Source organism: Pygocentrus nattereri, chromosome 1 (genome assembly GCF_015220715.1).
Source record: "Pygocentrus nattereri isolate fPygNat1 chromosome 1, fPygNat1.pri, whole genome shotgun sequence".
Taxonomy (NCBI): domain Eukaryota; kingdom Metazoa; phylum Chordata; class Actinopteri; order Characiformes; family Serrasalmidae; genus Pygocentrus; species Pygocentrus nattereri.
In genome coordinates, this window is record NC_051211.1 from 8636216 (window position 1) to 8708304 (window position 72089).

A 72089-nucleotide genomic window follows, 5' to 3' on the forward strand; every position below is an offset into this window, starting at 1 on the left:
TTTGGAGATGTGGGGTTTTTTTGCTTGTTTTCCATCTATAAAATCCACTGACCTCAGTCTGGTCCCCACAGCCAAACACAGGGTCGAGTGCCACCTTGACTCTTATTTACCAGCAGGGTTAATGTGTTTCACAGAACTGGCCCACCACAGGCTGTTCTGGCTACAAACCTGCAAAGGCACTGGGGCTTTCATTGTAAGTCTAGATAAGAGCATCTGTTAAGTGCCTAAAAGTACTGAAGGGCATTTATGCCAGCTTTTGGCAGGAGCTAGCAGCAGAAACATCTGCTACTAGAGATAAAGAGCAGACTGCAGATGGTGATACTGACTGAAGATGACTCGCTTTATATTAGTTCAGCAAAAAACGACTATTTGTCTCGCTGTTTTTTTTTAGATGCAAAAGGCATTCTTAATAAACAAATGAATGCAAATGAATAGGATTCCCATTACTGTAGAGAAGAAATATCTAAAGTCCTTAATACCCTTTAGCATCCTGGGTTTATCATTTAAAGATGCAGCTAAATTATTCATTTTGACCACAGCTCATATCAGTATGATAAAATAGAATTTTTTTAATTTCTGTTTGGAGGCTCAGGTCTTCATTGAAAGCAAAGAACCAATTTCCAATTTTTCCCAAAACCATCCTTATGTTTTCTAATGGTCCTTTCTCAGCAGGGAACTAATCCTGCCGTGAGTAGGCCGCACTTTAGCCTATTAGGGAATACGTGAAGGTGAGCAAAAGCAAGTTCTACTTGAACACATATACATAGAATTACTGTGTTAGCACTTAGACTGAAATGCTTTATGGTCAAACACAAGGCCGAGGGCTTGACTGAGTGCTTCAGGCAAACTGGGGTTGCTGGGGTTGCCCCATCTGGATAGAGTTTCTATGTCCATTTGAGTTTCTTTCCGGGCCTCCGAATTCCTCCTGTGGTCCAAAGACATGTCTTGGCTGATTAACTATTGTGCAAACTAGATTTTTCACCAAACATTAAACAATAATTTGTCATTAGAACACGAGGCAGTCATAGCCTTGGAATTTACGAGCTTAGATTTTTTCACAGAAAGAGCTGCTTGAGGTGGAGGACTGTGGGAGAACACACCGTCAGTACAGGCAGTCAGGCATGGGAGCAGGCATGCCTCAGGTATGAGGAGCTGATCAGACAGGCACACAGGTACGTGTCTGGGGGAACACATGCTGGGCATGACTCTTGCGTCACACCGGAAGATTGCCATCTCCTAGTGCTGCAGTACTGCCTGTATGGGGTGCTATTTATGGCCACTCATCTTATCCTCAATTTCTTATCAAGAGAAATTCCCCAGAAGTCTGTTCTGCATGTCAGGCCAATGAATGTGCAGGGGAGGGGGCTTTATTTTCTTTCATAATGGAGCATACTGAATGCAGTGTTTCACAAGCTTCTATTACACTTCAATCAGGCAGATCTAAATGACCAGCAGCTGCTACTGTGGACCCAGAAAAGGTCAGGGCATTCAAAAATGCTGTGGAGTGGGGAATTGAGGAACGTCAAACGTACATAATTCTCAATTTATCCTGATCAAGTATGAGGCTAGCATAGCTAACAAGCTTATACTCTGCCAAATGGCATGTTTTCTAACTGGTAATAGTAGTACCAGAATTTCCACCAAACCTTTGTCCATTCTTCTAGACAACAGTCAGTATTTGACTGGAAAAAAACGTTCCAAACTATCTTTCTAAAGCTCTTGTGAACCAAAGTACATTTTAAGTAAATACAGCTTTGTGACAACCCCCCTGCAATTCTACATTAGGAAAAGGGGTTGTCATTTAACAGGAAGCGGAGCTGCTCCCCAGCTCTGTTGACAGCCTACTCTGCCACCCTGGCAAAGAGGTAAAGGTCCAAAGGTTTATTTTAATTTCTCTCTTCTCGTTATTTACAGACAGTGCCCATAGTTCCCCGATTCCTTATGTCCTTTGTAATAAATGTAGGATTATATTGTAGTGTCTCATTACTGGCTGTCATGGAGACTCTGGAGGCATGGCCATGCGGACAGCCATGTAAAAAAGCCCATGGTTGGTGCGAGCCCTCCTAAAAAGTGACTTATTGTTATTGTTGTTTGTTGTTGGTCTAAAGGTATGCTAGGTTCAGTGCTTTGTATGCCTTTCAGCCCTGGTGTTTAATAAGAGCGCACTTCGTGGTGGAATGATGGCCTTTTCTGTGTCTTACTCTACGCTACAATATCCATGACAATGCAAGAGTTTTTGCGTCCATACCCATCTGTCCGGCAAACTCAAACATTCCCGGTCACATTTCTGGTAACCAGTGTTTCTTTGTGGAAACTCTTATCATACAGTGTTAGAAAGCACACAAGGAAGTGTATTTTTAGATTCCTTAATAACTCAGCATAGTTTGAGGCAGGTATGTAAATGATGCTAATTGGTTTTTGTAAGTTTCTGTACATTAGCACTGTGCAAACTTCACAGACCAAATATATAGTGGCTGATCATCTACATTTGGAGTGAGGAGGTCCTTGTACACTGAATTATTCATTTAATGGGGTCTGAACAGGACAAGGCCAGATGTGGCCTGAGAGAGGCTGCTGGGGGGTTTCTCGAAGCATGTCCTGAGGTCCTGGCCCACATGTCTGCAGAGTCTGGAGAATTCCAAGCTTGAACAGAGCTGGACCAGGTAATAATCAACCCCTCAGAGCTGAAGAAAATGTGTCTGTGCAAAGTGAGTGACCCTCCCAGACAGGATTTGAAGAACAGTACAGTTGATTTCAGGGCATAAAGTTAAACAGAATACTTGTTTGACACCTCAAACACAATTGAAGTCCAGTTATATCAGCAAGGCTGCCATGATAAAACATATATTTATAAAATACTTTTATAAATGTTGACTTTCCTGCTTACTTATGGAAAAGTAAAATTAGGCTCATCATCACTGAAATATATTTTAGGTTGCTAAAATAAAAGGGTGCTGAAAAAAACTCAGAAACAGGCAGAAATTGCATTTAATGGCTACTGTGAGAAAAGACTAATGCACAGTCTGTGGTGTGCAACAAACCTTGCATTATTCAATTAAACATGTCGTATTTTTTCTTAAAACTATTAAACGACACCAGTTTCCACTTTAAAATCTTAAACCACATCAATTCAAATTTAAGACAATTTAATTATCCAGACCTTTAATTTGTAAAATGTGATTTTAGACAAATTAAGACTTTTAAGTCTTAAGTGGACACCCTGTGATTTACAGCAAGAAGTAATTTGAAAATGATTTAATGTATCATGAAATATAAGATTTTACCATGACTTAATTCTTACATTGTTTATTTTTTATTACAATTATTATTAATTATTTTTAATATTATTCAATTTACAAGTGTCATTATAGCCACTGACTACACATGTAAATGGAGGAACTACTTGCACATTAGTGGAATATAGACAATAAAAGCACCAAGCTTTTTATTATGGGATTTTTACATTTGTGCATTCGTTACTGAGCATTATTAAAAATCATTATTCTGTTATTATAAAATTGCAGTTGAATAACCACTTTCAGACCAATGTGTCATAATGCGTCTTACACATACACATTACACAAAAGCCAATTAAAAAAGTAGGTTGTATAGGTGACTATAGCTGTACGTAACAGGAGTGTGACACATGCACAGACACACACTGCGTGTCAGGAGTGAAGTACGTTCCTTAGAAACCGTGTTGTGAAACAAAACAGGCTGAAAAACCACCGTCACATTCCTCCTCATCCATATACCCCACACCCAAATTCCCCACAGCTTCCCTCAGCCTGCTCCCCACTGCCAGCCCCCCAGAAACTCATACAGAGCCAACCACGTCCCCTTACGCTCCCCACCCACTCCCTCCCCCTTCTGCTCACCATTTCCCACACCCCTCCAACACCACCACCCACTCCTCATACCCCCACTCCAGACTTCAACTACTGCTCCACACTCACTCCCCCCCTCCCTTCTCTCTCTCTCTCTCTCTCTCTCTGCCTTTAATTCTGCACACTTAGCCTGAAGAAGTTGACAGAGGACTGGAGAAAAAAAATGAGAAGAAAAAGAAAGAACAAAAAGAAAAGATAAAATGAACTAAAAAGCAGAGAAACAAAGAGGAAAAGTAGAAATGAAAGAAATTAAAGGATGGAAAAGCAAGAAAGGTAAGAAAGAAAAGAAATGGAAGAAGAGAAAGGGAAAAAGAGAGGATTAGGTGAGAGAAAAGGAAAGAGGGAAAGGGAGGGGAAGGCAGAATGAGGTGCAACAGAATGGAAGAAAAAGGAAAATAGTGGGGAAAGAGAAAGGGATAAAAAAGAATTAGAGAACTGGAGGAGTGAAGAAAACAATGGGAAAGAAAAAAGAAAAGGAGAATGGATTGTGAGGAGAAATAAGAGAGAGAGAGAGAGAGAACATAGAAGGAGGAAAAAAGAAAGGGAACAAGAAATGGGGTGAAAGGGAAAGAAGGTGGAGGACGAGAGAGGGAGAGAAGACAGATCGGGGTGAAAGAAAGAATAAGATAGAAGGGAAAGAGAAAGGGAACAAGAAAATGGGGTGAGAGGGAAAGAGCCTGGAGGATGGGAGAAAGAGAGAAAAGAAAGATTGGGGTGAAAGACAAGAGAAGGAAAAGGGAACAAGAAAATGGGGTGAGAAGGAAAGAGAGTGGCAGATGAAGGAGGGAAAGAGAAGAGGGAGATTGGGATGCTGGGAAATGTAGTGCAGCTCATGGTGAAACAGGCTAAAATTAATAGACATTAAAATAATTCCACAGGCCGATTAGGACTGTGTCTGCAGGGCTTGTGTTTGACACGTGGGCTCTAGAGGAAAGTGTAAATGCCAAACAGCTGGAGTTGAAATATCAGGACAGAAACATTCACCTAAATCCACAGCGCACAGGAGCACATCTGTCTGGCTGAAGAGTTTTGTGAATTTGTGTGAATACATGCAGTCAGAGACAAAGTAAGATAAAAGGATCGAACATTCATTTTATTGGTTTGGTTTATTAATACAGTGGTTATTTTAGCCCACAGGCTTTCACAGACAACACAAAGAAAACTTTTATGAAACTAAAAATGTAGAATATAGCTTTCTGACAGTAGAATATGTCTGGCTCAGTCACTATTCTTTTATACAATACAAGCTCTGAGTACCTGATCCACATAAACATACATATATATATATATATATATATATATATATATATATATATATATATATCACAAAACTTTTGTAATACTTTTGCAAATTCAGGATAGTTGAATTCGCATTTATATATATATATATATATATATATATATATATATATATATATATACACACACACACACACACACACACACACACACACACACACACATACATACACACATATATAATGATTTATATACATTCGCTTCGAATAATTATCATCTTATAAAAACAGAAATGGAGAAAAGTGATTGGCTGACCACAGGTAGAGAGAAAAACACTATTTAAAATGACATCACACATAAAATAACATTTTTGTAAGTAAAGGGCACCATTCCACAGTTCAAGTGCTAAGCATAAGAGCAGGCAGGTAGTGTCCAGTGGGCCCCCTGCTTGAGCCGGATTATAGGACTCAAATGGTAGCAAAGAGGCAGGAGAAGGCAAACTGACCTATTTAAGCTCTGCACATAAATGTATTCTTTCTTATTTAAGGTTGCTGGGTTGACAAGCCCTTATGGATTATCATTCAACGTAATGAGAAACTAAAAACCCTCAATATTCTATGCCAGTAAAAGATCACATGAGTGTAGCTGTTTTGTTATGGAATCTTGTCATGTAAGCCTTTCACTGGGGTCAAAACATTTGACGCTCTAAATCACTGTCACCAAGTAGTTTCACTTTATGGAGCGCATATATATATATATATAAATGTGTGTGTGTGTGTATCGGATTTTAGGCTGTTTGAAATGAGTGGACATGGTGAGCATGTAGCTTATAGCTTATATGTAGAAAATATGTCAGTTGTGCACAAAAAGGAAAAACTAATACAGTCTAGTCATAAATTATCTAAAAACCAAAGATTTATACATTTTCCTCCAGTCTAACATCACTGGGAGGAGTATGAACACGGCAGCCGCAGCCAACAGGGACAAACTAGACTGCATCTGCAGCTTACGTTCCATACTTGACAGACATTCTTGGACAATTTTTCCACAAACTGAAAGAAGAAAGGTATGTAAAGGTATGTAGAAAACAAATGCCAAGGCTGTGTGTGCAGGAATATTCCTTAATGCCTTGATAAAAAAGCCATGAAATACAATATGCTATAGTACACCAATGTTTAAAAATCATTTCATTAATGATAATCGTCAAAATGTACTACATTTCCCACCAAGCAAAGTCATTTTAATAGCTTGGCACTTCAATACAGGACTCAGTGGTCATACCAGAACTTTGCCTTACCTCACTGTGCGACAAACTTTTCTAGCTAGGAACAATAAAACAGCGGAAGGTGAAACTTCAAATACAAAAAGCACTTCTAATTGACATTTTGCTACCATTTCTCATTAAGCTCAATGAGACTCTCATTAATGTCTGTAAAGCTTGCCCAACCTTGCAGCAGTTGTTATGAAAGAATGCCTTTGTGAGCGGAGCTTGGATAGGTCAGTTGGGGGAATTCTCGTTTCAGTCACAGTGCAACTTCACTTGCACAGCAAAAGTGGTTAAATGCAGGATTAAATCTCAGCAAAGTCAAAACTTGCTAAAAGTCTCATGATTCAATGTTTCTGTTTCAGTGGCTTAAACCTTAATCCAAATGAGGAAGAAAGAAAGAAAAAAACAGAAAATGTAGAAAATGAAACGTCAGAAAGAATGTTCAAAGGACAGAAAAAAGGAGAGGAAAAGAGAAAGAAGTCTGTACTGGGCACACAGGTCCATCTCTCAAAGTGGCATTGCTCCAAAACACTGTAGGTCCTCAGCCTCGCCTTCAAGGCCATTGGATGGTTCAATGACCACGTCTCGATCCACAGACGCCAATCGGGCTATTCAGGCTCAGTCGTGGACTCAGTACAATACTCATTAACCAGGATCAGATCAGTCTCATATTCTGTGAATAACACGGGTCTCCTGAATCTTTAACTGCAGTCAGTATAACTGGCACCAGGGACTAATAGAATTATTAGCAGCTTCATCTAGATTACATTTACTGTATTTATAGTAAAAATATACACACATACATACAAAATAAAATCTGTATCATATTTGTATGGAGGGTTGATAGGCAGTGGGCGGGTCTGCAGGACAACAAGCTCAGCTGGACACCTTTTCTGTACGGGAAAATGTTTCACTAGAGGATGTTCCAGTAAAGGTCTGGACATGAATGCATTCCACTGAGCTGTTACTTCGTTAGCCTTCTTCTCTGCATCGTCCCGTCCTCCGTCTCCACTCCTGCAACTTTCTCTGTCCATCCGCTCCACTTTCCATGTGCTCTTTCTTTATTTCCAACTGAATCGAGTCCAGTCTGTTTGCATCGTGTTGGAGCCGCATCCCAGGACAGGCGCTAGCACACCGTCTGCCCGCTGGACACGGACAGGGGGCTGTCCAGAGACAAGTTGGTGGGGGACAGATTTGAAGTGCAGGCTTTAAACATGGAGGAGATGTGGAAGGCCTGTAAGACACAAACACGACACACAGGAGAATTCAGATTTAGAGAAAGACTGAATAACATAGAATGAATGGATGCAAACACAAAGCACACTGAAGATACACTTAACTGAACTGAATTTAATCATTTCTACATAAATAAAATGTCAAATCGTGTTAATGTAAAATATTTGCCTTATATGGTCACACATCATTTTTATCTTTTCTTTTTATCCATCTGCACATATGGACACTCCACACTTGACACTTGGTACCAATACCTGCACATATTTATTCATTTAGTATGCCGTTATATGCCGTTACCTGTACCTCCCTGTCTTTCATTTCAGGTTACAGATCTTATTACAGATTGCTGTATTTTTCTATTTGTATATATGCCTGTATATAGGATCTTTTTATCTTTATTCTTCCTGTTATATTGTTGACACCCTTATTACTATTACTGTCCTGTGTTGTGTGACTCCTACTGGATGGTAAATTTCCTATAGAATCAATAAAGTATCTATCTGTCTCTCTGTCTCTCCATCTGTCTGTCTACCCATGTATGCCACTTTTAATTTGTGCTGTTTATTGTAAAAATCCAGCAAATCAGCTGAGATTTGTTTGAAACACTGCTGTAGCAGTTGTGACTGTTTTATGAAGTTTCCTGAAACAGCCACTCAAAACACTGTTAGTGTATCATGTGATGACATCAAACACAATTATTTTAGCCAGCTGATTTCAGTATACACATCTTGGGAAAGTAAGAACAACAGAGAATTGTTTTTTGGGTCCTCTTTCATTTCTTAGCCAGCTAACACTGATCTTAGTCTGATCTAACCCTGGATTTCTGTCTCATCAATTTCTCTATTGGGAATGTTGCCATGGCAACTTGTGCCGCATGGCTAACCTGCTCCAGGGCAGGTAAGGTTTGGCAGTCTGGATCATACGCAGCTCTTGAACCAACCAGGGCAGAACTTGTGGCCAATCACCAAGAGCCTTCTGACACAGACAGACCCTTGGAAAGATGATCCATTGATGTAAGGCAAGGCAAGGGAGGTTTGTTTAAGCAGCACCTTTCCTACACTGGGGTCATTCAAAGTGCTTTATAAATGAAGAAACAAAGTACAAGAAGAACAAAGTAACAAAGTAAAGAAGAACAGAAATAAAGAAATAAACAAACAAATGTAAGATTTGTAAGTTTGTTTTGTTTTGTAGTTTACTCTTTTCTTTAATGTCAATACTAATGTATAATGTATGATATCATAATAACAAGATCATTTCATACCATCAGAATGACATGGCATATGAAAACTACTAGCTATTCATCACCACAACTAATGTAATAATCAAACATGTTGCAAGTAACTGCTTTTGTGTCACTGCCAAGTGTACGGAAATTAAGCTTTGTGTAACGCCTGTGTGGAGGATACACCATATGAAGCCAGTCTAAAGCCACAGAATGTTCAGGAGAGAAATGTCTGTTGGTTCTTACCACCCAGTATGCAGTGAGCGCGCCCTGCAGGAAGCCGGTGAGGACGTCAGTGGGGTGATGGCGATAGTCGGAGATTCGGCTGAGACCGGTGTACATTGCTAACATCACCAGCAGGAACTGCAGCAGCGGCCGCAACAGCCGCGCCCCTCGCCATGACAGTCGCGCCTGCAGGTAGAACTGCAGAAAGGAAGGAGTGGTCAATCAACAGATACACGCACAGAGGTTATTTCATATTTACATATATACAGTATTGTATACAGCATAAACGACTTCCAGTTATACCAGTATGTACATCTGTGTTGATGTGTGTATGCCACTGTACAGTACTTAATTAAACTGTACAGTACTGTGTTAAAGTCAGAGACCACTTTAACAGCAGCATCAGGAAAAACATATCTGACAGAAAATTACACAGAAGCCTCAACAACTAAACTAACATTTTTCAGTATTTAGTTTGTCCACTCTTTATTACAGTTTCCATTCTTTTCACGAGAATTGCTTTCAGTTTTTTAAAGAAATCTGTAGGAATATTTTTCAAAACCTCCAAAGTTCAGTCTTCTTTTGCTTCTTGTGATCCAAATCATTTCAAAAACATTCCTCAAACACAGTTGCTTGACGTGTTAGTTTTTTATTCTTTTTTGTCTGTTTCCTTTTCTTGGTAAAAGCGTTTTGATAGCTACACATCTTTTCAAACTCATAGTGTTCTTTTCACAGTGGAAGGACAGAAACACCTGTGGATGTTCTCAGATCTGAAGTAACAGTGGAGCTAAGACGAACATTTTAAGTGGAGCAGTTTTGGTGGTCTACTAACTCGTACAGGTGGTTGTTATGAGTCCCATTTTCTTTATCTTTATTTTCATGTCTTTTAATCATTTTTTGAACCCCAGTTTTGGGAAGTCCTGTTTTTTTTCACTTACTTTGGCTTCATTTTTGCTTTCTCCTTCTTATAATCTAATCTCAGAAATAGCTCCTGGGAAATGAATAATCTGTATTTAAGCAAATTAAATAAAATAAGCTTTGTCTTTTGCCCAGTATTGTATACTGACTGTGTTAAGGTGCCCTTTCCAATAAAGGATGTAAAGTCAATAGATTTTTTTTCCTTAAAGGCTACACAGAACATTTGTGTGGTTTTATGTACCAAAAGCAGTCATGGTTTATTTAAGATGACCAAAACAGGCTGTTTTTGCCTCCTAGTTTCCGTTTCATTAACTGTAACTGTAAATGTGCCCATTTGTTTGAAAGAAACACAGAAAGAAAGAAAATAATGAAGTAAGACAAAATAAACAAATAGCAACAAGACAAAAAAAAAAATAAAGAGATGAAAAGAATGACCGAGAAACAAAAACAAGAAAGGAGAACAATGAATAAAAGACACAGAAGGAAATGAGACAAAAGGGAAAGAAATAAGACAAAGAAAACAAAATTGAAAGAAAGAAAGAAAAAGAAAAACAAACAGAAAAAGAAAACAAAGGTCAGTAATAAAGACAAAAGAAAAGAAAAGAATGTACTGGGTTCAGTATTTAAGGCTAGTATATGTAGGGCTCACCCCTTGTTCATGAAAATATGTTCATGTTTTTGACATCACAACCATGATCCAACCACGGCCTCCTAGTGTCGATTTCATTAACTGTATTAACCCAAAAGTGTCCACTTCAAACTTTAAAGTGTTTACACAGCACAACTGTTTCATTTGGATAAGCAATGAAAATCTGGACTTCCTTGTTATGAGCCCTTTAATGAAAGGCTGGCCGTACCATGAGTCTGGCTGTCTTTTTGGAGGAAGGCTCATTAGTGAAACCAGGTGGTGCTGTCCAGGGCTGGAATGAACTGACACTGAGGACTGTGGTGCCTGAAAGCTGGGTGACCTTGACCAAGAGAAAGGCTGATACGCTGACAGAGAGAGCAGTACCCATGTAACAGTATCTGAAACGGTCGATCTGACCTCAGCTTCAAGAAAGAAGAAACTAGTCCCTGGCTAGCATCCTTGCAGCACTACCCTCTGTACACTACTCAGACAGACACAGGGAGAAATATTGAGGTCAAAAGCAACGGCAGGGGAACTGGCTGTGGATGAAGTTAATGAACAGGCATGTTGGATGAAGGGCTGGCAGACATTCCTGAGTTTAAGAGCACCGCATACACACACACACACACACACACACACACACACACACACACACACACACACGCACACACACACAGGCTGCCACAGGTGTGTGAAGCCCAGAGCAGCTGACCCTGAGAACAGCAGCACACAGCTGCAGGAAACACACACAGCCAGAACCAGATAAAGTTACAACAAGGAGGGGAGGAAGATGGGGCTGGGGCAGAAAGTAAGAAAAAATGAGAAAGAAAGAAAGAAAGAAAGAAAGAAAGAAAGAAAGAAAGAAAAACTAAATGAAAAGAAAGACAAGAAAGAAAGGAATAAACACATAGAAAAAAGAAAAACAAGAAAGGAAAACAAAATAAAAAGAAAGAAATAAGACAAAAAAGAAAAACAAAAAGACAAAGAAAACAAAAAAGTAAGAAAACAAATAAGAACGAGAGTTAAAAAGAAGAATAAACAAAGAAAAGAAAAAACAGACAGAAAAAAGAACAAAAGAAAGAGAGAAATAAGACAAAGAAAACAAAGTTAGAAAAATGAAGAAGATGGGGATGGGGCAAAGAAAGAAAGAAAGAGAACACAAAGGTCAGGAAGAGAAAGAAACACAGAACAAAGGTCAGTTATAAAGAAAATAAAAGAAAAAAAAGAAGAGAATGTACTGGACACATGCTTCCTGGTACAATGTCAGTCAGGGAATTTCTGTGACTGGTCAAAGTGGCATTACTCCAAACCACTCCAGGTGGGAGGGGGAGAGAGAGGGGGAGAGAAAGAGAGAGGGAGGAGTGAGGGAGGGGGGACGACAAAGAGCCTGGCACTGCTTTTCAGAAGACCCTTTACACTGCTCTTCAGCTGCTTTTCCCCCTTTTTCCCCTCTCTCTCTTTTTCTCTCTCTCTAATCAGTGCTGTAGCTCTCTCTGCTTCAGCGCAGGCATAGCTCTGTGAAAGGATGACGGAAAATGGAAGAAACTCGTTCGTGTCGTATGGCGCTCCAAATCTCCTGACACACGAGTGGCACAGAGTGCAGCGAAAAAAGGCTGATGGGATTTGCGGAGGAAGCCGTGATAAAGGAGCCGGCTTTGAATGTCAGGCTTCATGAGCAAGCGTGAGTGTCCTGTCATTTTTCCCTTTCAGTGTGGCCCCTCCATCAGAACAGCAGAGAGAGAGAGAGAGAGGGAGGGAGAGATGGGGTCAGTACTGAAAGAAGCCTGTCCATCTCTCAGCAGGCCAAAGCCCACCCCCCGCCCCCTCCCGACCCACAACTAAACAAGGCTTCTTCTGTCCCAGCCTGTTTTCTCCCTTTTGCGCTCTCTCTCTCTCTCTCTCTCTCTCTCTCGCTCTCTCTCTCTCTCTCTCTCTCTCTCTCTCTCTCTCATCTATTCAACAGACTTTTGGAGAACGTTCTCGTTCTCTCTTGCCCTTTCTTTTTCGCTTGAAACAAGATGCCTTTGGGGAGTTTTGGCTTTCTCAGACCCTTCTCCATTCAGTGTGTGTGTGTGTGTGTGTGTGTGTGTGTGTGTGTGTGAACATGTTTTTGTTTGTGAGTAAGAAAATTCTGGCAGCCCCCCATATGGCACGAATCAGAGCCTACAGCAGTAAATCTCACCAGCAGAGCGGAGCCAGCGATCGCAGTAATTAAAGCTTTGAGACAGCTGTTTGGTAATATCAGTGAGGAAATGTGTGTGTGCACTGCGTTAGTGCCTTTAGTGCATTAGTGCGTAGTGTGTAGTGCATGTGTGACTACACAATTATACTCACAGCGAGGTAAAGCATTGTGTACATTGCAAAAGAGGCATGTCCAGAGAAAAATGACTTCCTGTAAAAGACAAGAAAAGGATTTTATTTACTGAAATTCACACACATCAGTCTTTTCTGAGAGAAAACAGAGAGACAACATTTAGGTAGCTCAGAAACTGATTTGTTATGATGCGAAAGCACAATGTGTTATGAATTCCTCTCTACATACATTTTACCACAGTTTGTGGTAATGTAGCTGTGCATTTAGCATGATGCTAACAGGTGGCCTATAAGTTTTCACTGCTTGTTAGCTACATTAGCTTTACAGCTCCAGTGCAAAACCAACAAACGTTTCTTGGCTCACTCTCACTCTGTCTCTCGTGATCTATCATGCACAAACACGTAGTGAAGCTGGCTCACCTGGCCTCCTCCTCTTCCTTTGATGTGCAAATGCAGTTCACATCTGCCACGTAAGTGTCCGGCGTGCAACGCAGCGATGCATACGTCACGTTGCACACGGACAGAAAGTTGGGGCGAAGCCGGCCCACGCTCAGCTTGGCCATGTTGGTCAGCGACTGGCCGATGCAGCAGCCAAACAGAAAGGCACCCAGCTCTTTGTAAAGGCAGGACACGTAGCAGTTTCTCACAAAGGCACGGGACTGGACGCCTCGGAACCGGACCCGGTAACACTCACCCACAGCGATCTGAAACAGACAAAGAGGAAAGACTGCAGAGTTACAATAAATCCAGGCCTACACTTAAACTACACTGGAGAATCAGGGTGATGCAGCACTGTATTCCAGGGAATGTCCTAGGGTGGGAATCTCTAGGAACCTCACGATTCGATTATGATTCAGAGGGCTGCAATGCGATTATAAAATGATTATCGATGCATCTTGATGCGTCTTTTTTTCTTTTCTTATTTTCCTACTGTCTGAGGACTTGGTAGTTTTAAAGCAAAGCATTTGTTATGATCCATAATGCATTTACTCCCAGTATCTTTTATTAATAAACCAAATGGAAGTGATGTGGCAAGTGAACTGGAAGACTCTCATTAACTGCTCTTGTTTGGAGCACATGAGATACTACCGCTGCCACTGATCCAGTGGTAATGAATGTACACACAGCAAGTTACAACCGTCCCACCCATTTTCTTTAGAACTTCGGTTCTGGTCTCACTGTAGAGAGTCTTTGGTTGGGGGTGTCACTGTGTCAGTAAAATATCTTCGAGACTGGACGCTAAATCTCAGCTCCAAAGTGTGCAATATAGCGCGAAAGCCCTAGTCCTGCAGGTCACACAGCAACAAAGTCTCGCTGAGCTAGTAGTGAACAAAAAGACAAACAGATTTAAGATGAACATTTGGTGATGAGTGGGCTTATTTGCATTTATAAGCACCACAGTTGGTTTCCTGGTATGTTACATCTGAAATGAGAGACTGTCAAACACTAAAAAGTTGAGAAGATGAAGTCGCTGCTCTTTCGAATTTTCCCGTTCCACCTTAAACGGTGCAGCAGATGCATTCGGTGCCTCAGGCAGAATTTAAGGTGGAACGGGAAAAATCGAATGAAGTTCAGCCTCGATAAACAGTCGAATGTTGCAAGATGTTTTACAAGAAACTACTTTTGAGGAAAAGTTTTCTGGCAGAGATGGGAGGAAATCGGCTATAGCTGAGCTAAAGCTTAAAGCAGAGCAAAGTAAGTCTGCGCTCTCGTTTATATTGTTTAGCCTATACTAGGACATTATCACACACTGGATATAAAATGTTGTGTCTCCCAAGGTGGTTTGACTTTTGCTGAAAGGACAAAATGGCTCTTCTGAACATTTGTGTTGTGACTCCTCACCTAACCTGGCTTTTAATGCAGAGGGAGCTGGTCAGATTTCTCAGTCATCCAGTTGTGTTTTGTTACGTGCCGGCCCGACTGTCCGGGCGCTGCATTTACCCACTTCCAAGTTACGCCTTTTATGATCCGCCAACATCACGTTATAAATTCAATATTTAGAAAATCAATTTTTACATTTATGAATCGATTCAGAATCGTGATGCATCTAAGAATCGAGTTTTTCCCCCATCTCTAGAATGTACTAAGGGTGGGTGTCATTATTCAAATCCGCACTCATCTTAGGCTACACTCAAATCGGATAAATTGGATTTGTTTCTCAAATCGGATCTTTTGAGATGACTGTCTGCACTGTTATTTGCAAGTGATCATATCGGATTTGGATGTCCAGACATCACCAGCCTATCTGCATGGGTTTCTGTTTTAACAACATCAGTAACTACATAGCTACACTGGGGATGTGGATTTCAAACGCGGATGCAGGAGAGATGGAGGTGCATCATCTCGCCATCCAAATTCTTTACAATTCTCTGGCATAAGCATGAATCTTTGGCGCTCTTCTTGAATTCAACCACTTCTGTCACTCTGGATTTGATTGGAATTGCATTTCAAACCAACTCCAAATGTAGTTTGGATGCAATTTAAAAAGCTCAGATTTCATGTGGGGGTTTTTTTGTTTGTTTTTTTTGTTTGTCATCCAGACTATCAAAAATCAATCTGGATATGATTTGGACTGGCAGTCTGGACCAGGCCCCAGTGTTCATTTACTTCATTGGAAAATGCATGTGTCATTCAGAACTGAAATTGAAAGAAAACATGCATTATCTCTTCAAATTTAAGCTGTTGACAGAGTGTGGCACTGAACTGCTGCCGCTGTCTGTGGTCCCATCTGCTCTGTGACACAGCCAACCAAAATTGGTTGGATAGGCAGTGCCACAAAGTGGCCTGACATGAAATTTGAGCTGTTTTTGGCAAACAGAAAAAAAATCTGTGGCCATTTTCCTTACTTTTAGGTCTTTGTGGTTTGGGTTCATTGTCTCATTGTACATTTTGCCGAATTGGCTCATTTATCTTCATTCATTAGCTGTCAATACATATAAGTTCTAAACTGACAACAGAAAAGCTCAAGCTCAAATAAACAAACATCACTGACTGTTGCCCTGTAAAGATGTTAAAGCACCAGTCAGAAGTTACAACCTGTTTTTTTTCTTTATATGCATTCACTCCAACCCAACAGATAAAAAAGCACCCATTTCACATAAACATAAGTGTGAAAGCTAACAACTGTGGGACATAATCAGCTCAAATAAATGCTGTTGGGAGGTTGTGGCAGAACAAAGGATGCTCAACAAACTGTTAGCCATATTTGATCACATCTCACACCCCCTGCATGCTACACTGGATAAACAGAGAAGCACATGCTGTGGCCAACTGTTACAGCTGCACTGTGTTAAAGAGCGCCATGTGAGATCTTTCTTACCCACTGCTATAACATACAACGAGTCTCCTTATCGCAGAAATGGTACTAATCTCCTTCTATCTGAACTGTGCTGAACCACATCACTGTATCTCCTCTATGATTAATACACACTGTACGATATATCACAACTATTACTGTAATGACACTGATACTGAGAGACATTTCATTTAGCAGCTTTTCTGAATGATTGTGTAGACGAGTGGAGAGCTGTGTTCACGTCTCACCGTCAGCCCTGTGATGATGATCCCTCCAGCGATTAGCAAGCTGTCCGGAATGGCCTCATTCTCCAAGTAAGGGTACGTAATGCTGGGGTCTCCGCAGAAAAAGCCTCTCCTGTACGGCTTCACTGCCTTCAGTTCACATGCAAAGAAAGGGATGGAGGCTGTGGAGAGGGGAGAGAGCGAGAATGAGGGGTTACATATCTGTCAAAAGGCTGATCAACACTGAACTGTCAATATTTCTGATCCTGGTATTTCCTTTTGAGAAACGTTCCTCAAGTATGGGATGGAAAGAAAGATTTGACAAAAATAAAAATACATTTAAAACAGCTATTTGTCGTGTCATTTGAGACATTATTCTGGTTTTTCTTGGCCACTTGGCAACTCAGCTCTACTTTGGAGTACTTCAAGTTTCATTAATAGACAGTAATAATAATATAATGAAATGAAACCCACACTCTGAGCTTTCCTTATTCTTGTAGAACATTTCAATATTCAAAATACTGTATGTGTAATGGTTTGGAGGGCTGCCCTAAGATTACAGTGAGATAACGCCTTATCAGCTGAATTATGTGTTATTAGAGCCAGGCTTGAGACTTCAATCTGTCACTCCTGCCTTTGCTTGTGGAAATGAAGACGTGGACCTGAGGACCTGGCATTCCACACATAACTACAGCGCAGACAGAATGACAGCGCTGAAAGATTCAGGATCAGGAGAAGAACAGGGCCCTGAAGAAAGAAGGGATTGTGGAGATAACAGCACGAGAAGAGGAATGAAGAATGAATCAATGAATTCTGTCGAGACTCGTTCTGGAAAGTACAGTTCATTCTGAGAACACAAACATGGTCTATCAACCGCAGCACACTCAAAGAGAAAGTGCTTAAGTATTAATGATTAAACAGGGCACTCTTGCTTTATAGCACCTATTACCTGAGCCATTTCCTGCTGGACACTGATAAGGGTGGAGGGAATTCTGGGAAATCAGGGTGGCTCTTAAGGTCCCAGGCAAACACAAACTTGAAATGAGGGCAATGAGTAATTCTGGTCAAAAGTCTAGAAGTACAGCTTATTAATAAGTACAAAGGGTTTTTGTCAGTTTGCAATAACTTAGCAATTTCACTGGTTTCTCAACATTTCTGCGGTTCCTTGTGGAGAAACCAACCAACAATCTTCTTTACAGTTTACAGTGACAGGATCCAGGGGTTACGATATAAAATAAATATAGGCATTTTATTGACTATCAGAAATAACCAGTAAACCTCTATGTCTTTTGAGTTTTTATACAGTGGTAAAATAGTGACAAATCTAATAAACAAAATTTCTTTAGGGACTATTTTACCTTCCACTGGCCTGCATGCACCTCTCTGCCAGGAATGTAATTTAAAAATAGGTTTTGGACCAAAATCTTATTGCAAAACTATCAGAAAACAAGGAGTGTGTTTACATGAACACAATAATCCAATCATAATAGGAAGCAACTCAAATAATAGGAAGAAACTTGATAATCCAAAATAACAGGATTTCTGCTTATTATCTGATTATTCAATTGGTCATGTAAATGTCACACTCCAAATTCTTAGATCAGAGTAAGGTCTAGAAATCTGAATAAGAAATCAGATAAAGAGAGCTGGATTTCAGCTCAGTAATCTTATTTCTTATAAACACTTTTGGAGTGACACTGAAACCAAATACAAGATTGACGGAATGAAGTACTTGAATATTCTTCATCTTCTAGATGATGTATGTTCATATTTTCAGGTAAAGTGGCACAATTTAAAAAAAAAAAGCTGCACCATTAAGTTTGACATTTACTTTACGTTTATATCACGTCTTGTTCTGTGAGTTTATTGGCTGGTTGCAAAGCAGAAATCTGATTACTGTCTGACTCATGTAGACCTGGAGTTTCACATTATCTGATTACTCAAGTGCGTGTAAACGTGTGGATTAGATAACTGACCAGGTCTGATTATCTGTGGTTATCGGATTATTAAATTCATGTAAACACATTCAATGTCTCAGGCATTAGCCAAAGTACTAACCGTTACAGGTACACTGAATGACTTGGCTTAAGGCTTTAATTATGCATAAAGTTTGAAAAATAGGTAGGAATCTATTTTAACATATTAAATGAACAGCCGACAGAAGTCAAAAACTTCGGCCAAATCTACTCTTCACAACAAGGCAGATACTTTGATGAACGTGAAGCTGAGTGTGGAAACTATATACTCTATATACTATAGAAAATATACTCAAATGGTTATCAAGTAGCTATTAACCATAGCAGGTATACTGTACTTAACAGAAAGCTAACAGCAAGAAATGTAAAAACAAAGCAAGATGTTCCCAAACTTTTGAAGACCAGTGTATTAAAGCCATTTGGCTGTTTATGCACTCACTGGCCACTTTATTAGGTACCTGTTCAGTTGCTTGTTAACACAAATAGCTAATCAGCCAATTTGCTGAATTGCAGACCGAGCATCAGAACGGGGAAGAAAGGTGATTTAAGGGACTTTGAACGTGGCATGGTTGTTTGTGCCAGACGGGCTGGTCTGAGTATTTCAGAAACTGCTGATCTGCTGGGATTTTCACGCACAACCATCTCTAGGGTTTACAGAGAACGCTCCGAAAAAGAGGAAATATCCAGTGAGCGGTCAGTTGTGTGGACAAACATGCCTTGTTGATGTGAGAGGTCAGAGGAGAATGGGCAGACTGGTTCGAGATGATAGAAAGGCAACAGGAACTCAAATAACCAACCAGAATCTCTGAGGAACGTTTCCAACACCTTGTTGAAAGTGTGCCATGAAGAATTAAAGCAGTTCTGAAGGCAAAAGGGGGTCCAACCTTTTACTAGCAAGGTGTACCTAATAAAGTGGCTGGTAAGTGTAAAGTAGAGCAGTGACTGCAAAGTAGATCAATGACTTTTTGTAAAGTTCACCCATTGGTATTTGTAAACAAACCCAACAACTGTTTGTAAAGTAGAACAAGACCCGAAGGTAGAACAGTAACTTTCTGTAAAGTTTACTAATAGGTATTTGTAAAGAAATCTAAAGTAGACCAAAGACTGTAAAGTAGATCATTACATTTTTGTAAAGTTCACCAAAAGATACTGTTGGAAAGAAACTCAGCAACAGTTTACTTTCCACATCAAGGCAGTTACTTTGATGATAATGAAGCTGAGTGTTCAAGATTAATATACTCAACTGGTTAGCAAGGAGCTATTAACTTTAACAGAAAACCAACAGTGAGAAATTTTAAAAGAAAGCAAGATGTTCCCAAACTTTTGATGACCAGTGTACTAAAGCCATGTGGGGTGCGTGTTATGGGACTGACCAAGCTATGCTAAACTTTGGCCTGCTTTCTCAGAGGAATCTCGCTCTCTCTCCCCTCTTCCTCTGTCTCTCTCTCTCTCTCTCTCTCTCTCTCACCCTCTCTATCTCTCTCTCTTTTTCTCTCTCCTGACCCCTCTAGCTCCCATGCCCTCTCTCCTTCAGCTCGACCCGTAGAGCCTGGGACTGATCATTAACCCTCCTCTCTTCTCCTCTCTCAGAGCACCCGCTGGAACACAGCCACACACACACACACACACACACACACACAGATCCTGCCAGGACAGCTCAGAGTATGTGACCATGCAGAGTAAAAGTCAGAGACCACCCTTCATTTATTAATTTTCAAGTCAAAATGGCCATTCAGCACAATTACTATTACTATTATTCATTTTCATGAGAAAATTCTGTGGACAGCTGCCAAAACAAGTTCAAAAAATGTCTCCTAACAACTATACAAGACCTAGTAGACCACCCAAACTGTCCCCACCAGATAAACAACACTTAAAGCTTTCATCTTTGAGAGAGAGGAGAAAATCAAGCTGCACTGTTGCTCCAAATGTGAAAAAACGGTTTCTGTCCATCCTCAATGCTGTGGGTCTGAAAGGATGTGTAGTTATCAGAACAAACACCCCAGAGTCCAGAACTCAACATCACTGAATGTGTTTGGGATTATTTGGACTGTGAGAAGCAGAAAATGGTACCAACTTCCAAGAAGAAACTTGGAGGTATGGAAAAATAGCCCTTCAGATTTCTTTTAAACACTGACTCCTGAAAAGAATAGAAGCTTTAATAAAGGTGTAATAAAGAGTGAACAAACTAGACACTGATAAATCTAATACTGTGTTTAATTGCTCAGACTTTTGTGTAATGTTCTGTCAAATGTGTTTCCTGTTTTGTGTCCTTTTGCTGAAATATGAATAACTTTTTGAAATGAAATCAAAATAAATGAAGGTGGCATCTGACTTTCGCTCACTGGATATTTCCTCTTTTTCGGACCGTTCTCTGTAAACCCTAGAGATGGTTGTGTGTGAAAATCCCAATAGATCAGCAGTTTCTGAAATACTCAGACCAGCCCGTCTGGCACCAACAACCACGCCACGTTCAAAGTCTCTTAAATCACCTTTCTTCCCCATTCTGATGCTTGGCTTACACTTCTGCAAGTTATCTTGACCACCTCTACATGCCTAAATGCAACGTAACAGGTAAAGTGGCCAGTGAGTGTATATTTAAGTCAATGGAACCAGAATTTTTTCCATGTCATTTTGGGCTGGTTTTGTTTTTGGCCCATTCATCGTCGTATTTACACACAATGTAAAGGCCAACATGTACTTTCAAATCATGTCAAAAACAGAAAAATGATAAAAATGGATACACAAGGTTTTGTTTTAACACCAGCGCTATATACGATGTGTTATACATATACAAATTTCAAATTTAGTCCTAAAGCTAAGCTTAGTAGCCAAAAAAGAAATGGTTTTCAAATTTAAGTTTGACAGTATAAACCTGCACACACAAAGACACCACACACACTTTCACACACACACACAGACACACACACAGACACACAGACACACACACACACACACGCAATCACATGCACACTAACAGATTTGATGTCTGGATCAATACGGTGGAAAGTGCAAACCGGCTCAAGGTTGCAACAGCAGGTTAACAGCGGAATATTGACTTTGACCATTGATTTTGGACACAGAGCTAATAAAGATGACTCATACAGGTACACACATACACATCTCTACTCAGGACCATGTCAGCTCCCACAGCCACTCCACTGCTGAGCATAGCTAGAGCTGCTGATATGTCTAAGAGGGAAGGCTGCTTTTTCTCAAAGGCTGAAGACCAAACAGAGATAAACGCAGCCAAAATGAACAAAAATGCTCACATCCAGTCATGAGACAAGGGAACATCCTGGAGTTCAGCGAGGCCTGCTTAGGACACGTTTCAGCAGAGATAACAAACCTCCACGTCAACACAGAGTGAGAGAGAGAGAGAGAGAATGAGAGACAGAGAGAGTGAGACAGAGTGAGAATGAGAGACAGAGAGAGACAGAGTGAGAGAGAGAGAGAGAGAGAGAGAGAGAGAGAGAGAACGCGAATGAAAACATCATTTGATACAGATCCCCTCTCAGACACGCTGCCAGCAGCAGTGCATGCTCCACATTTCAGCTGTGTTTCTCTCCAGGCCTATTTAATCTGTGTGTGGTGGAGGGTCACTCAGATGGACTATCTGATAGTGATCTGCCGTTGCTGTCCTATCAGCTTCAGTAAGCATATCAAAATGGAAGAAGCTTGGAAACTCAGGTACTTTCGAGAAAATAAGGCTAAAAGCTTTTAGTATTAGGAGTTGGTTATGTAACTTACTTTATTTGTGTACCTGTGACTAATTAATACATGAAATAACTTAATGAGGCAACTTTAGTGACCCGAGGCAGTTGGCTCCCATCAACAGCAAGGAGTTTTGACTGTTGTTGTAAGCCACAGAAACCTACAAATGCAGAAGTGGCAAACCACAGCAAGGCACAAAACAAATAAGAACCATCCACCGAGAAGCAGACCAATGGCTGTAGAGTAGTGTAATGACTGTTTGTCAATAAGACAACTCACTGTAAAGCACATCAATGACTGACTTTAAAGGAGAATAATGATAGTAAAAAGTGATAGTACACTTGCAGTGTAGACAAATGATTGCAAAATAGGCCAAAGACTTTGTGTAAAGTACACCAATAACTGTAAAGTACCCCAACGACTGCTTGTAAAGTACACCGAGGACTCTTAAGTAGATCAGTGTCTTTCTGTAAAGTTCACCAATGTGTGTCAAGTAGGCCATTGAGAGCTTGTTAATGAGTAAATGATTCTTGCAAAGTGGTTATTGTAAAGTACGAAGACTGCAAAGTTTGAGCTTTTCTAGCTTTCTAATACACAACAGTGTGGGTAGGGCGTGTTAAGGGCACAGGTGTTCCTAACCCTTAATCCTCTTATCAGTGTGCTTCTACAACTGGGCTCCACAGCATAATCACTTGCAGTAAATGAACACACCTACAGTAACACTGGACACCAAATAAGCTGCACAGTGTACACCAGTGATCTATTACACTGTGCTTATACCTTTACTCTTTACAATGCAGAATGGAAACAAAACGCCAATGTTGCTAAAATCAACTATAATCTGGAACCCAAATGCTTTCATTCATCATTTATTAAGACATTCACATTCATCTTTATTACATTTTTGGGGTTAAGGTTGACTCTAAACTCAGTGTCAACATAGTGAACAAACATACACAGTCCTGCAGTCACTGACAGGGTGGTCCATTAGCCCACATACCCCGAGGAAGTCACCCATGACCAAAGTTGCTACCCGAGCCGGCAGCTGGTCTCTGTCAGAGTCAGTAGTTGGCAGGGCAGGGTGCGTTGGCCTGTGTGGAACGCACATGCCTCTCTGAGCATGCCCGGTCAAGGACCAGGACACAAGACAAGGGCACGTGTCCTACAAACATGGGCAGCAACACAGATCTACTGCTCTACAGAGAGTGGTTCTAACTCTAATTTAGGCTGAATCCCGGACACAGTTGACCTAATCAAGATCTTTACTATTACCTGAATATAGGAGGCAGATATGGGGTAAAGCTGAACTCTACAAGGCTGGCAAGACCAAACATGCTATGAATGACTTAGACAACATTTTTACAAGACGCTAATGCTTCTACGTTTAAAGTCTTGTATGCTAATTAGAGATCGTACAATATCACTTTTTCTATGAATGGTATGATGTTTGCATCTATATCTAATATGATTTTGTGATTAGAAACGTTTAGCATTATAGAGTTAAAGAGCAAAAAATGTCTTTCTGAGTTTAAGGTAAAAATGTTAAATATTGAAGAAACTTTTAGCACAAGATCTTTTCATTTTTAGATACAGTTTAGTTGCACGCATCCACACTCAAATGACTGGGCTTTTAATAAGTCAAATCTGAATTCTACAGGATGAGATTTCTGGGGTTTATCCTGTTAAACACTTTTTATGCAGCATATTGTCACTATTCAAACTACAACTTTAACATTAGAAACAACATGAAAACATGTTGGCTTTATTATAATAAATTAGCATTATGATGCTCTGAGTACGCCGCCCTTGTCTGTTGAGTCGTGACTGTCTGAGTGTGTGGTGCTCTAATTTGCTTTCTGGGAAAAGGCCTGAGCAGCCAGACGGCTCTTCTCTGAAAAATCTATTCAATGCTTGAACATCATGCACAACACTGGAAAACAAGTCCATTCGCTGGGGAGGAGATGGAAGGGAAATGGCTCTTGCTGGCAGGCCTAGCATATCCAGAGCACATCATTAATGCATCTACACTGTAATGGGATACAGCTGCAAGTCCCTTTACTTGTCATTTATATGCTGAGCTGAGTCAATAATATCGATCAGACTACTTTCTATGAACCCATCCATTAGTGTGCATGTGCCACTGTTCGGAATCACTAGTCAAAATAGTAATGGGTTATGGAATGTTTCATTTGTATATTATACAACAGTTAGTTTCGGCCACACAAGCTGGGTTCTAATTGTGATGTTATTTCGTCACAACATCACAGGTTTTTCACAAACACTGCATCACTCCGCTGAGACGCCAATGCTAAGCAATGACTTCGGCAGCTGTAGGAGCCATTTGAATGTTTTTACTTGTTTTGTTTGTTTTGCACACAAACAGAAAATGGATACTTTTAGGATCACATTTGACCGACAGCTGAACCGATTTGGCCAGACTCTGAAGATGAATCTACACTAAATTCCCAAACTGGCATGACCACATCGTGGTTGGTTAGTGTAGTGGGTAACACCTCTGCCTTCTACGCTGCAGACTAGAGTTCAATCCCCACTTGGGTAAGCACCCTACACTACACCAATCTTGCCTTGGGCAAGATTCCTAACACCACCTTCGCCTACCTGTGTAAAATGATCAAACTGTAAGTCGCTCTGGATAAGAGCGTCTGCCAAATGCCGTAAATGTACCACTGAGGAAGCTTTTCAGTGAGCAGCTGTGACAGAAGAACACATAAACAACCTGGAATCACCTAGAAATGAAGTGAATACCATTCACCAAACCAACTGGGCTGTAAGATGCTTTCAGACTCGCTGGAACAAAAAAGCATTTATATTGACCTAGCTAAAATTGACAAAACTGAGCTAAACTTGATATTGTCACAGTTTTATGGCCCAGTAGGATTTGGTCAGGCAGATGCTATTCAGTTAATTCAAGTTGGTTAAGTGTTCTGCAACAGCTGTTGACTGAAAAGCTGCTCAGTGGTGATGACAGTTTCAGAGTTTAGCGTCAGGAGCTGGAGAACGAACTGCGGGCTGTGCAGCGAGTGAGCAGAGCTTGTTACTCTGACGTAACATCAACCTGTTTGTACAGGAACTATAATTTGGTGGAAGGAACAGCGAACATTAAAACATATTAAATGACAAGTTCACAGCCCAGTTTGTTCATTTCTTTATTTATTCAACTGTTGTATTAAAGCAATAGAACACTCGAGGTCGTGTGTTATCACGTGATGATCTGCGACCAAATCACAGCCGTGATGCTATTTTGCGATAACACAGTCCCTCTTGTCTTCTATTGCTGAATTACAAACATGCCATTTCAATACTTAATGCTGTAATAATCTATTTACAATACTTTTTTGTCAGGTTATCAGCCAAAATTTGGTCATCGCTCAAATATGATGAATTTGGGGTGTTTTTTGTGAGAGTGTGCACTCTGTACGCGGAAGTTTAAATACCCCTGGTCATATTACATGCCTTGTTGATTTGTAAAAAAAAAAAAAGAATTTATTCACTGCAGATGAAAAAGTAGTACACAAATTTCCTTTCATTTGCTGAGTGTAACATACCATAAGAAGAATAAACATCTGATGATGTGGAACTTATTTTTGCTTAGAATACCAACAAAACATGTTATCTGAAAACACTGACTGCACACTTCTGAGTGGTAGTGTGTGTGCGAGAGAGATTAAAGTCCCAACACTCAGATCAAAATGTGACAGATTTGTACACTGAATTCAGTCCAAAATGCACAAAAGAAAAAAGAATAACTACGCCAGCCCTCAACTTCTCTCACACTGAAGTCTTTCACAACAAGCCTCCAAACCCAGCAGCACAACACGGTGTGATCTCCCACACTGCTGTGAGCTCAGCACAGAATACAGAGAGAGAAGGAGAGAAACACGAGAGAAAGGAAGAGAAGAGAAAGGAAAAGAAGAGGAAAAGAAAAACAGAAGAGTATAGAACAGAACAGAAGAGTAGAGAGAGAAGAGAAACAGAAGAAGAGAAGAGAAAATGACAGAAGAGAAGAGAAAAGAAGAGGAGAGAAGAGAAGAGAAAAGAAGAGGAGAGAAGAGGAGAGGAGAGAAGAGAAAAGAAGAGGAGAGAAGGGAAGAGAAAAGAAGAGGAGAGAAGGGAAGAGGAGAGAAGAGAAGCAGAGAAGAGAAAGAGAGAAGAGAAACAAGTGAAGAGAAGAAGAGAGGAGAGAAGAGAAACAGAAGAGAAAGACAGAAGAGAAGAAGCGATAAAAGAAGAGAGGAGAAGAGATGAGAAAGAGAGAAAAGAAACAGAAGTGAAGAGAAGAGAAGAGAAGAGAAGAAGAGAGGAGAGAAGAGGAGAGAAGAGAAACAGAAGAGAAAGACAGAAGAGAAACAGAAGAGAAAAGAGGAGAAGAGAAGGGGAGAAAAGAGGAGAGGAGAGAAGAGTAGAGAAGAGAAAAGAAGAGGAGAAGAGAAACAGAGAAGAGAAAGAGAGAAGAGAAACAGAAGTGAAGAGAAGAGAGAAGAGGAGAGGAGAGAAGAGGAGAGAAACAGAGAAGAGAAAGAGAGAAGAGAAGAGAAACAGAAGAGAAAAGGAGATAAGAGGAGAGTAGAGAGAGGAGAAGAGAAGAGAAGAGAAGAGAAGAGAAGAGAAGAGAAGAGAAGAGAGAAAAAGAGAAGTGAAGAGAAACAGAGAATGGAAGAGAAGAGAAGAGAAAAGACGAGGAGAGAAGAGTAGAGAGAGAAGAGAAGAGAAGACAGAAAAAGAGAAGTGAAGAGAAACAGAGAATGGAAGAGAAGAGAAACAGAAGAGGAGACAAGAGAAGAGGAGAGAAGAGAGAGAGAAGAGAAACAGAGAAAAGGAGATAAGAGAAGAGGAAAGGAGAGAAGAGAAAAGGAGAGAAATGGAGAAAAGAGGAGGGTAGAGAGAGAAGAGAAGTGAAGAGAAACAGAGAAGAGACACAGAGGAGATAAGAAAAGAACGTTGCAGAGAAAAGAGGAGAACAGAAGAAAAAATGAAAAGAACTTGCAGTGCACATTTATGTCAAGTAAATTCAATGCATCACTATTTTTCTGATGAGTAAAGGAGAGAGGAGTGAACAGGAAGGGCTGGGACCAAACTGAGTTGTTGCACAACATTTGTTCAGCTTGAGAATTACTTCAACTCGGAGATAGAGGGAGGGGGAGAGAGGGAGAAGGAAGCGTGTGAGAAAAAGCTCTGTTTCTAATTTACACTTCTGAACACCACAGCCCAGAATGAGGTCACCATAAATCAAGAACAACAAAAAAATAAAGAAAAGAGAAAAAGACCAACGCAGGGAGAAATGACGTGAGAGGGACGGAGAGAGAACAGAATGAGCAGAACCTAAAGACACATGTTAGTTGTACTTTCATGGTGACGTTTGTGTGCAAAACAGCTTGTCATGTAAAGCTCAGCCTCTGTTTGTGTGGCTGGACAGAAGAGAAAAACAAATGTACATGAAAAACAGTGTGAGATGTAAACATAGGCACTTTTCTGAATGAGCCACAATACAGAGCAGCCAATCAGAACAGAGATCATTTACATAATAAAGGGTAGCCAATAAGATCAGAGATCATTTACATAATACAGAGGTTTTACTTGTCAAGCAACATAACATTCAATAATAATTGCAAGAGCTACATCACAGTTTTAAACATGGGCATTAACTTCAACCATGGCTCAGCCAATCAGATTTCAGACCTGTTTTAAACTGTTTACTAATACTTGGGTAGAGAGACACACAGATACACACACAGAGAATGAGAGAGAGAGAGAGAGAGAGAGAGAGAGAGAGGGAGAGAGTCAGAGAGTACAGGAGAGTGTACAGAATCATGAACAACTTTAAATAAACAGTCATTAACCTGAGAAACTTTCCAGGAGAGAGAGAGAGAGAGAGAGAGAGAGAGAGAGAGTGATGTAAAGAGACAGTGATGTAAAAAGAAGGCGAGGAAGGAAAGACAGTAGGGCAAGAGAAGAGAGAAAGGAGAGAAAGAGTAAGAGAAATAGAGAAGAGAGAAAAGGAGGGTGAGAGAAATCTGGGTAAGAAGAGTGAGAGTAAGAAAGAATGAGAGAAAAATAGAAAAGGAGAAGGAGGAAGAACACAGAGGAGGGAGGAGAGAGAGAGTAAGGCCCAATCCCATTTCACCCCTTGCCCCTTCCACTTGGCCCTTAGCCCTCTGTTTTGCGCGTTCATGTCTAGGGTTAAGGTGTCCCAATTTTAGCTGAGATAGAGGGGTAGTGGAAAGTGTTGGGAGTTATATGGCCCTCCAAATGGAGGTTTTCCAGAGACACTATCAGAAAAAAAGAAAAACGGCAAGATTGTATGCACAAGCGACCAAAGAAACCCCCAAATGTGAGAACTTTCTCTGTTAAAAAATTACGATAACCACTGTGTTATCTTAGTTTCATGTTGCTTAAATGTATTATTGTCATTTTCTTCATAACAAGCATAGAAAATCGCTAATAGCATGCCAATGTTTTGGTAGCTACCTAGCTAACTTTCCCATTCCACCTTAAATAGTCCAGCAGTATTGACATCTGAGGCGCCGGAATGTAACTGCTGCACCATTTAAGGTGGAATGGGGATATCTGAGCAAGAAGCTGGTGAATAGCTGACTTCAGCTTTGTATCAATGAATGATTGTCTTATACCCCCTCTTTGAAAGCATATGATGCCCTACATATAACTAAAGCCCAACAATGAGGAGCTGAACTTTGCCCTTCTCTGAAGACAGGCTGGGTCACCTACAGAGCACCACTAGTAACCTTTTAATGAAGCAGTTTTTTTTTTCATTTGAGGGTTGTCCCATTTCATAGGGCACAGAGGTTAGGGTGACACTCGATAACAAGGGGTAGGGGTAAAAAGAAGAAATGGGATTGGGCATAAGAGATGGAAAATGAGAAAAAAGGGTAGAGGAAAAGAGAGACAGCTAGAAAAGAGAGAAAAGGAAACAAGTGATAGAGAGGACAGGAGGGTGAGAGAGATGGGAAAGGAGAGAGAGTATGAGAGAGAGAAAGAAAGAGAGAGAGAGAGAAACAGAGAGTGAGAAGGAAATTGAGAGAAAAAGGAGAGAGAGTCTGATCTGATTAGTGATGGTTGTAGAATGTGAGGGTCACACAGAGTTATACTCACCACTGTAAACATCACCTCACACACACACACACACACACACACACACACACACACACACACACACACACACACACACACACACACACACAGACTACTGGTTCCACTCCGGATAAACAGTACAAAGCTCCACACACACTTCACAAAGCCACCCGCACCACAGAGCCAGAACCAGAGCTCACAGCAGACCAGACCGCAGTAAAGACTGGACCGACTGACCCACAAAGACACCTGACCCGTGACTGACCGTACAGCGGAGCGAAGCAAAACAGTTCAGCTACAGCAGAACCTTTACATTCCCTAAAAGACAGAAACGCCTGCTGCAGTATGTGCTTTAAATGAGTCTGTGTGGAATAAACAACTTACAAAGAACTGTACAGAGAACCAGACGAGCAAACATACAGGACAACACAGATACATAAACCTCGTATCTCCAGCACAATACATTTCCAGAAGCAGGACAGCATTGGGCCCCATTCTCCATTATCTTCCTATGCTTGTTCTTAAATGTGTTCTTGAGGAAGGTCCTAAGAAAAAGTCTACATCAGATTTGTGACGTGTTCTTAAACCACAGATTTGTTCACACCTTTGTGCTCGAGTGTGTGTAGATTTTTCTCCTACCTAAGAACAAATCTGATGACAAACGTGAGAATCTTCATGAAAACTGTTTAAGTGGATTTTTTTTCTTAAGAACAGTTGAAGAATGAGGCCCAGTGTTCTTAACTTGGATGAATGTTTGGGTCATTCTCCGTTTGGAGTGGGCATTCATTTTGTCAAGCTTCAACAAAAATCAAACCACCTTGGGCCACATGTCATGCTCATTTTACTGAAGTAACAGTTTACCATCTTGGCTGCAAATATGTCTCAGTATGTGCTAATGTACTTGTATAGGCTAAAAAAAACTTTAGCTCAGCAATAGCTGCTTTTCTCGCATCTCTGGCAGGAAACCTTTCCGCAAAAGTAGAATAATTTCTTGTAAAATGTCTCTTAATGTTCAACTTTTTACGACACTGAAGTCAGCTTCTCATTCACCAGCTTCCTGTTCTAATTTCCCTGTTCCACCTTAAATGGTCCCTGAAATGGCAGAATGTAACTGCTGTACCATTTAAGGTGGAATGAGAGAATTCAAACAAGAAGCTGGAGCATGAGAAGCTGCGAGAAGTGAGTGTTTGATAGTTTCATGTTGCAGATTAGACGTATCAGGAAACCAGCTGGAGTCTGAGTTCTCAGACTTGTCTCTGAATTATCGATGTTCATCTTAAACCTCTCTCTTTGCCGCTGCTAGCTAGGCAAGACTGATGTGGTCTGCGTTGCTGTGGTGACCAGCAGTCCGCACACCAACCTTCAGGGTGTTAAAGGGTGAAGTAGCAGTAGTAGTCTACATTAACTCCAGAATTTCAGACCATTTAAACCTGTGTTGAACAATCAGCAGAGCTTTATTTTACTGCAAAGGAGGATTATTGTATTTTTAAAAGTCTAACTCTGTTTTGGAGCCGCATGCAACTCTGGAACTGCATGTTGCAGTCCGCTGCACTAGTCCATTTGATACCAAACGTTCATACCAAAAAGAAAATTCTTGCTCAAAACTGAAATTTAGGACACACTCAGCCAAAAACAAAACTGAAAAAAGCTGACAATAAAAAAAAAGTTTTACATAAAATAAACAGACAGAAGAAGGTTGGTCATACAAAGGAGCAATTTCATCTTCTCTTTATTTACACGTTGCACTTTTCATTTGTTGTACTTTTACATTAGCTACATTTTGCAATATCGTTTTTTTTTATTTTTATCTTCAAATGCTTCTGATTTCGTGGCTATAGACAGCCTCACCGTGCTAGCAGGGACTTTCCTTTCTGCTCCTTTTGTTTTGCTGTGTTCTGCATGTCGAGCAATGTCATATTTTTTTGTGGTATCAAAGCTGTGGTGGAGAAACTCTTGATGTTCCTAACCGTAAACAGTGATTACTAACTGCTTGTTTAATGTTCCTCAAAGAAACCATGAAACAGGTTGAATGTTTGTAATGACCAGCACAGGAAAGGAAAGGAACCAGGGTTTAGCCTGAAGTGCCATTTTTGACCATTTTCGGTCCATAACTTGTTCATTTGATGCGCAATTTCAAATGATGTAAAAAATTGAGTTATGAAAGAGTGAGAGAGACAGAGGGAGAGAGTGGGAGAAAGAACAGCTGGAGAGAAAGAAAGAGAAATTAAGAAAGTGGGAAAGAGATAGAAAGAGCCAGAGAGAGAGAGAGAGAGAGAGGAAGAAAGAAGAGTGCGAGAAATAGAATGTCAGAGAGAGAGCAAGAGAATTAGAGAAAGTGAGAGAGAGAAAGACAGTAACCGAAAGTATCATCTGTAGACATCTAAAGGGTTAAACTGTCCTACAAGCTGAACAGAATAAAGGGAGATGTGTGTTTCCAAGCTCCTTCTGTTTTATCTGTAGGTGAAACGCTGCTGGAGCCTAGTCTGTGTCTCTCTGTCTGCTCTGCATCTTTCAACGTGACAAAGACGGCCTTTGTGGGAAGGTGGTCAGGTGTGTATGAGCATGGCTTTGCACGCACCAACAGTAGACAGAAGCCGACAGGAGATTAAATATCGGCACCGCAGCGGTGTCTTGGATTCGAGTGCCACAACCCACAAAGCTGCTAATTAAAGCCATTGTCTATGTGAGTTGGGGGGGGGGTGAGCTCTTCAAAAACCCTCCTCTCTTTCTGAGGAGTGCTGCATCACCTGTAGCTGGGTGTCCTGTTTTGTCTGCCCTGATCTGCTCCAAGAAAAGACAAATCACACCAACAACAAAGAGAGGGAAAGAGACAGACAGCAAGCTCTAGGAGTTATGTGTAGACGGAGCAGAAGATAAAAACAATCCTTTTCATCTCTATTGACAGTATCTGCCATTATCTGAGACCACAAAAGGTAGACGCACAAACACACAGGTTTGTTTTCTTTCTTTTGCAGTGTTATGATATGGGAATATATGTACACCTTTCAAGCATAATATTATGACCACCTCCTTGTTTCTGCACTCATTGTCCATTTTATCAGCTCCACTTACTCTATAGGTGCACTTTGTAGTTCTACACTTACAGACTGTAGTCCATCTGTTTCTCTGATACTTTGTTAGCCCCCTTTTACCCTGTTCTTCAGTGGTCAGGACCCCCATGGATCCTCAGCAGGTACCCTTTGGGAGGAGGATCATTCTTAGCACTGCAGTAACACTGATGTGGTGGTGGTGTGTTAGTGTGTGTTGCGTTGGTCTGAGTGGATCAGATATAGCAGTGCTGCGGAGCTCTTAAACACTCAGTGTTTAACTGCTGGACTGAAAATAGTCCATCAACCAAAAATATCCAGCCAACAGCGTCCTGTGGGCAGCATCCTGCGACCAGCATCCTGCGACCACTGATGAAGGACTAGAGGATGACCAACACAAACTGTGCAGCAGCAGATGAGCTATCGCCTCTGACTTTACATCTACAAGGTGGACTGACAAGGTAGGAGCGTCTAACAGAGTGGACAGTGAGTGGACACAGTGAGTGCTTAAAAACTCCAGCAGCACTGCTGTGTCTGATCCACTCGTACCAGCACAACACCCACTAACACACCACCACCAAGTCAGTGTTACTGCAGTGCTGAGAATGATCCACTACCCAAAGGGTACCTGCTCTCAGAGGGTCCTTGGGGTCCTGACCACTGAAGAACATAGCAAAAGGGGGCTAACAAAGTATGCAGAGAAACAGATGGACTACAATCTGTAACTGTAGAACTACAAAGTGCTTCTATATAGTAAGTAGATCTGATAAAATGGACAATGAGCGTAGAAACAAGGAGATGGTCAATACGTGTTTTTGACAATTTTGTCCTGAAAATGAACCAGGACTTTTTGTTAAGATGTTAGCACAGCAGCCCTGGACAGGACTGAGCAAAGACAGATTTTTTACTTCTAGTTTACAGCTGCCAAAAAAAACTTCACACCTACAAATAAGGGCTCTGAAAGAAAGAAAAGGTGAGGTCAGGAGTCGAGCAATTGGCCTAAAAAAGCGTATTATCTCCAGCTTTTTGGAGATATAGAGATCTGCCCCTTCCACCAGCAGCACCAGCAGCAGCAGACCTGCCTACAGTTGTGGCTGCAGCCGTGTCCAGACACGCTTCCCCATGCTGTTTTACTACCAAAGCGCTGTGGCTATATCTACTGGGCTGTACGTCTTTTGTTTTTATATTATTGTCAATTTTTCATACATTTATTACACAAAAAAACCCACAAATGAAATGATCCTTCATCAACAGCTAAGAAATAAATCCATGCTAGGATTAGCATTTTAGCGTTTACCTCAGCTGCAGGGGTTGTGGATCAAGACAACTTTTTCTCTAACAAAGAAATGTCTGAGGGAATGCTATATAGGATGTAGAAAATGTGAAAGAAAAGCTCAAGGTGTTGTTTTTCACTGTTTCCTCGCAAAAAAAGTTAAACTTTGCAGAAAATGTCTGTCAGTATTAGCAAAGGATTGAAACAGGAATTAGCGTATCTAGCTAGCCAGGTAGCTATGTTGTTATATTGCTAACTTTACGTTATTAGCTTAAGCTAGTGAGCTAGTGAACAGCTTGCCTCCACATATCTGCCCACAACTGTAGTCCTTCAAAATGTCCTTTATTTCTGCATCATCTGGAGACGTTTTTGCCAGTATTCAAACCAGAAATCTTTAGTTATTTCACTTCAGTTTATAAAACATGAAGCTAAAGGTTTTTTTTAAACTGTCTCTTCAAAATAAGATGTTAAAATTTACAAAAATGTTTATCTGCAATAGCAATAGCAAAGGATCCAAACAGAAGCTGAACTGGGGTACAGTTCACTCATAAAAATGAACTAAATTCATCACGTTTCCATTCAATCAAGAGAGCAGAATCAGTGTACAGACTTCGCTACCTCAGTATAAAGCTTCATTGCTGATTGAACTAAACTGAAACACGTCATTGTACTTTATTTGGGTTTCGTCTGAATAAAAATTCCTTTGTATAATTTTACTTAAGCCAGTTGCTTAAGTGCATTTATTTAATATCGACATATTTTCAGTTCATAAGTCAAACAACCTCACTGCTTAATATTTTTAGTGGCTAGCTAGTTTACTGGCTACTTTTCCTTTTGAGCTGACATGAAGATAGCCAGCAAATTTATACAAATGCAATAAGTTATTTACATCCTTAGCAGTAGCGCTAGCCAACAGTCTTCATTCTGCATTAGCCCTATGGCACTGGCTAGTGACCTAGCTAACAGCTCGCCTCCATGTATCCAGAGAAGGACTTTGGCTTATCTCTTACACACTTTCACCATAGAAGTCTCAAAATCTCCCAGTTCTTACATAGTGTTGCTTTAAAGAGCAACACCAACAAAAATGTATAAAATCTGGTAGTGCTCATGTGTTCTTTTGATGATTTATAACGGTTCACAAGAATAAGGTCTGATTGTTGTCCAATCTCCGAAAAACATCTCAGGACAACATTAGGTTCAAATCACTTCTGCACAAACAAGGGGCCTAGCTTACAAATGGAGAACCCACCTCCTAAACTGTGTTTGCTCTGTCAAAGATTTGGAAAAAGACAGATAGTTTTGTGCCACAAAACTGTATTGTTTTGCGGTGCCAGGCACCAAAATCTTGTTTTTTTACTTTCCCAAAGTATGCACACCACCATTAGCAAAAGATTTTGATGCTCTCCTGATCAAACCTGAAGCTGTCCTCACCGTAGTTGGATGGTTTGTCAGCATTTGGCATGGTAAGTGCGAGAAACGAAGATGATCATGTTAAATTATTGAGGCATGGCCTTTTTCAGAAATTGTATTTAATCTGAAAACTTAGATACACTCCTACTACATATACTTAAATCTATCTATCCTAATGATCCTCAAAGCTCCAGACCAGTGGAGCTTATGTGTGTATGGTTGAGCGCCTGTCTCACAGGCCAGTCAACAGGTGAGGCAGATGACCTCTAAGTCCAGTCAAAGTCCAAGACCTTGTGGGAGGAGTGTGTGATTTTAAAGAAAGAGTGGAAGGAAGCAGAGGGGAAGGAAACAGAGGAAAGCCAGCCAAGTTAATGTGAAAGGAACATCTGGCACACTCCTCTGGTATTGTGGAAACTGGGAACGACACTAATATTGTAAACACATAAATACACACACAAGAGCAGACAGGCGCATATTTTTAAGCTTGAGTCAGTGGTGACCGCAGTGAGATAATTTTGGCTGTCGAAGAGGCTCTTCAGCACCTCGGCCGTGATTACAGTAATCCTGTAATTTGTTGAAGCTGTGTGAGGGGAGATGCTGCAGCTTCCTTTGCTGCACCATGAGAAACATGCAAGTGCCCCCAGGGCCACAGGCAGTGACCCCTGACCCCTCACGAAATCGATAACGATCACCATACGGCCCACACGCACACACAGGCACACAGGCATCAGCCTGGGGCAGTGTCCTCGTTCAGACCCGTTTTTCCACACATGGAGCAGCAGGCTTCAGCAGGCAGCAGCAGCAGGATCAGGCCAAATTATTGTTAGCCTTTTGTATGTGTGCTTGCTCGTGCATGTGTTTTGGAGGATACTATTCAGAGGGCAAGTAGGAGCAAATGTTTAAACCGCTTTAGTGAAAGAGTGATACAGCACATTAATTAAGACACATTAAAAATAGTCGCTTCTTCGTGTCACGTGGGAACTGGTTTGTAGGTTTTGCAGTTCATTTGGATACATCATTTTGGAAATAACTTCAAATATTTTACGTTTACATAAGCTACATTTCCAAATTTAAGGGAGAATTCCATAGAATTTGGAACCATTTCTATATAATTAAATCTTCCAGACAACAAAATCATTCAGAGTGGTCTGGTGCCAAATGGTTTCCAAAACTCCAAAACACATTTGGCCAAAAAAACAAAAGTGAAAAAAGAAAACTACTTTTACATATAATTTGCCATTTTATGTATGCTTTTGAATTAATTATGCTGACAATGCTTTAAATATGATAACTGGCATATTGCAAAAGAAAACTCACAGAGAATAAAAGGAGTCATTTAATTTTAAACAATTTGTTAAACAGTACAAAAAATGGTAAAATTATGAAACTTTAATACTTCATGGTTTTCCAGGGGTATATAAACCTGCTATAACAATGTAAAACACTTTGGGTTTTTCTTTTTAATATGTATAGAATGTGGACGTGGCTTTGGATCTCCTGTTTAGCAGTCTGGCATTTCTCCAGCAGGGGGCACACTTTAGAGAAGAACTATTTAGAGAAGAAACAGCTATAAATCTCAGCAGGATCTAACAGTCAAACTTAAAATGCTTAAAAACATTCATTACCAAATGCACTCAGTGTTACTCAGTATTTTTATGTGATTTTCATCAAAGAATATCATTAAATCTGTTAAAGCTAAGAAGCATGTAAGCTAAACACTGTATAGAAACCAGCTACAGATAAACAAGTTTGAGTGTTTCACTGCTGATACTGCCACTAAAACTGCACAAGAGAGAAAAAAAAAACATTTAATCATTTCTAATTTTTCATTACCATTCAAATCATTTACTGTTAGATTTTAAGACTTTATTGTTGACCTACTTAATGTTTCGCTTTTTCAGCCAAATGTTCTTTTTTGGGCCAAAAACCGTTTCAACTTTTCAACCATTTTTGGACTAAAATTTTTGGCAGCCAAAATTCAAGGGCGTCCCGAGTTAATACCTTTTAACAGTTCTTTTAAAACAATCATTTCTATCAGTTCCAGTGAATAATAGAATGGGAGGTCATAACATGTCACCACTTCATTAATGACCACAGGATCCATAATTTGGAACATTCTGCTGTTGATGCAGCGTAATAGTCACATTGTAGAACAATATGCATGTGTTAACAGCGCGTACTCTGGGTGGACCGCTGGAGTCAGAATGTACTCAAGAAAGGGCCAAGGGGTTCATTCCATTCAAGTCTGTAAAGCTAAGGTCTGTCTCGAAACAGTGACCCACTGCATAAGGGTAAGCATCAGCATGGCTTGTAGAACACGCTGCCATGCAGGCCGGCAGGCACAGACACCCATGGCCCTGACATGCTGCAACGTGCTCTAGACTCCCTGTCTCACTCTGCAGCTTTCACTGCCAAGTGAATGGAAACACAAACTTAGTGGCACAAAGAGACACCTTGAAAACACGTGCACCAACGCACACACATGCGCATGCGTCACACACTTCAGCCCGCTCTGCTGGGCCCTCTGTCGGGACATCTTCTGTCTGTAATTGCATTCCACGGTAGAAAGGAGAAGAAAGGGAGAGAGGAAAGAGAGCAGAGATAAGCCGAAGGAGACGCTCCACTCAGAGCCCCCCCAACTTCTCTCTGATCACTGAGTTAGATAGAAGACTTCTGTCCCTACAGCCGGTCCCTCTCCTCTTCCGCCGCAAAAGTGGGCGATATTGCAGAAGTAACATTGCAATACACGAACACACAGTACTTTGTTGTGCTGAAGTTTTTCAAAACAGATGTGTCAAAATTGCCACATTTAAAAAAGCCAATGTTTTACAGAAGCCATTAAAAGCAAGTTTCACCAGTCTTGGATTTTTGGCTTTTTTTTTTCTTCAATAACATTGATGGAATATATTTCAATGGAAATGTGTCTGATTTACACAACAGGAGTCAACTTGAGCAAGTCAATATTAATAAAAGTGTTTTCATTATGTTCAAATGCTGCTTATATTGTGGAATGATTTTTGATAGCAAGAAAGCTGCCATTGTGCTGTCCAGTTTAGCTTGGCATGGTCCTCTTTGTTTGGACTGTTTTCACAGCAGGGGGTTCTATGCCTTCCCTTTCAGCCATCATTGCTCACTAGCAGCTCAACACAGAAGCTGAAACCCAAGTGGCTCCCTACTCCCTACAGAGTGCACTGCATAGGTCATGAAATGATGGCTTCTGCACTCGATCAGTGCTCTAAATGTTAGACGTGAATTTGTGCAGCTAATGGCTGAATATTAATGGATTTTTATTCAACATAGAATGTGCTATTAGGGTGTTAAAGCCAGTCTTTTATAACCTACCTAGTACACTACATAGGTAGTAGAGAGGCACTTGTGATTCAGTGTCATTCATGAGTCACAGAGTTAGAATTTTTTGATTTTATTCATTAAAAATATCCAAGTTGATTTACATTCTGCCAGAAGAATGGTCACTAGGGGGCTTGCAGAAAGAGGCTTGCATAAACGCTTGTAAAAATGAACTACTCAAGAAGGAACGAAAGAACAAATCTAACAATAAAAAATAATGTACCAATTAAATACAGCAAAATAATGGCATCTAATCAGTTATTTGCTGTGCAGCTTATGTAGTTTCTATGCTGTGCTTTAAATTGTGAGGCCTGTTTTTTGTCCAATAAAACTGGCAAACCCCATTTTTCTGGTTTTAAGCTCAAATGCTTGTTGTGTGTCATGTATGCATCATGAGGTTGTTCAGTTGCTTCTAATCAGTCTAACTCATCTACAGGCAGCTCACAAGCTCTGTGTTATTAGCCAAAAAATTCCCACTAAAAATGTGACTAAATGAAGGCTATAAATAAAACTGCAGCTCTTGAAATTTGAAAACTGTTTCTCAAACTGCAATTGCGATATAAAAATGAGTCATCTTTCTTTCCTCTATGCATCTGTTTAGTGTTCAATAAGTACTGACAGCACCCAGGATATAATCAGAAAAGTGTGTTGTGACATCATTTATCAGAATAATAATAACACATTGCCCATCCCTACTGTCTTACTGCACTTCCTGGCCTCTTTTATTCTCTTGCTCCCTCCCTCCTTCCCTCACTCAGTCGCTGCCTGCTCCCTTCCCTCACTCACTCACTTACTCATGTTGGTGTATTGTCTATAACTGACCCTTTGATGTCTCACTCACTTCCTGAGCCTTCAGCTACTTCCTCTGGCTGATCATCAGCCCACAAGGCCATGAATCTACCACACATATTGGCACATTCAAGCCATGTAACTTTTTCATTTGCGCATCAATATGAAAAGAGTTGGAAGTCAAAATGAACTGTCAAAATCACATGAGAGCAGTGCTGGGTGCAGGATCTAATCTGCCTCACACACTAATCCCACCACAGCCTAGCTTTGGGCTAAAACACTCCATTTATTACATTCATATCTACATACAGCACAGCATAGTTTTATAGTAGTTACTATTTTGGTTTGAGCAGTTCTCATCTTAGTTCGAACTGGTTCAGCCAAGACATGTTTGGTCTCTAGTTTAGTGCTGGAGCTATAAGGCTAATGTTGCTAACACTAGAAGTCAATAGTCACCCAAATCTTTTCCATAAATGCATTCACCAAAAAAACCCAAAACACTCAAACCACACTCAATACTTCATTAAAGTCACCTAGGCTTGTCAATATGATTTAGGGCACGACTTTCCAGCAGAATCCTGATCCCCATACCTGTGTAATGCAAGCACACGGACGCTAGATTATGCTCACGATTTCTGTTGTTTCTATTCATGACCATATATCTTCAGTTTGAGATTTAGGATTAACAATTATTTATAAATGGAGACAGCAGAGACTGCCGATGTAATCCGTCCACACTGCCACACTCAGATTCTGTTGGCAAGTCAGAATTCGGCACACCAACGGTTGATCCCAACATTCAATTACACAGTAACGTTTTGGGCAATTTTTTTTGTTCAAAGTGAGTCATACTGTGCCCAAAATGATATGCATAAGTCTGTGTGACCTTAACGAAGACAATGGTGTGGTTTGAGTGAGCTGAGAGACCTTTTGGGCATGTATTTACAAAAAAGGTTTGAGTGCAACTTGACTCTTTGTGTTTGTTAGCAACACTGGCCTCATAGCTCCAGCTAAAGAAGCAAAATCTGGACACCTAAAACATCTGTGCTGATTGGCTACATCTGGGGTACTTAAAAACTAAAAATTAGATTGTTTTCACCAAACCATTTCTTTAAAACATGTTTGAATGCATCAGGATCACAGAGACAGATGCTATTCCGGAGTATGATTTTGATTTTAGTTGACGTTAGTGAGGGTTAAGACGAGGTAAGAGAGCAGGAGGTCGGAATGTTAAGCACTTCAGTGTGCCCCCACCACATACAGACATGCAGATACACACTGTACAGGCCCAAATCCATCCCTGTCTTGTCTCTGACCAGGCCTGATTCAGGCCAGTCTGCTGGACAGGCATGTCTCTCAGGGCCTCCTTACAAACAACAACAAAGCAAAGCACAGTGTCCCCAGCCACACAAACACACACACAAACAGCCTGTCCAGCCAGAAAACGGGAGCCTGCGCCAGTGAGCGATCTTCTCGGTATGTCCAATGGCCTCCCGAACAATCCGCCTTGTTGTTCTGTGTTGTTCTCCCGCAGCCCGCGGAGGCATTCACATACACACAGCAGGCATTTCTGAGACAGATCGGCTCTCAAAGCCTCGCTCGCTCCAGCTCTGGGGACTTATTAAAAGTGGATCGGAATGTCACGGCATGAATACGCCATTCACAAGCTGTGCAAAATGCCAAGAAGACAAATGAACCGGAACCAGCTACTGTACGGGCCGTTTTGATGTCAGGGCGTACTCTTGTCATGCAAATTCTCAGCTGGAAAAAGGGAAGAATATGTTATTCATCTGCTAAAAACTTTGCCAGCTTATCTGAGTCCTCTATATTTTAAACTAGTGGCAATACATCTGATACTAGAAATTATAGGGATGCACAATATCATACCAGTATCGGCAATTAACCGCTTAAAAAAGGCATCATCAGACAGATTGATGACTGCTATTTCATATTAATATTTAATGATATATTTATTGCACTGCAGACAAGCAGAAGGTGCAGGCATTGATGGGCTACAACACTAAAATATCTGTTATCTTTCTAATCCAAGTAGTCTCAAATTCCGTGGGGGTTTTACTTCAGGTCTTCAACCAAATCATATGACTGACTCACCAACAGGTTATTAATATACCGCAAAACATATCAGTATTTGCAATTCAATTACAAGAATTTTTTCCATGTTATGGTCTGCTGGACACCCCTGGAGTAGGTCAAAGTTTGAGTCTGATGTGACCAGTAGTCCAGGTGTCCAGAGCCGCAATAACATTCTACTGGTTCTGCAAAAAGTGAAAATTTGTGTGACACTTGCCCCAGTGGCATACACCGTCTGACCTTCTTCCTTCCTGACCTCATCAGTCACCAGACCACAACACATTTTCCAATTCTCTTATTGGAAAAAGGATGAAACTCCCACCCATTCACGCACATATGCCTGCGCAATGAAACTCTGCTTCATCTTTCTGAGCATAACTGAAACTACAGCATTCACCATGAGACCCTGTCACAAACATCAGCACCAAGTGAGTCAGAGATCTGCTGACCTACACCCTGGAGAGCAATATGGGGCTGCCCTGGAAAAAACGTGCACTGTTCAGATGAAGAGCCTGGGAATTTGTATGTCTCACAGGAGCACTCTCAGCAGCGCTACTTCCACTCAGAACTGCTGAAGCTTAGAGGTCATAAATAAGAAAGTGTGCATATAAAGAGAAGCGCTGTAACCACAGGCCAAGGAGTAAAACAGCCCTATCATGTCTCCCTATCAGTGCTGTGGAACCAAGGGAACTGTACAAAGTCACATTATACAGACCTGTTGGTCTGCCTGGACAGGTTGGATTGGGCTCCACAAACCTGCCCAACAATCAGGCAATTTATTAGTGAAAGTCCAATGACTGTTCTTTCGAAAGGCCCATATACTACATGCTTTGTGTTGTACTTTTTCCTTGAGGACCACTTTGGATAGTCACATGGGTTTATGTGCCAAAAACACATATCATTTATTTAGAAGTGAACATTTTCAACCCTTTCATTATCCCATAGAATTAAAAACAGACCGTTTTTGTGACTGCCTTGCAAATAATCTCTGTTCCAATTGGTTGCCCTGTTTGGTGTCTTATTCAGAAAGAAGTCTGAGTGGAAACACTCCTTATAACTTCAGCGTGAATGGGCGGGGCTATACTGTTGTACACTGAATAGGCATTTATATAAGCATTTAGAATTTTCTATATTTTTGCATAAATAAAAAAAAGTCCTAAAAGTAGATAAAGAGAATCCAGTTAAACAAATGATACAAAAATATTATACTTCGTCATTTGTTTATTGAGGAAAATGATCCAATATTATATATTTGTGAGTGGCAAAAGTATGTGAACCTTTGCTTTCAGCATCTGGAGCCCATTCCTCCGTACAGAACAGCTTCAACTCTGGGATGTTGGTGGGTTTCCTCACATTAACTGCTCACTTCAGGTCCTTCCACAACATTTCCATGGGATTAAGGTCAGGACTTTGACTTGGCCATTCCAAAACATTAACTTTATTCTTCTTTAACCTTCTTTGGTAGAACGACTTGTGTGCTTAGGGTCATTGTCTTGCTGCATGACCCACCTTCTCTTGAGATTCAGTTCATGGACAGAGGTCCTGACATTTTCCTTTAGAATTCTCTGATCTAATTCAGAATTCATTGTTCCATCAATGATGGCAAGCCATCCTGGCCCAGATGCAGCCCAAACCATGATACTACCACCACCATGTTATGCAGGAATGCAGTGTTTTCCTTTCTCTAAACATGACGCTTGACGCTTTTCATTTAAATGAAAAAGTTATATTTTGGTCTCATCCATCCTACAAAACATTCTTCCAATAGCCTTCTGGCTGTGTTGTGAAGAGCAGACGTTGACAGATCCCTGTTCTTTAAATAAAACAGGGTGCCCACTCACACCTGATTGTCATCCCATTGATTGAAAACACCTGACTCTGATTTCACCTTCAAATTAACTGCTAAATGCATAATTGTGACCAAGGTATGTTTTAAAACTTTAACAGTGTTCACGTTGCACATCGAATTCTTTAAAAAAATGTAAGTGAGCATTTTGATTACATTACATGGGCCCTTTAAGTACTATAATAGTTACTGATTACCCAGAATCATGAATGTTCTCCATTTTCCACTTTGCAGACTTTTGCTGACAAAAAAGAGTCAAAAGGGAAGGGTCAGAAGTCCTAACAGAGTTTCCACAGAATCTTATCAGCTTATATAAGCTCGTAAGAAGCCTGCGCAACAACTTGGGGTGGGTAACAAGTTCGGCATCTAGTCCGTGACAGCAGCTTCGTGCTCCCCAAACTTCTGCCTTGTTTTCTTTTTTTCTCTCAGAATCGCTGTTGCCATGGACACGCAAGAATTCCCGCGACAACAGCCCCTAAGAACCCACGCGCACAGCGACTGAACAGCAACGAACTTATTTTTCCTCACAAAACCCTCGTATTTAGGGTCTTAAAACGGATTATTCCCTGGTGTTGTAACACGTCGCCGTTCTGCTAGTCCTGATAAACGGAAAACGACTCATTCCCCACGAATCTGGTTTGTCAAGAACTGTCAGAATGTGATGAACGCTAGCTAAGTAATGCGCTTCACTGCTATATCGGCTAAATCCGTCACGCTGCTAATAAACAACAGGCTAAATTTAATGTTACGTTATTGTCAGGTTAAAGTTTGCTCTCCCTCTCTTGTGATTTCCTGGCTCATTTTCTGTGGTAAAAGTGACATATTAAAAGCTGTTCTTACCAACGAAAAGGCACAGGATATCTAAGCCGACCAGCATCTTGCGCTGGGAGCAGGGGGCTCCGGCCGCAGACGGCGACTGGCCGAGTGTGTGCTTTCCGTTCTCCCGCATCCCCTCACAGGCCAGGCTGCTCTGCGCCAGCGGCTGCTGAACCTCCAAGTCCCGCTCACCGTCGGTCGGATTCAACTTGTGCATTTCTCGAACTTTAACACTACATATATCTACACCACATATAACGCAAACAGGCTCTTCTCGTCTTCGCTGTTCCAGTCCCACTTTCCACGCATTGAGTTTATCTCCCACAGGTAAGCACGATTACTTCATTAACTTACAGGTAAAAGTTTAGCCCAAGAGAGCAACACATATCCAGCTATCGGTCATACTTGGAGCAGCACGGGAAAACAAAGCCCGACTGAGGGGATTAATAAGTCACTGGCTCTGCACGCTTTGCCAATGCACTGCAGGAAAGTCGGGAAAGTCTTGCCATTCTCAGTTCACCGTCAACACGACGTGCTCCATTAAACCCGGTGAGCAAGCCCAGTCCAGTTAGTGAGAGGAACAGCCTCGCTTACTCACTCCTGCGGAGAAAAACTCCACTACAGCCCGTCGTGTGTTGCTCCAGCGGAATCGCTCTTCTCCATGTGTGGATTTTTCCTCCCTCCAAGAGCCAGAAAACTTTTTTAACGGATCGTGTTTTCATTTGCAGACAATTATTCCTCCGCCCTCCTCTCACTCACTCTCTCACTCGCCTCCCTCGCCCGCCTCTCTCTCTCTCTCTCTCTCTCTCTCTCTCTCTCTCTCTCTCTCTCTCATACGCAGCCCCTAATGTTGACTTAGTGATTATTTTTTAAATATATATTTATTATATTACATCATATTAGTAATATTAATTAATATATTGAGGCCACGTCTTAAGAGAAAGTTAACTCTCTCTGGCCTTACTATATTAATTCATGGCCTCAGTATATTCATTAGTGGCCTTGATATTAATTTGTGGCCTCAGTATAGTAATTTGTGGACTTGTTAGTGTGGTCATCTTAGTGTCTCTCTCTCTCTCTCTCTCTCTGTCTTTCTCTCATACTAAGCCCTTAAAATGACATAGTGATTATTTTTTTAATAAGGCATGGCCATGTGTTAATATATTGAAGCCATGAGTTACAGAAACTTAACTCTGGCCTTAATATATTAATTAATGGCCTCAGTATATTGTTTATAATAAATAAGTGGCCTCAATATAGTAAGTTGTCACCTCAGCATACAAATTTGTGGCCTCAGTATATTAATTTGTGTTCTCAGTATACTAATCTATGACCTCAGTATACTAAATCATGGCCTCAATACATTAATTTGTGACCTCCATATAATTAAAATATAATCACTTTGTCACCTTGGGGGCTCTGTACTCTTTTTGTCTCACTCTCTCTCTCTCTCTCTCTCTCTCTCTCTCTCTCTCTCTACACACACACACCTATATATATATATATATATATATATATATATATATATATACCCAATACATTTCTCCGCAGTGCTTTATTGGCAATGTTATTGGCATTTTCATAAATTCATTATATATTTGGATACTAATTCCTTTTTAATTATTCATTTCAGTATGTAATGTTGGTGAAAGCATGTGCTTTGCTGTGTGATTGGTCACACCTTTGACATTTATCATTTTATTTTAAACTAAGAGGGCATCTAAAAGCGAAGAACATCACCTGACAAACATAACTTTCTTTGCTTATAGATGCTGGATGTGCTAAGACATTTTACTGCAGTTCAAGTCAGTTAAGTAGGCAAACTTAAGATTGCCTGGGATTGTTGTAGTTCTGTGTATACATTTACAATAAAGGAAATCCATAAAAAATATATATATAATATATATAAAGGTAATTATAATTGGATAATAAAATAATTTAGAGACTTATGGAGACATAAGTCTCAAGCAAACAAAACAAAAAAAGCAAATGCTGTTAAGACATTTCAGTCTTCCATCAGACGCAAGTCTTTGAGACTAGTAGAAATAGCTTTTAGTTAAGAGGCCCAGTATAAATAATACACTAAATTCCACTAATAAAGAGACCCTGAGATTTACATTGGTTTACATGGTGTACAGGGACATCTATACCTTTGTGAAGATTATAATTACATGGGTAAATGTGATGTTTATTTTTTACTTTTATACTTTAATACTTTTGGGCTTTAACTGAAGTTGTTTTGGGAAAATGTGATTTTACTTGAGTATGGATCAAGGCTACTGTGCCTACCTTTGAGTATAGTTTACAAATTGCTTACAGGATATACTATGTATTAGTATTATATCTTGTCTTATTTGTTTCCTTTAGGTTGTGACAGGATGCTACAAATCCCAAATGATCAGTAACCACCCCCCACTCCACCCACCCATTTGGCAGTTTCCCTAATCTATTTTTTCCCATGGCTTCACAGTGTCACCACCACTCCCTGCCCATAATGCACTATGTAATGAGCAGGTATTTGTATTCATTTTATTCTGCTTTTTAACATTTTTCACATGTGATGTGCTGATTGTTGAGTTGCAGTTATTTGTCAGGCTTTCTAAAGACAGCATACACCTATAATGCATGTTAAAAAATAGACTTTTGAAGCATTCACAAATTAAGCTGCTTACTGTTAACATGGCTTAAGTACTCAGTGTTAATGCACTCATCAAAAGTGTTTTACTGTAGCACTTTTTAATGCAGTTCTCACATACAAATATCTTCCTATAACAATAAACATAACCTATTTTATCATTTGAGGCAAGGTTCTTGATACTATACACATGGGGCTTTAAACAATGCATTTGACTGACTGAAGCATAAAGTACTCATTTCAGTATATTAACCTGGCTGATAGTCTTAATCACAACACTATCCATAGGAAAATATGTCTGTATGAAATCTCCTATGAAAGTAACTGACCAGATTCTTCCCAGAGACCTGCTGCATAACAAATACTCTTATCTTTCCAACTTTGCTAGAATATAGATTACTTAATTTTATTAACCCCATTGATCCATAAACTGACACATGTATAGAGAAATTATGAATATAACATTTTTCAGGCTAGTAAGATTTGTTGATAAAATTTGGAGGAGTGATTTTTTTTCCATTGTGTATTTGAAGAATTACCTGACGGCAAAATATAAACTGCTGACTTTTTAAAGATGCTGTAAAAAATGTCAAATCTGAGAAATGTAACAGTTCAAAATCTCTTTTAATTGAGAAATTAGTCATGTGTGAATACAGCAAAGAGCCCAGTTGTTGAACATGTGAAATAACTGTGTGTACATGTGTGTATGTGTTTGTAGAGTCTTAAGATTCAGAATCAGATGCACCTTTTTTGCCTTGTTAGTTCATGTTCCTGGTCAAATTAAGCACATATGCAGCCGAGGAAAAAGTAATATTAACCAATAACATCATATTTCAGCCCCTCCCCAACATCCCCCCTATCATCATTTAGCTCATAGGACATCCCTGATATTGTAAACCTTGTCACAGAATGGAAGAAGAGCATGTTATACTTCCAATTCAGGTTGAATTTATAATGAAACAAAATTGTTAATTTTTTTAAATTTGGTCTCTATTTGATTTTTTGGCAAACTTTCACAGTTGACATCTTACTGACCATTTACTGTTGTCTCTGGTGTTGGCATGGTGACAACCAAGCTGACAGATGTGTGCCCCAAGCTGTAGATGCTGTTTTCCAGCAACTAAACCAAAAGAAAATTGTTTTGTCATAGATGATGTTAACATCTTTAAAAGCAACTCAAAATGGGCTGCGGGCATCCAAGTATACATGGAAGCATTCATAAAGTTTCAGCTCCTGATTGAAACAGTGAAACTCTCCATGCCACTTTCACCTGCTCAGTATCACAGTTTGTCCATTTTGTAACAAGCAAAGAATGTCTTTTTGCCCTTAAAGGCATTATGCCCATGTGTTTTTTTGCTTGTTTGTTTGTTTGAATTTTTATTTTTTTTTGAAAATGTAATCATGACCACTGCAGAAAAAGATCAAAAGGTTGCTTGCAGTGGTCATGTTCAGCATAAAAATCAGCCATAACCTGAAAAGACTGCACATGCTGCTTTTGTGCAAAGGTGACTATTTCATTGTTAAATCAACTTTACTTTGTGTTAATGTATTAAAATTGTGTGAAGAAGTAAGCACATGAAATGCTTCAGTAACTTGTACTGCGCCCTTTAACAGAAAGTACTTTATGAAGGTGTTCCCTATAACTGCCTACCCGTTTCTGGCCCACTCCTCCATGCAGAATTCTTTCAACTGTGCAATGTTTGAAGACCCCCCCACCAAACTTTTCAATGAGATTCAATTCTAGGCCATTTCACAGCCCTCCAGCCATTCCATTGTGGACTTGCGCGTGTTTGGGATCTTTACCTTTTGGAAGGTCCTTTTCTTCAACTTTTTTACAGACAGTCTCACATTCTCCTTAAGCACTCTCTGGTTTGAAAGCGATTACATAGCGAATGAGGCAACAAAGCAGCTAAACCATTACATTTCCACCATCATGCTTTACAGTTGGTATGAGGTTCTTATGATCAAATCTTTAGTTTTCACTAGGTGTGCAACGATTATTAGACTTAGTCGACTAAAATCAACGACCAAATTAGTTAGCAACTAATTTAGTAGTCGATTAGTTGGTGAAGTCATTACATCATTAGTGCAGTTTGTGAAGTTCAGAAGTGTGGTTCTCTGGAATCGTTAATGGAGCTGGAACAGAGAAGCAAGTAACTATTATTCACAGCGACCCTGTTCACTTTTCAGATAACGTTTACAGTTTTACACTTAACGCGAACACAGGAGAGCGTTTAGCTCCACTCGCAAACAATTTAAGCAGGTAGTTCTCCATGAACACACAGGGTAGCTGGACAAAGGGTTGGTGTTGAAATTAAGTATTTACACAAAATCATTCAATTTTAACTGTTCATAGAAAAGTTTGCCACACTTTCCCATTCACTCCATCAGAGAGCATTTTCTTGGCAGCGGGACAGAGGGCACAGAGAGATACTGCATGTCCTTTGTTTCATTAAAGATCTGTGATTATAAAATTTAGTTTCAGCAGAGTGTAGACAAACAGCAGAGCTCAGACTGCACTGTGTAAATGTAACATTTACATTTATTTTAAATTTTTATTTACTTGATTAAAGGAAAACGATTTAGTTTTGTTATATTTTATTGCTGCTACTTTGCACATCCTTGGTTACAAATTTTGACGTGAAAAATACATTGGAATTTAATTTTTTTAATATTTTGTGTTAGCAGGAAAATTCATTAATACAGTGAATTCTTGAATGTTATTTATCTATACTGTTGTCATTGTTAGTAAGCAAATGCATAAAACAACCTCAAGCTAAGTTTAAAAGCTAATAGCTACATAAAAGTTATTTGGTAATGTAGCGAATAATCGATTATTCATTTTAGTAATCGATAGATTATTGGACTATCAAATTAGCCGTTTGTTGCAGCCCTAGTTTTCACCAAACATGGCTTCTGGTACTGTGGCCAGCCAACTCTGTCTTTGACTTGCATGTCCGTAGCATGTTGTTCCAGAAGTCCTGGTCCTTGCATAGATTTTGGTTAGCAAACTTTTGTCTTGCCCTGATGTTGTTTTTAGACAGCAAAAGCTTCCTCCTGTCGCACCTCCTGTGTAGGTCAAACTGCAGTCTTTTCATCTAGGCATGATGACACCACACACCCCAGTAACAAAGAGCAAACCAGACCAGACAGGGTTTAAATGAGACAAGTTCCCCCAAGATATTCTGTACCTTTGTTCTAATCATTAGCATCTTATCAGGTGCACCCGATTTCAGTTTGACATTGTGATAAATGTAGTGATATATACTTTTTCATACTTTCATATGTACTTTTCCACATAAAAATTACATTACTGTTTAATTCAGTTATGTAAAATATGACAAAAATGTTCATTCTGAGTGTCACTTATTATGTCACCTTTTCATTAAGTTACATTGAGTGTACTTAATTCTTCGCATAAATGTATTTAGCATTAATAAGGAGTGTTATTTGCATAATAATGCAGTATTTAGTGTGTGTTGAACAGCAAATATTATAAGATGTAGTAATTTGATGTATTTAGTATTGAACTAATCAACACTGACTGTGAAGTTTATTTGTATTTTAGATTATAGAGTGTGTTAGTTTAAATTATGACCTGTAGATGGCAACAGAGGACTTGTTTATGTCTTGGCAGTATGGGAAGCTGCTTTTGGGCTCTACTGCTGAAAAGACCTGAAGCTAAATGAGTAAAAGCGAGAGAACGTAATGCACTTGTTAACAGTCATGGATTTTTAAACATCAAAGTGGTTCTAGCATTGAAGCTTTTTAAACACTAAAGTAATAGAAAGAACTCAACAGACCCAATGCTGCAATTGAAAATGTCCCCTAATCACTGTTCTGTACATTAAAAATCAGGAGCATTTTATATATACAATATTGTAGGGAACAGAAATGTAACTTGTCACTTCAGTAGAAAACCAGGGTCACTATAGAGCACTGCTACAAGGAACAGAAATGGTTTCCAATTGTTTTCAATGGCTGTGACACATTTCGCTTGTCGTCTGCTTTCCAAGCTCTCCAAGCACTTTGAGCTGAAAAAAGTTCAGCGGTCAAACAAAATACAACCTCAATCTCATGTAGGTTAGCCACAGTGAGGTAATTAGCTAGCCATGCTTTTTTTGAGAACATAACGTACAACCCCAATTCCAATTAAGGTGGGACATGGCGTAAAACATAAATAAAAACAGAATATGATGATTTGCAAACTCTTTTCAACCTATATTAAGTTGAATACACTACAAAGACAAGATATTTAATGTTCAAATGGACAAACTTGATTGTTTTTTGCAAATATTTACTCATTTTGAATTTGATGCCTGCAACACGTTCCAAAGAAGTTGGGACAGGGGCGTGTTTACCACTGTGTTACATCACCTTTCCTTTTAATAACACTCAATAAGCGTTTGGGAACTGAGGACACTAATTGTTGAAGCTTTGTAGGTGGAATTCTTTCCCATTCTTGCTTGATGTACAACTTCAGTTGCTCAACAGTCCGGGGTCTCCGTTGTCGTATTTTGCATTTGTGAAAGGGAAATGCATCAGATCACAATGGTTTCTGGGTAAGTTTTGCTGTTTGTGTTCACCCAATCTCTTGCTTCTCCACAGGTTCATCTAATACAGTTCACTTGAGCTTATAAAGTGATGGAATTGCCCTTAAGAGATTCTAATAAAGGAATGTGAAATGTTGAAATGAGCAGTGGAGTAGTTACAATTGGCATCGTACAACATGTACCAAAAGACATCACTGAGAGACTTTTTGATGAATTTAAAAGTACCCTTACACCTACTCCTAACCTTAGCATTTAATCACCCACCATTCAATCTACCTTTAACCTGACTGGCACGTCATAACCTGACTGGCCCACAATAACCACACTGGCATTCCTGTCATGAAATTGATTAGACCAATTAGATCCTTGGTCCTTTTCACCATCTGTCTACTGACCACAGTGACCTGATTGCACTGTGTAGGTTTCAAAGCAGAGCTCATCAGGTCATAATGTGTTGAGCCAGGCCTGAAACAAAACCTATAGATGTTGGCAGGGCTCTCCCACGTCTGCTATCAACTAGACATCAACCAAGTTTTACCCTCGGAAATCCCCCATGGAGTCCTAGTGTACATTAAGCCACACCACCAACCAGAATCTACCAGGTGCCAGGCAGACTAACAGCGATACAGACATAGATTGCTAACAACACACTAAAAGGTGTATAGAAGGGTAGACCCGTTTAAAAAAAACACACCTGAAAATATAGTTGGTTGCCTTGGTTAACACTACTGACCTATATTCAGCACTTCAGCACAATTAGAGACTTCTATTTTTGGTAATTTACTTCCTTTGCCGATAACTGTATGAATGTTTATCATATCAATACATCAATGACTGAGCAAACTTTGTTGCTCATTTTCAAGACCACAGTAGTTACATATGAAACAGTGGAAAGTGAGTGGGAGAAGGCCAGAGCAGAAATATCTGCGGCTGTCCATTCCAGCCAGCAGAGTGACAGACAAATTTTCCCTTGCTTTTTTCTCACACCTTGTGTGGAGGAAGGTCCTTTTTTTGTTTCTGGTTTTCTTGAGCCTCCAACCCCCACATTTGTAAAGACATGTTGCAATCTCCTGATCAGATTCATTCACAGATCATCACAGACATTCTGTCACATTTTTTTAGTTCTTCCTTCCACCTTGCACAGCTCCACTTTCTGATCTTGCTGTTTGTTTCATGGTTGCTGTCAGTATTGGTTGTTGTCAGGTTAAAACAAAAGTCTTTGGGATATGTTATTTTTGCCTGTGGGAGACTTGAATACTTCATCTGGGTCATTGGTTTATTATCAGTTTTTATTTCTCCCCTCAGTTGTAGAGAGACACGCTGAGGTGAAAGATGTTGAGGTTCAAAAAGAGCTTCAAAGTGTTGACGTCATTTTATTTTTGTGAAACTTTCCCAGGCAGACCACAGGCCTAAATCGACAAGTATATGACATGTTAAGACATGTATAGAAAAGAATAATAGGAAGGTGAGAATATATTGTCTGAAATATAGACATTTGAAATGGTTGGGCTTGTCTTTGTGGCTATTCATTTGTAAAAATGAAATTAACATAGATTCTGTTCAGCTAACCCTGAATTCATCTCATTCATGACTCACATTTTGATAAAACCCTCATTACATATTAAGCCTTATTATTCAATATCTACAGGACATTCAGTGCAAGCTAGTTGAGCTATTCTTAGATTATAGAAGTGTGCAATAAAATCTTGGGCCTGCCATTTAAGCGGTTGCATGCTTCATCTGAAACAGTTCTTTGATTCAGAAAGTTATTTCTGATGAGAAAAGGTTTGTGGTGGGACATCAGATCAAGGAAATTATTAATGAAATAGAATTGTGGCTCTCCAAATGCTGGTTTATCATGATGGAAAGTCCTGGACAAAAGACAACACAGGGAAAAGAAGAGCACTTAATTACTCAGCGGTTTACCGTGACTTTAAGCTTTTACATAGCTTGAGCCTCACTGTCTTCTTTTGTGCATTTCAAGACAGACAGCCTTTCTCAGAACACACTAAGCTATTGTTACAGTACAGACATGAGTGCAAAAGAAAGGTTCTGCTTGTTCAGAGCCATCTGGCATCATTTAGAGCTGGTCAAGGCAAGTCGTTGAGCCACGGGAAAGGTAGTAAAGGTTGAACTTAAGGTCGAGTGTTGCCCAGATCTTAGAAGGGGAGTCATTAATCCAGACCTTTCCTTTTTTTTTTTGGAAAAGAAAGAGAAAGAGAAAACAGAAGGGTGACAGAACAATGGGAAGTTTAAAGATAACGTGAATGGCTCTAGCCGCCGATATCTCCGTAGGCTATCTGCCATAGTTTCCGTGCTGACCACCTTTAAGTTGAGGTTTTGCGCTACCAATGATGTTTTTCTGCGTAATTGTTTTGATGCGACATGTTTCCGCCGAGTTATGGCTTATGTTTGTTGCGTCGCTCTGCTTCCTCTATCTGACATCGGCTTGCAAGAGAGGGCCTGTCCCTTTACGTGGAGGGAGGTGTTTCTCTCTATTTCTCTGCCTTTTCTCTCTTTTCTTTCACTTGTATCACCAGTGCTCTGGGGGGGAAAGTACACTACACCTCTCCTCTAGGACACCTGCTCAGGAAGCCACTCAACGCGTGCATGCTGACACTCCTTTAGTTCACCCTCCACGCAAAAACCCAGCAGCACAGGAAGTGCAAGTCAGTCTGAGGTTTCTCAGCAGCCCAAGCTGAAGGCAAGGAGCAGAACCAGACTGTCTGTGTGTCTCTTCATTCCTGCATTTGCTTCATTTGACAGCGTCCTGCTTGCATCTATCACCCGCATCTCACTTCTCCCAAGTCACTTTTACCTGGCAGCAGATTGTCTCTGTGTCATCTGCTGCACTATGTCTAGATCTGGGCGGCAGCACGAGGAGCTGGACAGCAGTAACAGAGCACATGTGGCCCAGCTGAGGAGGCTGGTCCTGCTGTTGCTAGTGTGGTCCTTCTTCATGACTCTGGGCGTTGCTGTATCCATCTCTCTCCAGTTTGTCCTTCCTAGACCTCCCAACAAAGAGGTATGTTATGGCTTAATTTTTGCTATTTGACAGTAGCTTGTGAACTGTCATCAAAGTAAGACATGACATGAATGTTAGATTTGTTTTGAGAGATCAGTGAAATGGACAGTGTTAAATGTGTAATCAGCGCTTGCTGAGTAACACAATTACACCTGTTGCAGTACACTGGAGGACATCAGGAGCCAGTTACCAAATTCTAGTTTAAATTTGAAATGCCTATAAAAAGTCATTCTTCAGTGATACTTCAGTCATTATTTTTCATAACAAAAAGGCAAATAAAAATGTTAATAGTTGATAGTTTGGCTTAGTTAAATATAGCTTGGCAATGCTGAGAAAAGGAGAAAACAAAACCCTCATAGCCCTGGACTTCATAAATAGCAGACACTGCAATGTAAACTGTTGTCACCGAAGATAAAGGTGATGTTTCAAGTTCACACATGTAACAGAACATTTCCATAAATGAGTTATCCTTGACGTATCACTGAAAAAAAGGCCTGTTTCAGGGTGTTCAGAGAGAACACACAACAAGTCAGTAGCAGACTTGAACAGAATCATTTGGGTAGTTTCTAATAAAGCAGGAGTCAGAGGCTTCCATGCATAAGCTTTCATGGACCTCCAGAGGGTGAGGGGCCCAAAGAGCATGCCTGAACATGCTCTGCATGTTCAAACAGATTCTAAACATAGGCAAAAAAACCAAATGTTTTGTAGCCTTTAATTAAATATCCTTAATGTCAGTGTAATAGGACAGAACTGAAGAAACTCTAGTGGTTCAGTTCAGTAGTAACACCTATGGGTCATGTAAATTCTTGTGTCTGAAAATGAAAGGAGTGAATGTCTGACCATTGGCTCTCCCTACAGTGCACTTACTTGTTTGTTTCTCCTTTTCAGTGCAAATACAGATTCAGCAGTTTCATAAGGGCTCACAATTAGAAAGAAAAGTACACAGTAGCTTAATGGGTTTTTTTTGTTCATCCACTGCAGTTTGTTTGTGCTTGGTAACATGTCAGCGTGTCTCAGCATCAAATTGGCACACTGCTTTGTTCCATCATCCAGAATATGACTTGCAGTGTTTACCAAGGTGTGAAGCCTTGTGGGAGGTTGAGGTTTATTATCATGTTGCCTCCATTTGTAGGCATCAGTGCTACATCTCCAGGCAGGGGCTGTGCAGTGGAACCAGTTGTCCCATTTTAGGAAAGGGGAGTGGAATGTATTTCATGTCTTAGTCATTTTCAGTGAACAAATGAAATAACCACAGAGATGAGACAAGGCAGGATATTTTGCTATGAGTCACAGCTTCTCCTTTTTGATGTATTGTACATGATAGGCATAGACAATGAGAGCCACTCTACTGAGTCCCACAGTAAATTCATATTACTTAATTTGTGGAACTGGCAACATTCTTGTATTTTAGGGAAGCTCATGTGTTCTCTTCAAAACACAGTAGTAACATGCATTTAAAGATCAATGCAAAAAAACAACTGATCACCATCGCACCAAACAAAACATGTTTTGATTGTTTGTGGCCAAAAAACATATTGGACAACAGCAGACCTTTTGATAATTACTCTATTTCTGTGTTAAATGTATTATATCACTGCTGTGGGAAGAAAACCTTGTATCCCCTTTTTTGTTGTTTTTCAGTTTTTTGACAAAAATTGAAAAGGCCTGTTGCTTTTTATATTGTGTGTAAATTTCATGATGAATGGACCAAATGAAACATCCCAAAACAAAGCCCTTTGAAAAAAGTCTTTTTTCCATTGACTTACAGAATAAAGTCGCTTTTTTTTCCTTTTCCTGTAAAGTTCTCCTTTTGGAAATATCAGGTTTTTTTCCAACAACAGCGATATGCTACATGTTAACTGATATCTCTTGGAGACAGCTCTGTCTATTATTTTTCATAGTGCTATTGATAGCCATGTGCAGAATCAGATGATTTTCTGTCTCCACAGGTCACAGTACAAGGCAAGAGCAACCACCCTGAAATAATGATGTATGATTTCTCTGGTAAGGCAGACCTTTTATTGTGAAGTCCTCAGACATATTTACCCACCATAGTGAGGTTTTTTGTTGTTGTTGTTGTTGTTGTTCTGGAAACTTTTTATGAAGTGTTATCAGTTCTCACCAGGAACACTCATTCTCTTTTCTCTTAGAATCCACACGCCCAAGTGATGATGGAAGTTTTGAACTGAAGTGGAAAAATGTTACAGGCAATGTTAAAGTGGAAGTGCAGGAGGATGGCAATTATTTCCTCTACCTGCAGGTGGTCCTGCAGGACCCAAGCCCAAATGTAACCTATACAGTTAGGTTTTTATATGAAACTGTCGAAAGCACCAAACCAGAAAGAATCTTAGAGAGACATATTAATGGATCACTGTCTACTGGATTTATGGGAAAGGGATTCCCTTTACCTGGAGGAACTAGTTTGAAAGTTACCTGCAAGCCTGCAGTCAATCTGAACAAGGCAAACACATACATGGGCATAATAAAATTCAGCTGAAATCTTCCTTGTCTACTGCCTGCATGGATGTAATGTTGAGGGTGTACAGACTGATTTTCGATCTGGAAACCTGAGTTTACCTTTTACTGAATTACATCTGCACCTTTGTAGAAGAACACATTTATGAATGTTTCCTAAAGGCCAGATTCATGGAAAATGATTTGATAGTTCCTCATTCTCTTATCTCCCATTACAGTAATTATGGAGATGAGTTTTTAAGATTTCTCCTTGAAAAACTAAAAATATTCCATTCATACCCATTAACTCAAGCTTGTATGTTTAAATGCTAAAAAGTCTGGAAAGTCCAGCATATTTTGCAGCAACTCTAGTATCGATTTGGACTAACTTCATAAAACTGTTGGCTGTAACGTCACAATGTTTTATGAAGGAGTCGTTTTCCCATGAATCTTCTTTTTAAGTTGTATTTTTTCTCTATTTTTTGTGGCTCTGTTTTCAAGTTTTTTTTCTCTCCAGGACAAATGGCTATATTTCATACTGCAGCTCATTTTATTACAGATTCCACTCTGTATATGGGAAAAGGCTGGTCATACCTCAAAACACAGAGCACTACCCACCATTAGAAGTTGCCAACTTACATCAAGTGACAATAGAAATTATGGTTATTTAACAGCTGAACAGTTCGATAGTCTTGAAATTCCTTTTGAAACCCAAAAAACACACAAAATTAACATACTAAATGTTGATAAATCAGTTCATAGTGTTACTGTATGACCAGTTTGTGTACGTGTACATGTATATATTTTATATTTGTAGTACTTTTTTATTGTATGGGTATCTTGTTTGTAATATTATGTGTCCACTCTTATATTTTGGCCTCAGTTGGTCTATGAATAGAACATTGTTACATGAAAAGAATGAAAGGCCATGCTTCTAGGTAAGTTATGGAGGATACTAATGAGTATGAAACACCCAGTTTTAAACTGTATATATTTGTCTTGTGTTCATTTTTTTTCTAATTTATTTATGATGACACTTTCAGTGTTTGGCCTAGTTTATTTCAATAGAAGAGTTTATATGAATGTATTATTGTTGATATGACTTGACAAAAGTTACTCATTAATCTCATTACATATTATATATGTACAGAAATCATATATCATCACCACACGCTGGCCTCACAGCACTGACTCCCCTCATTTTTACTCAAGGTTTAATGATTCTACCACAGAAGCATGTTTAAGTATTTTAGCTTAAAAATTTGAACTAAATTTTTTTTTTTTTTTTTTTTTTTTTTTTTTTTTTTTAAATGTCGTTTCCATATACTTTGCATATCAGGCTCACATCTGCCCTTTCTCACACGGCTGCTTACTCAGTGGACCAATAATGAAACTCGAAAAACCACTACAGTTTTGCTGATGAAATGTCTTTTTATTTCTAAGAAATGTAAACATTATTTTTTGACATCACATTTACTTTTACCATGACTTGTAACATTTTATTTCCAGTTTAGATCATATCTGTTTACTATTTTACTCTCTCCTTGTGTTTATGTTTGTATTGTTCAATGAATGCATTTTCAGCTCAATTTTCCATTCAGGTCATTTTTCATCTGTTATTCTTTCTCTGCTCTCTACATTTGTTTTTATTTCATTTGACCGATTCATTCAAAGTCTTGTTTATGGCACCTTTATGTTATCTACATTGCCTTTTTTTGTTTAAGGAGCATCTTTAGGATGATTCTTACTCTGTGGGCCACTAAATGAATGACCATGTCAGCAGTGACACAGTGAGCACAGCAATTAAATCACTTTAGCCGAATGCCTCTAGGAAAGAAGCTCTACTGTAAATGGTCTATTATTAAGTTAAACATGTTTCAGGTAATACTGACTCAGTGTTTTTTTTTTATATGTGCGTATTGCTCTGTTTAAATATAAGCTGTTTCTAAGTGTTAAACGTTTGAATGTATTCACAAAGCCACACTGGGAACACTGTTTTATCAGAAGGATTTATTCCTGTGTTAAAACATGAACTGAAATAAAAGCTTTTAACACTGACAGTAACGCTGACTCTTGTCGTAACTGGGAGTGACATAGCACTAGTCAGTACACACTTTTGCTGTAGTCTCCACAAGCCTTTCCTCATCAGAAAGTTTGAGTCAAATGTGGGCTCCCACAAAGGATAAAAGAGCAAGCGTTTGATGTGAAGTCAAGCCGAATTTGCATGCACATTATAGCATACTTTATTGGCCCCCCAAAGGCCCTCCCCTTATCTACCCTCTACTCACCCCTCCATTAACCTATTACTGCAGTGGTAAACACTAGTAAACCGCAACTCTCATGGGGTAGCTCGACTTCACTGTACTGTATTCATCTGTGGTGACTCATGCGTGAGACCCTTATTGTGATTCAAAAGTGAAAGAGTGTCAGCAACTGAGATTTGCTAAATCACGTTTTCTCTCAGCTGAGTAACAGCACTCGAAGAATAGATGATATGGCAACAGTGGGGGGCTGGTCTGTACTATTTTCGTATGGCGAGGCAGAGAGAGTATGAGGCTCTTATAGTATGTTTGTGCTATTCCTTTTAAAATGAAATGGAGCACTTCCATAGAATATAACTACTATTGGCTTCCTAAAGAACCCTCAAATGGTTGGTTCTTCAAAGAACCATTTTTGGAAATGAAAATGAAATTGTAAGGGTTCTATACCAAGTAAAGGTTGTTCTAGGAACCTTGGGTCCAAAATAAGAACTCTTTATGAGCCTTTTCTTTTGAAAGTGTAAAATCCCAGAAAGGCTGCTTGGTTAAGGTTCACATACTTTTTCTTTTTAAATATTAGATAGGGCATGAAAAAAGGGACTTTTGAAGAGCTCCTCAAGAACAAAGCGATTTATCAGCACTTACAAATGCCAATAAGTCATCTTCTAATGATTAGCATTACCTCATAATGCATTCTGCACAGAAAATTTCCCCTTTGCATTCAACTGCCAGCTAATAACTAGTGGCCTGGGTGTCAGTTAAACATTTCCGAATGCTATATTTCCTGTTAAAGGTCAACCAGTGTTGACATCCAACTGACTTGGCCCATATTGCTGCAAAAGCCACAGACAAAGTGTAGTACTGTTAATGTAATGTAATGAATTTTAAACCATTAAGACTAGGAACCCAATCCAGCGTAACAATCTGCATTAAGCAGAGCTTACGTGAACTGATTGGCTTTGTGTAGTTGAGAGTACAGTTCTGTATACTAGTTGATATTCCTGTGTTCCACCTAAGTGGGTGTTTGGATGAATTTGAGAGAATGCCCCCATTCAGAGTACTAGAATCACTCATCACTCTTAGATGAGTTCGTCACATCTACCCACTCTTCTGTCTGTGCTATGGCCCAGCCTCAGCTGTTTTCCACCACATCGCGTAAGGAAGACATCAGAGAGCGAGAGAGAAGCATTTCCTCGCAGCATCAGCGCCCAGTCCAAGACATCACAGAAATACGTCACAGAAAGAGATAGTGAGGGAAAGAATGCAGATACAGAGGCAGAGATTGCGCACTCGTTCGTCGATCAGAAGCACTTTTTTAGGCAATTATGATAATAATTAATTAATGTATTGGTCTCCTTCACTGTAGTAAACAGATGAATTTTAGTATGTTGATCTCCAAGAGAGTCTTTAACTTTAATGCAGCTTGTGTGATTATGCTACTTTTCTCCTATTCTTGCACTTCAGGTCTCGTAGTTTGTGCCCGTCTTGTGTTCTTCTCCCCCTGGGTCTCCCTTTGCTTTGTTTCACTGTCTCTCCTACAGTGGAACAGGAAATTGAGATATGCTAATTAGGAATAAGGCGCATGAGATGCAGGGCTGGAAGAAAAGACTTTGAAAGTAAGTAACCATGCTCTCGTCTCAGTCCATGGAGAGTGCAGCGCAGGGGAACGAAGGGGAGCAAGGGCATTTTCAGATGACAAATTAGCACATCCACTACACACTTCCACTTTGTTCATCACTGATTTGGAAATTAATAGTTTAAACACTTGAATCTGTTTTGAACTGTGGTTTTGTAACATGGAGCGAGGAGGAAGACGCACATGCTGAGATAAGCGAGATTTATTAAGGGCAAATCCAAAACCAGGGTCGAGGCAGTCCAGGGTATTAGAGCCAACACGGATTGAACGGGGGGCAGACATGACAGACAAACAATAAGCAGGTTCAAGCAACACAGCAGATAGGCCAAACACTGGGCTTAAATACGACACCGGGAAGACGAGGGACAGGTAAAAACAATCAGGGGCGGGGTCACAAAACAAGGGGCAGGACCACGGATACCAAAACAAAGAAGCACTTGGACTATACCAAAACACGTACAGGACTGGGAGGGGCCAATTATGACAGGTTTCCGGTGACACACTCTGCTTATAACAGCTCTTAAAAAGCTGTATTATGTACATATATGTATAAAGTGGACAATGGATAATGTTATGCCTGATCTGTGTGTATATATATATATATATATATATATATATATATATATATATATAAATATATAAAATATCTTGCGTATCTCAGCACGTGCATCCTCCTCCTTGCTCTGCGTTACATATATATATATATATATATATATATATATATATATATAAAACGCAGAGCAAGGAGGAGGACGCACGTGCTGAGATACGCAAGATTTATTAAGGGCAAATAGTCATAACAGTCCAGGTTCAAGTAGCCAATTCGGAGAGATCGTGGGGCAGACATGACAAGACACCAGAATTCAACAAAACAAGCAGAACAGAATAGAACAAACACCAGCAGATAACACCAACAACACAGACAGAGATTCAAAAAAAGACCAGTAACCAGACCAGGGAAAACACAGGGCTTAAATACAAAAGGTTAACAAGGGACAGGTGCAAACACAGGTGGAGACAATCAGGGGTGGGGTCAGGACTAGAAAACCAAAACAGATTTTGCAAATTCAACAAGTTGCAAATAAGTTACAGCCTTCAAACTCTGAACAAGAATAGCATTTATTAACAGATACCTGAATATTACAAACAATAAATATAAGTTGCTCAATTACATTACAATACATTTTAAACATAAAAATTAGGATCAATTATTATTCAACCAGTGATTGTGTGTGTGCGTCTGTCTGCCCTGTCCAGGGTGTATCCTGCCTTCCACCCGATGACAGCTGGGATAGGCTCCAGCACCCCCTCCACCCCCCCTACTATCCCTATAACCCTATTATTAATCATTAATCAAGACCTGATCAAGCCAGCACAGGTCTCTGGAGTAATCTTGGCCTACTCCTCCATGCAGATCATCTCCAAGTTGTCTAGGTTCCTTGGGAATCTCTTGTGGATCTTGAGCTCCTTCCACAAGTTTTCAATTGGGTTAAGATCAGGAGACTGACTACGCCACTACAGCACCTTGATCTTTTCCCTCTTAAACCAGGCCTTGGTTTAGGCCTGTTGGAAGATAAAATGACGATCCATCTTAAGATCCTTGATGGAGGAGTGGAGGTTTTTGGCCAATATCTACAGGTAGTCTGTGATATCCCTCTTCCTGTGGAAGCAGACCAGATGGCCAGGACTCTTGGCTGATAAGCAGCACCACAGCATGATGCTGCCACTACCATGCTTGACTGTAGGGATGGTATTCTTGGGGTCGTATGCAGTGCTATCCTCTTGCCAAACGCCCCGGGTGTGTTTGGCACCAAAAACCTTGATCTTGGTCTCATCAGACCAGAGAACCTTGAACCAGTCTGCCTCAGAGTCCTCCAAGTGATCATGAGCAACTTTAGACGAGCCTTAACATGATGCTTTGAAAGTAAAGGTACCTTACGGACTAGCCTGGAACGGAGACCATTGCAGTGGATTATGTTACTTATGGTACTTAGGTGGTTGGCTAGTGTAGTGGTTAACACCTTTGCCTTCTACGCTGTAGACTGGGGTTCAATCACCAACCAGGGCAAGCACCCTACACTATACCAATAAGGGTCCTTGGGCAAGACTCCTAACACCACCTTGGCCTACCTGTGTAAAATGATCAAATTGTAAGTCGCTCTGGATAAGAGTGCCATAAATGTAAATATTTATTCCCGGAGATCTTCCCGGAGCTCCCTCGTTGTCCTTGGGTCAGCCTTGGCCGTTCAGACAAGCCTGGCCTCAGCACGGGAGGAAACTTTGAAAGACTGTCCAGGCCGTGGAAGGTTAATGGTAGTTCCATAAGCCTTCCAGTTCCAGATGATGCTCCCAACAGTGGAGACAAGTAGGCCCAAATACTTGGAAAAGATTTTGTACCCCTTGCAAGACTTGTGACCCTCCACGATGTTGTCTCTGATGGCCTTGGAATGCTCCTTAGTCTTTCCCATGTTGACCATGTATGAGTTTGCTTGATTGGGGAGGGCTGCGATGGACTGGCGACCTGTCCAGGGTGTATCCTGCCTTCCGCCCGAAGATGGGATAGGCTCCAGCCCCCCCCGCGAACCTGACGGAGAAGCGGCTTAGAAAATGGATGGATGGATGGATGATTGGGGAGGGGCTTTTATAGTCAGAAAAGGAAAGGAAAAACAGATAATTAATCCAAGCATGTGAAGCTCATTGTTCTTAATACCTCAATTACTTCTTAATGCTTGAGGGAACCAATTTCAAATTATGATTTGAAACAGGCTGTCCATGCAATAAGCCCCTTAAGCACCACACAGTTGTATGAAGGTGTGAGAAAAAAATTATCCCAGTAGATGCCAGAAGCTGATAGGGAATTTCTGTCAAAAGGGAGAATACCAGTTAGTGAAGCCAAGGGGTGTAACTAATTCTTTCTTCTTTTCTTTAATTTTTTTCAGCAGAATAAAACATATCTCAATATATGTATTTTTTCTTATAATTAATATATATATATTATAATTTATTTTGTTTTTGTTCTCTTGTTTTCTATACATACTATTTAGCTGATGATCTGATACACCCATATATCAAAAAGAGGAAATATTTCATGTGATGTACTTACTTCTTCACATGACTGCATATCATAGCATACAATATAATTACCCCAACTTTCTCCCAGAGTAGTTCCCATGGTGGTAAAACTTAGCAGGAGTTGTGCTGATATGAGTGTACCAGGGTATTTTACACACATGTCCGTGTCACTGCAAGGTTTATATTGATTCACCCATCTAACTAAGAGCAGCTCTTTGGTCAGAAAGTGACTGACATAATTTATCTCTGGCAATAGTTTACCAATTCAACTCTTTTAAGGTGCACTAGTTGAACCTACACAGCTTGTATAATCTCTATAGAACACTGGCAATGAGGTGGGATGCTCTGGACAAGCCACACACAAACCTACCATGCCCAATGCCAAGTGTGGCACACTTCTATAACCTAAGAATAGCTAAATCCATTTGTACTGCAGTCAATGTATTTACTGTATAATAAGCCTTAGTATGTAATAAGCCTGAGATTGTAAGAGGTTAAACAGTGATTCACTTATGATCCCTATCTCTATCTTTTCAATCATTCAGCACAGAAATATGGTTCAAATATTTCCTTAATCTTTAGAGTCACCCGTTTGGATCCATTTCTTATTACGGGATTGTACGTCACTCACATCTGGAGTTATGAGGCTATGAAGAGGGGTCAAGAAACATGTCATCTGCCTCTCATTGTGTTTAATTGGTGGATTTGTATGTCCATCTACATTTTGTGTAAAACTGACAAATGGACATTTGGGAAATCATTAAGGCCTTATCCATGATTTTGCATTTTGATATTAAACATGTGGGTGTATATATACATATGTAAGTGCCTTTAAAGGAGCATTTAAGAAGACAAAAATTGAGAATATGCCCTTAGAATCCAAAGGGCATATTCTCAATTAAGTCAATGAGTGCGTTTACATACACTCAATGATATGATCATAGTCAGATTTCTGCAATTATCTGATTATTCAAATGGTCTTGTGAACACCATACTCTGATCTAGAAATCCAATTAAGAAATCGATAGAGTTCAATTTTAGCTCAGTAATCAGATTTCTGAGTGCATGTAAACTCTTACTCTGATTTCTTTCAGATTTCTACACACATGCAAAAACAGACTGGAAGTAAGAGAGCAGCATTGCTGCAAGATGGCAGCAAAACACTTTTGTAGTGACGCTGAAACCAAATACATGCATGGATTTAAATATTCTTCATCTTCTAGATGATGCACGGTCATATTTTCAGGTAAAGTTTGGGATTTACATTACGTTTACATCACGTCTTCTTCTGTGAGTTTATTGGCTCGTTGCAAAGCAGAAAACTGATTACTGTCTGACTCATGTAAACCTGGAGTTTCCCCATTATCTGATTACTCAAGTGCATATAAAGACATTGATCGGATTACTGACAAAATCTGATTTTTTTGCAGTTATCGGATTATTAAGTGCACGTAAATGCACTCAATTACTGCAACTCTATTGAAATTCAATTAGATTGGCAGTTGGAACTGGAATTACTCAAATTCAATGGATAATTGACAGTAAATGTATTTAAATATATAGTTTTATTAAATCATTTTCTATTTTACGTAATAACACATAATGTCTTATGACTCCCACAGAGAACAGTGAATGACTGTACTAAATAATGCCGATATCTTTTGAAGTGACCTAAAGGTCACCCTACATAATCGCAGTTTCCACCTCACAGCGGCAGAGGGCGACATCTGCTCTGTGTGTGGGTCTGGGGGGCGGGGGGCGGGGGCGGAGGGGGGGCTGACACAGGTGAACTGATAACAGTAGCAAATGTCTGCCTGCATGTAACGCCTTCGTCACTAGCTACCAGAACACCCAAACCCCAAAGTCATTGCTACACTTTGGCTATTCAACAAGGAGGGAAAAAATGATGCAGATGATTAGAGTTCCTGCTTCAGTTTCTTCTTCTCTTATTCGTACTATTATTTGAAGATGAGAATAAACAAAGTTTTGGTTCATATACATTTACAAATGATTTTGAAAGTGATGTGCAGCTTTGACAGAAAGAATTGAATGATTCACAGAGCAAAGACAGGGAAAATCCAACTAAATAAAGAACAATGTGTGAATGTGTCACCACTCTCTCAGTTTCAGCCCATACCGCAGCGGAGAGATGAGAAAAAAACTGATACAGTATATGGGGACATAAAGATGACTCATGATGGTGGTGTGCCTGAATCGCTATCTCTCTCTCTCTCTCTCTCTCTTTCTTTGTCTCTAATCTCTCCATCTCTCTTTCTCTCTCTTTTTTGTTTCTTCTTCTTTAGTCTCTGATGTGGTCACTGTTTCTGATTTGAGTTCTCTTTTTATGATGAATTTGAGGCAAAACTCACTCTTCTTGTGTCTCCACACTTCCTTGTTCTATTTTTGGGCCTCCTGGTACGAGTATTTAAAATAAAAAAACATACTTACACGTGAACCATGACTTGCACACGAAGAGTCATGTCAGTTTCACTTAAGAGTTTTGGGTTTTTTTGCTTGTTTGTTTTTTTTTTTGTTAGCAGTAAACCTTTATTCCCCTGATATATCCAAACCCCACCTCTGAAGCACAAAAAGGTCCATTTGGTTAATATGACTTTTGTACCTTCTTTATTTACTCTTCACTAATACATTAATTATACCTTTTCAATTCCGTGAAGGACTACCTTGAGTTATTCCATATGCAAAAATTCACATGCATTCAAGCACAGGTTTTTAAACCCAAGGTGCTGTCAACGTTCATAATAAATTGTATAGATTTCCTAATATATGCAGGGGGGAAACTCCGGGCCTTCAGAGAAGGCCTAATTATTTTTCCAGGTAAGTAATCTTCATGCTTGTTGTATTTAACCTTTGCAAGTATGATAATAATTCTTGTATTTTGTTATTAGGTTTTGGTTGGAAACAAAAGAAAATGATCCAATTATCAAATTTTTACTAGTCATATACGGACATAAGTGTGACAGATTTGTCAAATTATATGAAAGTGTCCATTTTCAAATATGGGACATACAGTATATGGTAACACTTTTTTTAAGTGGTCCTTTGTAGATGATTCATGAACTCTTAACAGATTATCAGCAACACATCAACAGCATATCAGTGAAGTAGCAGTAGTGAATCATCTGAATACATTGAAGTAAATATCTTGTAGATGTTCTGTTGATACGTTACTTACATTAAGAAGATGTAGTGTTAATAAGTTACTTCCATCACGCAAAACCTAACCTTACCCAAAACCTATTCCTAACCCTGGCCCTAATCCTAACCCTAAACTTTACCTCAACCCAAAACCTAATCCTAACCCTGGGCCTAATCTTAACCATAACCTTTACCTCAACCCAAAACCTAATCCTAACCCTGGCCCTAATCCTAACCTTTACCTCAACCTAAAACCTAATCCTAACCCTGGGCCTAATCCCAACCCTAACCTTTACCTCAACCCAAAACCTAATGCTAACTCTGGGGCCTAATCCCAACCCTAACTTTTTCCTCAACCCAAAATCTAATCCTAATCCTAACCCTCGCCCTAATCCTAACCCTAACCTTTACCTCAACCCAAAACCTAATCCTAACCCTGGCCCTAATCCCAACCCTAACCTTTACCTCAACCCAAAATCTAATCCTAACCCCAACCCTGGCCCTAATCCTAACCCTAACCTTTACCTCAATCCAAAACCTAATCCTAACCCTGGGCCTTATCCCAACCCTAACCTTTACCTCAACCCAAAATCTAATCCTAACCCCAACCCTGGCCCTAATCCTAACCTTAACATCAACCCAAAACCCTAATCCTAACTCTCATGTGTTTTTGACATGTTACTGACATGTTCTGTTGAGTGTTTCATTCAAAAAGTACCACTGAAAATAGTGTCAGCACTTTTTTTTCTCTGTGGTATCCAGACAGTTACAGCTATGCTAGCTATCTTAGGAACTTAGAACCTGAACTGAAGATTAACTGCCAGTATAAATATGAACTGATCGAGGAATCAGCCAATCACATTTTTTATTTACAATGTCTGGGCCCAAATTTGTGAGAATAATATCACTCTAGGTCTTCTGGAAGCCCTACACAAGCAAGCAAGCAAGCAAAATTTATTTATATAGCGCTTTTTACAACAGGTGTTGTCACAAAGCAGCTTTACAGAACAATCAGTATTACAGAGAGAAGAGAAAAGAAGAGAGAAACTCCGGGTCCGAGCCCCCATGAGCAAGCCAGCGGCGACGGTGGCAAGGAAAAACTCCCTAAAAGAGGAAGAAACCTTGAGAGGAACCAAGACTCAGAAGGGGAACCCATCCTCCTAAGGTCGACACCGGATAGCGAACATTATTAGTATGAAGTATTATAGTAAAGTGGGAAAAGAAAGAGAGAGATCTGAGGGTGAGGACTGCACAGCGCTGTACAGCAAGAAGCTCAGTGGTGGTCAAACCGGTCCAGAAGGCTGGTGAGCAGCGGCACCAATCAAGGCAGTAGAGGCAACAGCATCAGGCGCACAGGATGGGCAGCTGATCAGCTCGGCAGAGAAAGGAGAAGAAAAAAAACAGAGTTAATACTGTAAAGAGTGGCTGACCACAGATTACAGTAAAACAGAGCATAGAGTGTAGACTCCAGCAGGTCTAGACCTGACAGGGAAGACTAATCACCAAATGCTTGACTGTACAAATAAGTTTTTAGCCTAGACTTAAAGATTGGGGCTGTGTCTGATTCCCGAACATTGGCAGGAAGATTATTCCAGAGCTGGGGGGCTTTGTATGAGAAAGCTCTCCCCCCTGATGTAGCTTTATTTATTCTAGGTACCAGTAGTAAGCCAGCACCTTGTGATCTAAGTAGGCGTGATGGTTCATAGTAGGAGAGGAGCTCACTCAGGTACTGAGGGGCGAGTCCGTTTAGAGCTTTATAAGTCAGTAATAGAATTTTATAATCAATGCGAAATTTAACTGGTAACCAGTGCAGGGCTGATAAAACTGGACTAATATGGTCAAACTTCCTAGTTCTTGTGAGGACTCTGGCTGCAGCGTTCTGGACTAGCTGAAGCTTGTTAAGGCTTTTGCTGGGACATCCAGACAGCAGGGCATTACAATAATCTAGCCTTGAAGTGATAAATGCATGAACTAGCTTTTCTGCATCCTGTAGAGATAATGAATTTCTTAATTTAGCAATATTGCGGAGATGCAGGAAAGCTGTTCTAGTGATATTAGATATATGTGTGTCGAAAGAGAGATCAGCGTCTATCATGACACCAAGATTTTTAACAGATAGGCTTGATGAAACTGAGAGATTGTTAAGTTTTAGTGTTGAGTTAGACAGTCTGTGTCTGGCTAATTTTGGACCAAGAAGCAGGACCTCTGTTTTATCTGAGTTAAGTAACAGAAAATTATTTGACATCCAATCTTTTATGTCTTTTACACAGTCCTCAATCTTGGCAAGTTTAATTTTATCATCCGGTTTACTTGATATGTATAACTGGGTGTCATCTGCATAACAGTGGAAATTTATGCCGTGTTTACTGATAATGGTGCCTAGTGGTAGCATATATATTGTAAATAATATAGGTCCTAAAACGGAACCTTGTGGAACACCATAAATTACTTTTGCACGAACAGATGATTCACCCTTTACATTAACAAACTGATATCGATCGCTGAGGTAGGACCTGAACCAGGAAAGAGCTGTTCCTGTTACCCCTACAAGGTTTTCTAGTCTATCTAGTAGGATAGCGTGGTCTATTGTGTCGAATGCTGCACTAAGGTCAAGGAGGACTAACATCGACACATTTCCTTGGTCCGTGAATAATAGAAGATCATTTATAATTTTTACTAATGCTGTTTCTGTACTATGATGTGGCCTAAAACCAGACTGAAATTTTTCGTGTAGATTATTCCTATGCAAATAAGGGCTTAATTGATTTGCTACCACTTTTTCCAGGATCTTAGATATGAAGGGGAGATTTGAGATGGGTCTATAATTTGATAGTTCACAGGGATCGAGGTTAGCTTTCTTAATCAGCGGTCTAATTACTGCAAGTTTAAAAGTTTTTGGGATATATCCGAGGCTAAGAGAGGAGTTTATTATTGACAGAATAGGCTTAGTTATTTCTGGTAAGATTTCCTTGAGTAGACCTGTAGGGATCGGGTCCAGAATACAGGTCGATGGTTTTGCAGAAGAGACTATTTTGATTAGTTCATTTTCTTGGAGTAATGTAAACGATTCCAGCCTATCTGGAGTGACTCTAATATTCTCAGGGTCTAGACTGGAATTATAAGCCACCAGGTTTGTGGAGTTTAACTGTGTGTTCAGAATTGTCTGTCTAATTTTTTCAATTTTATCACTAAAGAAATTCAGAAAATCATTGCTGCTATAGGCTGATGGCATCTGGGGTTCAGTGACTCTTTTGTTCTCTGTCAGTTTAGAAATTGTGCTAAATAGTAATCTGGGATTGTTCTTATTGTTTTCTATGAGAGAGGAGAGATAGGCTGAACGTGCTGCAGTAAGAGCTCTTCTATAGTGTATAAGGCTCTCCTTCCAGGCGGACTGGAACACTTCTAATTTAGTCAGACGCCATTTTCGCTCTAGTTGCCTGGCCGTCTGTTTTAGAGTTCGAGTGTGATCATTATACCACGGGGCGAGTTTTTTCTGCCGTACTATTTTGCTTTTTAATGGAGCTACACTGTCTAACGTAGATCGAAGAGTATCCTCTAAGAATTTGGTCATAGTATCTAACTCAGTAGGATCGGATGGACAGCTGACTGAAGTTGATAACTGCGGGAGGTTTCTGATAAAGCTGCCAGCTGTGGAGGAAGTTATAGTCCTCTTAACCTGGTAGCATGGTGATGAGCGCATATTACCGCTAAACTGGATTTTGTATGAGATTAAGTAATGGTCTGAGACGGCTGTGCTCTGGGGGAGAATGGCTAAGTTATCTATGTCTACACCAAAGGTCAGTATTAAGTCTAGAGTGTGGTTGAGGTGGTGTGTGGGCCCATTTATAATTTGGGTGAATCCCATGGAGTCTATGATAGATATGAATGCCTTACTTAGTGTGTCGTGAGGGTTGTCGATGTGGATATTAAAATCTCCGACAATTAATATTTTATTTGAGTGTGATTAGGAGTGGCAGCCTTACGATGATGGCGTCATGCTGGGGGGGTGAAGGCTACCACATACCTCTATTATTTCAAACTATCACTGGCGCAATGTCACTGGACAGCTCTGCCACTTTGGAGAAGAACATTGTAAGCTCTGTTATGTTAGCTAACAGGCATTCATAGTTGTTAGCATTGCGCCAAGAGATGGGGAAGAGGGAAGGCCAGATTTCTTTGAAGCACAGAAAGCAAGTGGAATGGAATGGTGAATGGAAGCTGTAATACAAGCAGAGTGGACACAGTCAATATTGAAAATGCTGTTTAGTTCTGTGTGTTCTGTGTAACCTTCTGTTAAAGGAGCAATGTGTAAGATGACCCAACCTGTCAAATTCATACTCCACATAGTCCCTCCTCCTCCCTCTTCTGTCCTCCCCTTTGTTTTTACCAATCGAGAGGAAAGGTTGTGAGTTCAGCCTCAAACTTCATTCCTTTTAGCCACCAAAGACAGGACCCAGTGGTGGAAAGCAAGACCAGTGTTAACTCTTGTTTTGCTTCTGTTTACTTTTTTGCAGTGTGGTGGCCAATCTCACATCCCCATACTCATTTCACTTCCCTTGGTTTCTGGTCACAATTTTCAGTGTTATATGATGAATTGTACATATCACAGCTGTCAATCAGCAATGCTGGGAGGACCTTCAAAAGGCTTGCTTCAAAGAAATGCATGTGCCTGAATTTGGGGACTTGAATATATTTGTAAAGCAGCTGATTTAAATCACTGAAGTTTTATAGTTTACAGTATGGCTTGCATAATGGTCAACATGTGCTAACTTGTTCACTCTGGACAAGAGTCATTGGAAAGTGAAATGGAATGTAAGATTGGGCTTCACACCAGGAGCTCCTGTTCCTTCTTCACCTCTCATGTTGAATTAATGGTAGACTCCACACTATAGTGACTCTCTATCACCTCTTGAGGTCCAAAGTGGCATTATGAGACAGAATGGGCTGGGACTAGCCGGTTAGCATGCAATTTCAGATGACTGCAAGGTGTTACATAGACGTATTTGACATCAGTCAACATCAAAACAGTTTTATGACTGTTTTATAATTTTGGAATATTTTAAGATAAAAATCTTTCAAATTGCTCTTTTAAACGTGTTTTCTGCTTTTTTCCTGAAAAATAAAATAACATAATAACTTCATGACAGGAGGTGAAGTAAGTGAATGGTGGTCTCTGACTTTTGCACAGTACTATACCGTATATGTAGCGTGATTATTTCTGAATTTTGTAATAGCAATAATATACATTTTGGGAATGTCAGTCTTGGAAAAAACGTAGATGGTAGTCCATTGGTACTCTAGCTAGCATATTGTGTATAAAACGGTAGCAGTGCAACCTTTCCTGTGAGCTGCGAAGGTGTTCTGACGAACAGCAGTAAAAACATCAAGTAACACAATGCATCTCATTATGACAGTGTAGTGGGACCTGG

General features: G+C 40.0%; 2 protein-coding genes across 2 annotated transcripts; one reads left to right on the plus strand and one right to left on the minus strand.

Moving 5' to 3' along the window:
* Positions 1 to 5447: 5447 nt before the first annotated feature.
* On the minus strand, positions 5448 to 44605 carry ppap2d (phosphatidic acid phosphatase type 2D). The gene is made up of 6 exons (XM_017700536.2): positions 43896 to 44605; positions 16479 to 16636; positions 13356 to 13639; positions 12957 to 13014; positions 9098 to 9274; positions 5448 to 7627 (listed from the first exon to the last, which is right to left on the minus strand). The coding sequence occupies exons 1-6, from the start codon at positions 44086 to 44088 to the stop codon at positions 7520 to 7522; spliced, it is 978 nt and encodes a 325-aa protein (XP_017556025.1). The 5' UTR covers positions 44089 to 44605; the 3' UTR covers positions 5448 to 7519.
* On the plus strand, positions 44061 to 58602 carry tnfsf18 (TNF superfamily member 18). Its single transcript, XM_017700537.2, has 5 exons — positions 44061 to 44198; positions 46239 to 46385; positions 53922 to 54084; positions 56034 to 56088; positions 56235 to 58602. Exons 2-5 carry the CDS (start codon positions 46330 to 46332, stop codon positions 56579 to 56581), a joined length of 621 nt encoding a protein of 206 aa, XP_017556026.1. The 5' UTR covers positions 44061 to 44198; positions 46239 to 46329; the 3' UTR covers positions 56582 to 58602.
* The last annotated feature ends 13487 nt before the right edge of the window (positions 58603 to 72089 follow it).

Bases quoted from the DNA above. Each gene is read 5' to 3' on its own strand.
- ppap2d (XM_017700536.2), bottom strand. From the start codon at position 44,088: ATGCACAAGTTGAATCCGACCGACGGTGAGCGGGACTTGGAGGTTCAG. The intron at 16,637-43,895 runs GTAAGAACAGCT...CCCTCTCCACAG, and splicing joins TATCCTGTGCCTTTTCGTTG to CCTCCATCCCTTTCTTTGCA. The intron at 13,015-13,355 runs GTGAGCCAGCTT...TGTCTTTTACAG, and splicing joins AAGGAAGAGGAGGAGGCCAG to GAAGTCATTTTTCTCTGGAC.
- tnfsf18 (XM_017700537.2), top strand. From the start codon at position 46,330: ATGGCTTCACAGTGTCACCACCACTCCCTGCCCATAATGCACTATGTA. The intron at 46,386-53,921 runs GTATTTGTATTC...CACTATGTCTAG, and splicing joins ATGCACTATGTAATGAGCAG to ATCTGGGCGGCAGCACGAGG. The intron at 56,089-56,234 runs GTAAGGCAGACC...CTTTTCTCTTAG, and splicing joins AATGATGTATGATTTCTCTG to AATCCACACGCCCAAGTGAT.